The sequence below is a fragment of the Delphinapterus leucas genome, chromosome 11, assembly GCF_059928025.1.
Source record: "Delphinapterus leucas isolate spDelLeu-1000000601 "Yukka" chromosome 11, BTC_Dleu_Yukka2, whole genome shotgun sequence".
NCBI classification, from domain to species: domain Eukaryota; kingdom Metazoa; phylum Chordata; class Mammalia; order Artiodactyla; family Monodontidae; genus Delphinapterus; species Delphinapterus leucas.
The window spans coordinates 91,189,494-91,259,785 of record NC_143139.1 but is presented as its reverse complement, the minus strand read 5'-3'; the positions used below and the strand labels follow the sequence as shown (position 1 = coordinate 91,259,785).

General features: G+C 48.0%; 2 protein-coding genes and 1 long non-coding RNA gene across 6 annotated transcripts; 2 read left to right on the top strand and 1 right to left on the bottom strand.

The window, feature by feature from the left end:
- Window positions 1-13,268: 13,268 nt before the first annotated feature.
- Window positions 13,269-27,997, top strand: EIF3D (eukaryotic translation initiation factor 3 subunit D). The gene is made up of 15 exons (XM_022599906.3): window positions 13,269-13,446; window positions 15,833-15,965; window positions 16,274-16,319; window positions 17,194-17,330; window positions 18,403-18,488; window positions 19,028-19,100; window positions 20,064-20,176; window positions 21,319-21,451; window positions 21,941-22,088; window positions 22,844-22,974; window positions 23,697-23,782; window positions 23,876-24,005; window positions 26,778-26,920; window positions 27,117-27,400; window positions 27,839-27,997. The coding sequence occupies exons 2-15, from the start codon at window positions 15,843-15,845 to the stop codon at window positions 27,850-27,852; spliced, it is 1,647 nt and encodes a 548-aa protein (XP_022455614.1). The 5' UTR covers window positions 13,269-13,446; window positions 15,833-15,842; the 3' UTR covers window positions 27,853-27,997.
- A 3,593-nt stretch (window positions 27,998-31,590) lies between these two features.
- FOXRED2 (FAD dependent oxidoreductase domain containing 2) lies at window positions 31,591-45,200 on the top strand. Of its 4 annotated transcripts, none has more exons than XM_022599913.2 (9): window positions 31,591-31,677; window positions 32,302-32,850; window positions 34,569-34,820; window positions 34,954-35,217; window positions 35,575-35,741; window positions 38,534-38,699; window positions 40,410-40,651; window positions 41,842-42,012; window positions 44,840-45,200. In XM_022599913.2, the coding sequence occupies exons 2-9, from the start codon at window positions 32,303-32,305 to the stop codon at window positions 45,091-45,093; spliced, it is 2,064 nt and encodes a 687-aa protein (XP_022455621.2). In that variant the 5' UTR covers window positions 31,591-31,677; window position 32,302; the 3' UTR covers window positions 45,094-45,200. The 4 variants fall into 4 exon arrangements, 2 of the variants coding, with proteins under 2 accessions (XP_022455621.2, XP_089777408.1); XR_002648290.2 differs by lacking the exon at window positions 31,591-31,677 and adding an exon at window positions 42,229-42,371 and having other exon boundaries at window positions 31,702-32,850; window positions 44,840-44,949; XR_016395053.1 differs by lacking the exon at window positions 31,591-31,677 and adding an exon at window positions 42,229-42,326 and having other exon boundaries at window positions 31,702-32,850; window positions 44,840-44,916.
- LOC111187901 (uncharacterized) lies at window positions 35,196-60,003 on the bottom strand. The gene is made up of 3 exons (XR_002648309.2): window positions 54,269-60,003; window positions 52,305-52,405; window positions 35,196-51,351 (listed from the first exon to the last, which is right to left on the bottom strand). It is a non-coding gene; the product is annotated as an uncharacterized LOC111187901 (long non-coding RNA).
- Between the last annotated feature and the right edge of the window lie 10,289 nt (window positions 60,004-70,292).

Genomic DNA, 70,292 nt, shown 5'->3' with positions numbered 1-70,292 from the left:
TTCAGAGCTAAGGGGCTGCCCAGATCAGAGGCTCTTCCCCCCAGAACTTGCCACTTCCCTCCGTCTCTCCCCCCGGGGCCGTAGCCCCCAAAGAGCACTCCTCACGGGAGGGAACCAGGGCTCCTTGGAGAAAAGGCTGATTCCAGGACTGGGGGAGGGAAAGCACAAGATGAGTCTGGAACATCTTGTTCTTCCAGAAAGCCAGCGAGTTCCCAGAGACTCCTGAGGGCTGGGTCACAAGGCTCAGTATCCAACTAGATGGGGCTCCAGAAGAGGAGAGGTGATGACCAAACAAAATAAAATCCACAGGCGTGACATGCTGTTAACATATTACATACACATTCGCATAACGTGTAATTCTCTATCTATGGGTAGCCTTCCTGCCCTGCCTAGGAGAGCTCTAGGCACTGTGGGCGCGCATTCAGATGCAGCCTGGAAACTTCCAGAACAGGATGCTGAGCCCACAGCCTATCCCAGGCCGAGCCTCTCCCAAACTCTTCTACTCCCCATCCCCGAGCCCGCCTTTCCCTCCATAGTGAAAAATAGTGGGGGAGATAAACTTCTGTGAAGCGCTCACTGGCACTGACTCCTGGGGAGGGAAAGGATTTGCCCAGATTCCCCCGTGGGCCACTTGGGCCAGACCTCCAGGCTCCAGAGCCCACGGCCTCCCTGTCAGTCCACTGCCAACATCTCAGCTCTGGTGCGTGGCCTGATGAGCTGGAACTGTTCCAGGAGTTCACATGAGGCCTCAGACACAGACTGTTCCGGCCCCAGGGCTCATCTCTGTCCCTCTTAGCGTACCTCCAGCCCTGCCAGACACCTGCCTGGCATGACAACCCCTCTGCAGCCTCTGTTCCCTGCTGGGCCCCCATTCAGTCTCTCTCCAGGTCCCACGGTCCTCCCTCCCTCATCTCCATCCCATCACCACACCGTCCCCCCAAGTCCAGTCCGGCACCGTCACACACACACACCCTGCCACCCCCTGCCCACCCTCCAAGCCCTCCTGTCCCCCTGCTCAAATAATGATAACACTCTTAAAGCTCAGACAAGAAAGTCAGGATTCGGCCCCCTGCAGGCTGTTCCCAAAGCCCACGCTTGTGACTCACATGCACTTGTCTTTTCTTACCTTTTGTGCTTGAGTCTGGATAGAACATCTCTAGAAGGAAACACCAGAAACTAGTAAGAGTGGTCACCTCTGGGGAGGGAGAGCCGGAAGCAGGGATGTAAGCGAAAGCAACTTCACTGGGCATCTTTTGAATTTGGAACCATATACATAAAAAAATCTATATAACATGAATGAATTAACTTTAGTAAAGGTGACCATTCAAAGGCCAAAATGACAAGCCTTGACTCCACCATGGCCTTGGACAACTGTACTTAAGTACTCCAAGCCTCAGTTTACTCATCTGTAAAATGGGGGTGATCACAGTATCTATCTTGCAAGGTAGGTGATAAACCAGCGCTCAGGAAGCACTTAGCGCCACGCATGGCAAACAGTCAGGGCTCGGGAAACGTGAGTGATGGTTTTCTCTTTGTCCACCTTCTCCATGAAACGCTGAGCTCCTTTTTTTTTTTGGCTGCACAGCGCAGCTTGTGGGATCTTAGTTCCCCGACCAGGGAGACGGTGAGAACCACAATGTTCCACTTTGGATCCCAGAGTTTAGCACAGCTCCTGGCATGATGATTAAAACTCTTGAAACATTCCCTGACGTTGACGAGACACATTTCACTGTCCTGAGGATGGCTTTCATGGCCCCTCTCTGGCTGACCCCCTGTCTTTCGGCTGCACCTCTTACCCATCCTCAAATGCCCAACGGCCTTTGACAGCGCTTGTTTCCGTGCACTTGCCATCACCCCTGACTCTTTCCTTCCCTCCACCTTTGCACTCCCTTTGCCTGGTAATCTGCAAACTCATCTCATCCTTCAGGATCTTGCAAAAGTTCCCTCCTCTGTGCAGCCTGTCCTCCTGCCCCTGGCGGACTCAGTCACCCCCGTGGCACTTAGAACAGACCTCTGAGCAACACCTATCAATCTGTATTGTTCACTATTTACCCTCTGTCTCCCCTGCTGCTCTGCAAGCTCCAAGAGGACAGGGGCTGTGTTTTTCACTTCAAATGTATGGATACATTTTCTGTATCCCTAGTGTTTAGCAGGGTCTTAGGAAATGTTTGTTGAATGAATAAATGAGTGAATGAACGAATGAGCAATTCCTGTCCCCTCGGCCACCTGGCAGCCGTCAGGGGTCAAATTATGGTGAGTCACTCATGCCCTGCCCATGCCTTGTGGTGAAAGCAGTGACCTCTCTTTGCAGTGTCTTCCACCAGCTCCAAGCCAGAGGCTGCATCTCTCAGCCTGAGTGCACCCAGAGAGCCTTCCAGGCCTGGCCTGGGAGCTGCAGTTGGCTGGCTGTTCAGCACTGCGGCTTCAGGGAGACTGAGCAACCTGCAGGGAGCCCCCTGCTTCCCCTCTCCCTGCTGCAGAGTTCTTCTGAAGCCCTCGACCAGGCACTGTCCTAGGACTGGGGCCGAAAGGCAGATAAGACAGTCCCTGCCCGCCCAGACAAATAATGGCATGGAAAAGATGGTTGCCGGGTCCACCCCATTCAATCCACCACCTATGATTCATCGAGTGCCTGCCATGTGTCACTCTGTGCCTTTATGCAAGGCCTGTCACCTCTCTGTGCCTCAGTCTCCTCCCCAAGTGGGGGTGAGGAGACCTACCTCACCTAAAATATCAGGATTATTTGGCAAAAGGAAGTATGAGAATTGCTCAATGAACTATGAAAATCTGTACCAATGTTATTATTACTGTTGTTGCTATTTATATAGCTTATGATAACATTAATAAATAACTGAAGCCCTCTCCTCAGCAGCCACAGTGATTTGCACATAGTAGGTGTTTAATTGATAGTCAATGCATTGAAATGCAGTCCAAGCGCTGGTTAGGACTCTTCATGCCTTGGGGAGCAGCGCCATCGTGTGGCCAGAACTCAGAACACAGGGACCTCCCGGTGGTCAACAGGGATCAGGCTGGGTAGGGATGGCTGGGAACCCATGGAGGTCGTTTTAGGACAAATGCAAGGAAAAATCAGTCTGACAACACAGAACAAGGAGAAATTTCTTCACCCTCAGAAGTGGTACAGGCTCAGAGTATAAACAGGGGCAACGAGGGTCTGAAGCAACACTGGATTACTTCTCTGTGAAGAGGTCACTGGGAAAATTGGTGTGCCCAAGGAGCAGCCCGGCCACCTTTGCAGGTGGACTGGCCTGGCGCTGTGAACAACACTGTCATTCCTTCATCTGAGAAGACTTGAACTTGACTCTGTCACTCATAAGCTGTGTGACCGTGAGCAGACTGCTGCCCTCTCTGGGCTCCAGTTTTCTCATCTGTGCAGTGAGGTCATAATCCCTACACTGGCCACCTCAGAGTTCTTGTGAAGATCAAATGGGATAAGAAAAGCACAACTAGTTCATAAATGGTAAAATCATGTACAAACATGATAGTTATTACTATTTCCAATAATATGGGCACTTATTGAACTTCTCACTGTGCTTAACCCTTTATGGTATAATCTCATTTAATTCCACAAAACTCTATAAGATAGGTACTTTTACAAATCCCATTTGGGGATGCAACGAGAGATTATCATACTAAGTGAAGTAAGCCAGGAAGAGAAAGACAAATACCATATGATATCACTTATATGTGGAATCTAAAATATGACACAAATGAATCTATCTACGAAACAGAAACAGACTCACAGACAGAGAGAACAGACTGGTGGTTGCTAAGGTGGAGGTGGTTGGGGGAGGGCTGGAGTGGGAGGCTGGGGTCAGCAGATGTAAGCTTTTATACAGAGAATGGATAAACAACAAGGTCCTACTGTGTAGCACAGGGAACTATATTCAATATCCTGTGATAAACCAAGATGGAAAAGGATATTTTAGAAAGAATGTATATGTATATGTGTGTAACTGAATCACTTTGCTGTACACTAGAAATTAACACATTATAAATCAACTATACTTCAATAAAAATAAATAAATAAATAAAAAGAATCCCATTTTACAGATGAGAACACTGAGGTTTAGACATGTTTACAATTTTGCCAAAACACACACTCAACTAGTAAGGAGGAAAGCCAAGATTTGACCTCAGGACAAGGTGACCCCCAAATCGAGATAGTCAACCACACACTATACTGCCTCAATAGTTCCAGCCACTGGCTGACAAGGGGTTTCAAGGTAGCCCCTGATATGCAGGGGTAGGGGTCTTGAAGAAAATTAAGGAATTATTGACATTTCTCCTCTTTTTCCCAGGAAATTCTGCTTCCTTCCCATCTCTCGCTCAGCACCTCCTTTGACCTTGGAAGAGGGGAGCCCTTGGGCTCTGCACCCAGAGTCCTGCTCACAGCCAAGGTAAGAGAATCCCAAAACATTCCCTTCCTGGGTCCACACCGGGAAAAAGGCCATGCCTGCTCCCACAAGGCACTGGCAAAGGCAGATGGGGGGCAGGTCCCCTTCAAGGTCTCTGTCGAAGAGATGGTGACAAATCTGTCAGGGGAAGGTGGCTAATTTGCAACAATTATAATGACCCTCACGTGTCGAGAGCCCTCTTGAGTTTATGAGTGTCCCCCTATCCATTTTCTCATTATTTGGCCCTCAGGACGCTCCTTTGAGGTCAGAATCCTTAGAGCTTTTTACAGATGAAGAAACCGAGGTTTCAGGAGGTAAAACAACTTATCCAAGGTCATGCTGCAAGTAAGTGGCAGAGACAGGCCTCAAATTCAAGACTCCAGAGTACATAATGGACAATATCAAAACGCTGGCAAGGCATGAGAGAAGGGTGAAACTTCTACACTGGTAGTGAGATTTTTTAAATAATGCAGCCACTTTGGAAAACGTCGGCAGTTTCTCAAAAACTTAAACATAGAGTTACCATACGACCCAGCAATTCCATTCCTAGGCATATAACTAAGAAACCGTATGTCCACACAAAAGCCTGTACATGAATGTTCACAGTAGCATTATTCATAATAACCAAAGTACAGAAACAACCTGAAAACACACAATTGTTTAAATTTTTCTATTAACTACTGTATCAGTTCAGGGCCTACTATAAACAAATGTAAAAAAAAAAAAGATTCCAGAGTACAAATTCTCCTGACACCCAAGGCCCCCAGCTATTTCTGGTTGACAGTCCTGGTTCTAGCCCTAGCCGTGCCGTCCTCAGCCAGGCCACTTAGCTTTGGTTATGTCAGAGATCCCTGCCAGCTCTGCCTTTGTGTCCTCTATTAGTGTCCTTGAGCCATAAAGATGAGGGTGTTCAGCGGCTTCTGCAGGTTTTAGAGAGAAGCAGCTGTGACTTTGCCTCCCTTGAGGAGCTCTTCCTGACTGCCCAAGGCTGAATTATTATCCCTCATCCTGTTCCCACAGCACTCACAGCATCGCATTGTAATTTACCTGCAAATTCCCAGGGGGCCAGGCAGCACACATTCATGAACATGAAGTGGGTCAAATACGATGCAATAAGGAACAGTGGGGACTGTGGTAGAGAGCCTCTGGTCTGTGGGCAGCCCGTATGCAGTGCCAGCTTCTTATCCTCAGGCAGAAAAGCCAACCCAGTGTTGTTCATCTTAAGAGAAGCCAAAATTCTGGATTTTTATGTGAAATCTGCTTTTTAAAGGTAGTTCAAAATCTATTTCATTAGGCACTTCATAGGTATTGCAGCCCCTGGATTAGTCACACCTACTTTCCCACTAGACTTTGGGCTACTTGAGAGCACAACTGGGTCTCTCTCTCTGAACTCTGAGTGGGCAGCCCAGGAACTGCTTCCCTACAAGCGACAAGAGATTGCTTTTGAAATGCTGCAGTATCTTGCCCCAGTCAAAACCCTACAGGTTTCTGGTGACGATGCCAATCCAGCTGGCGTGGATTAAGGGTTTACTGCACACCAAACACTGTTTAAGCACTTTCCATATTATCCGACTTAATTCCCGTTACCTACCTGCTATGATTCTGTCCATTTTACAGATGAGGGTGCCGAGGCTCAGCCGCACAACTTGCCCAAGGTCACGTGGCTAGTGATAACCTAGGATGCAAATTCAGGCAGTCTGTCTCTACAAATTTCTGCTTGCATTGCTGTGATACCATACTGCCCCATGAGACGCCCCCCCCCCCTTAAATATCACCTGCAGTCACTTAGCCCCGATAAAGCTCTCTGGGAAGCTGCCAGGTACGGTTTCCAGTCTTAAGGACAGTGGGAGCCAGGGCATGTGGCAGAAACAGAGAACAACGCATGCACTGCAGAAAGTGGACCTGAGGTTCAGAGAGGGGTATGTACTAGTCCAAGACTATACAGCTAGATCAAGCCAAAGTCAGTGTTTACCGTTTACCCCAGAGCAACAAACCCCAGCTTCTAACAAAGGAAAATGTATAGGGCAGAGAGGAGGGGCCAGGAGAAGCCTGGTTCTTGCTCATCCCATTGAAACAGTCAAGCACTCTCTAAACTAGCTAAATGGTTCCGAAGGAAATGGGAGTCTATTTTGTCTCCTGTCACCAGGGCTGCAAATCCTGATATATCTCAGGCCACAGCAGAGAAGTGGATGGCTCAGCATTTGGAGAGATGCCCGCACCAGACAGGAAGTGGGGTGGATGATTCAACAGGTACCTCTCTATTCTGAGAACTGATCCTGTGATGGGTGAGTGTACATCCAGCTGAGATAAAAAATAAATTTGAATGCCAAACATCGGAACCTACAGCAAGCCTCCCTTTCTTCCATGGGACTTAAAGCATCCTTCGGGATGCTTTAATCCTTCCAGGTTTTCTATTTTTAAAATTTTGCTGGGGCAACAAGGCTCTTAGGAGGCTGGAGTGGGCTGGTGATTCAAAGGCTTCCCTTCCTCCCGGCACACCCTCCTACAGGATGATAAAATGCTGCGGTTCCACAGACTTGGCCTGGGCACCACTTCCCCCATAGTCAGTCTTTCTCGTCTATAAAATAGAGGTAGTGCCCTTTGCATCGCTGAGACAGAAAAGTTTGGTACAAGTCCACGATTCCTTATCTGAAACACTTGGGGCTCAATGTGTTTGCTAACAGAATTCTTTGGATTTCAGAAAGGTTTTATGGTGGGTCTACTGTATATTACACAACATGCCCAGCAATCTCTGGGGCAGTACTCCATAAACCCTTTCATACACAGTGTGAACTCTTTAATATTCCTATACAGCAAAATGTATACATATTCATGCTAAGTGGGATAAAAGAAAGACTATAAATAACCTCACGTCCAATTCACATCGGGTTTGTTATCAAATGCCTGCCCCAACCTCATGAGAAAGCTTTTGGTTTTCAGAGCTTTTTCGGACCTTGGAATTGTAGCCAGCTTTGGTTTCAGGCACACCTGGGTTTCCATTCCAATTGCACCTTTAGCAGCTGGCTGACCTTGAGCAAGACATTCCTCTTGACTGCACCTCTGTTTTCAAATCTATAAAATGGGGTGATAATCCCTGTGTTGGTTCCTAGAAGGCACACAAGGTTGCTGCACTGGAAGGGGGTGGCCACACTGACAGGTCCCCAGAGGAGGCCTTGGTGAGTCCATTGCAGTTTGGGGTAAGTCTGCACACAAGGCAGGGGCTTGCAAGGCTGACGCATAAACAGATGATCCATCTGTTAATAGAGAGCACAAGAAATACAGCCACCAGCAGGACCCCGCGCTTTTGTTGGCCTGCCCAGCACATACCCCGCTTCAGTAAAAGCTCTGTGAGGATTCACGGTCGTGATAGGAGGGACTCAGAACAAGCGGCAGTGTTATTCTGAAGAAGCATTCATCAGCAGAGGGAGCTTGAGGGGACCTTCTTGCCCAGGAAATGGGGGTGACACTCCAGCCCCCTCGACAGGGCCAGCTCTGGCTCCAGGACCCTCCCCCTTCTGCATCTCCAGTCCCTCCTCCATCCCTGTGATCAGGTTCCCTTGATAAACCATTCCAGGACTCCTTCCAGCCAGACTCACTCAGAAACTCTGGCATTCGATGTGTCCCCAACTCTGCAGCCACACGTTTGCAGACAACCAACTGGTGACTCTTACAAAAGGCCAGTTTACATCTGCGGCAGATTTTCTGCTCCTACCAAGATGCGATAGCATCTCCCACTCCACATTCTCTTCTAGAACCTTGTGCCTTGACTATGGGCAGGCTTGTGACTCGCTGGTAACCCAGGGAAGGGGTGGAATTGATGTTGTGTTACCTCTGAGGCCAGGTCGTAGAAGGCCATGTAGCTCCCAGATTACTAGTCAGAACACTTCCTCTGGAAGTCTTCAGCCCCCATATAAGTAGTCTGACTGTCCTGAGACCACCATGTGGTGAGGAAGCCCAAACTCTCCATGTGGACTCACCACATAGAGAGACCCTGAGACGAAATGGAGAGAGAGAAAAAGAGAATGGTCTGGCCAGCCCCCAGCTACTCCAGCTCCCCCCACATCTACCTACCATTGGCTGAGAGACCCCAGGCCAGAACCACCCAGCCAAGCCCTTCCCAAATTCCTGACCCACAGAAACCAAGAGAGAGAATAAACAGATTGTTGTAAACCACCAAGTTCTGGAGAGATGTTACACAGCAACAGATGACCAGAACAGAGGCCAATTTTATTTCCTTTCTGCCTAGGGTGACAATACCTCCCAATTTGCGAGGAACAGTCCCTGTTTACACCTTTTGTCTGGCATAATTATTGATAGTGACCCCTTCTCTCCCAAAAAGTGCCCCAATTTGGATGGTAAATTATATGGTAACCCTGAATTTGGCCAAGTTCTCAGAGCATACTACAGATGCTGGCAACAACCTTCCACCTCACAGTCTAGAATATCAAAATACATGAGATGCCACACACATAGAAAGCCTTCGAGAAATCGGTGCTGTTCTCTCATCCCTTCCCCTTCTCCCAGTTCTGTCCTGTCTGCATGCTCAGCAGTTCTGACAGGAGATGGCTTAAGGAGCAGGCTCAGCTCCCTCACAATCTCCAGAGCGCCTTCCCCAAATAAACATACAACCCCAGTGAACGCAGGATATCTGCTATGCAAACACAGCTTCAAGACAAGCCCGGGGCTCCCCCTTTCCACCAGATTGCTCTCACTATGCCCTTCCCATGGGGAAATTCTGGAGCTGCCACTGATATCCAGGATAAGAAGGGTTTGAGTAAATCAGAGAGCAGAGGCAAGAGACAGAAGAGTGGCGAGAAAAAGAAAACCCAAACTTCAGGAAAGCCCTTCTCCACCACCCTGGAAGGAATGGGAGCTTTTTTTTTTTTTTTTGCTGGGGCAAAACAAGGCTCTTAGGAGGCTGGGGTGGGCTTAGGAGGGGCTTAGGAGGTTTGTACACGGGCCTCTCACCGTTGTGGCCTCTCCCGTTGCGGAGCACAGGCTCTGGACGTGCAGGCTCAGCGGCCATGGCTCACGGGCCCAGCCGCTCCGCGGCACGTGGGATCTTCCCGGATTGGGGCACGAACCCGTGTCCCCTGCATCGGCAGGCGGACCCTCAACCACTGCGCCACCAGGGAAGTCCGGGATGGGAGCTTTTAAGGGCACAAAACTGCTCTCATATCGTAGTGCAACCACTTACTCACTGGGCCAAGTACCCAACCATGCTGAGCCTGTTTCTCCCTCCTGCATGAATGTCTCAGAGAACTCTTAGAAAGAATTGAAGAGATGACGATTTATGTAAAGCACTAGCACAGCACCTGGCATATAGTACGCACTCAATAAACGCTAGTTCCCTTTTCAAAACATTGGAGGCTCCTATTAGAAAATGCATTTGTTTTATCTGGAAGGGACAGGGCAGAACAGAACAGCACAAAGGGCTGATCAGAAAACAGTAATAATGGTGCCTCTTGCTTCTAGACACAACATAAGGGTATGAATATGGAGGGCCTGGCAGGCACCTATGGGTCTCCCCTTTTTAGTTTAGAAAATGCTTTTGCAGTCACTCCCTTGGCTAGAACAGAAGCTCTTTGAAGGCAAGACTCTCACTATTGATCATTATATACACAGGGTCCTAATGCAAGCTGAATAAATGATCTCACACCAATTTTGATCCCTTTATTCATTGATTTAGTCAACAAATGCTTACTGGTCACCTGCTCTATGTCAGACACTGTTCTAGCAACTGAGAACACAGGCCCTACCCCCACCCCCTCGGGGTGCTCCATGTGATAGAAGAAACATACAAGAACCCAGATTTACTCACGGCTGGCCTGGTCCCATCATCCCTGTGTCTGCTCAAGGGTTATCTCCTCAATGAGATCTTCGACCACCACTCCTAAAACAGCTGCTTCTCTCTCCATCCCTCCTCGCCCTCCGACTCTGCTTTTCTTCATAGTTCTCCTCGTGCTCTGAAATATTTTTGTTTCCTTGTTTAGGCTCCATCTCTGCTTCTAGAGTGTCAGCTCTGTGAGGTAGAGGCTTTGCTGTCTCACCTAGAACAGTGCCTGGTGAGACATATTTGGGGAATTGATGAATGAATGGATGGGGTTTTGTGAGAATTAAATGAGAAAATGAATTTAGCACATTACCCTGGGCACATAAATAGGGACTCAATTAATGATAATGTACTCAATATCAATAGTAAGTTGTAATATGTGCTAAAATATAGGGGGAGATGTACTTTTGCTGAATTGCTCGGATCATGTCTTTTGTTTTTTGGTGTTTTTTGGTGTGTTTTTTTTTTGCCGTGGGCCCACAGGCCATCTGCTGCAGTCTCTCTCTTGTGTCAAAGTTTCATCGTCTTTTCCATTTTGGCTGTGACGTCTCTGCCCACCCCAGATGGAGAAGGATTTGGAGTGTCTGTCTCATTCTCAATTATGGGTCCCTGGGCTTGGGTGGAAGATCCTTCCTCCATTCCTTTCTCAATGGAGGCCTCTGCTGCCTCTTTCTGCCTATCCAGTCTCCACAGGATGACCCTCCTTTACATTAAATCAGGGCATGACCTCCCTCCCTCCCCACTTCAAAATCCTTCAGTAGCTTACCTTTATACTGAGGATAAAATCCCATACTCTGTTCCATGGCCTGCACATTTCTACGTGGCCACTTCCTCTTTCTGGGTCATACCCAGGTTCCTTCCTGCCTTGAGACCTTGTCACCTGCTGTTTTCTGGTGCCGGGAATACATCTTCCCTAGATCTTCACTAGCCTGTGTCCTCAACCAACCACCCCTCTGAGTAGCCTTGCCCTGTCCTCATTCATTCTCGCCCGCCATGTTCCTGGTACCATTCCAAGAACTTACATTAACTCATTCAATTCTCACCACAGCCCTGTGGCATAAAAAGAAAAGCATGATTGGGAACTCCCTGGTGGTCCAGCGGTTAGGACACGGCACTTTCACTGCCGGGGCCCAAACTTGATCCCTGTTTGGAGAACTATCCTGCAAGCCATGCAGTGATGCCAAAAAAAAAGCATGATAGCTAGCGGAGAGTATAAAATGGCAGGATATAAAGATGATAGGTAGCCAGGACCAGACAGTCCACAGGAAGACATTTGTATTTTACTCCAAGTACGTAATGGGAAGCTGCTAGAAGGTTGTGAATAGATTATTTTGATCATCATGCAGAGAAGGAACCCTAGAAGGACAAGAGTGGACACTGGGAGTCCAAGCATGAGGCTGGAGATGGTGGGGGAAAAGTGGTGGCATTCACGATGGTTTTTTTTGGGGGGGGGGCGGGCCACGCCTTGAGGCTTGCGGGATCTTAGTTCCCCGACCAGGGATCAAACCCGTGCCCCCTGTAGTGAAAGCACAGAGTCCTAACCACTAGACCACCAGGGAATTTCCTCAAGACGTCTTTCTTTTTTTTTTATTTGCGGTACGCGGGCCTCTCCCTGTTGTGGCCTCTCCCGTTGCGGAGCACAGGGTCCGGACGCGCAGGCTCAGCGGCCATGGCTCACGGGCCCAGCCGCTCCGCGGCATGTGGGATCTTCCCAGACCGGGGCACGAACCCGCGTCCCCTGCATCAGCAGGCGGACTCTCAACCACTGCACCACCAGGGAAGCCCTCAAGACATCTTTTGAAAGAAGAATAAAGAGGAGTTACTGAAGGATTGAATGTGGTGGAAAAGGGAAAAGGAGCTACCAATAATGACTACAGGGTTTTGCAATGAGCACCATTCACTGGATAGCATGAACAAAAAGTAGGAAAACTGGAAGATGAGCGGATTAGGAGAGAACTTATGAAAACAGATGCTGCTGTTAACATTTTCATTTTACAAATGAATAAGGTTTCAGAGAGATCGAATAACCTAAGTTTGCCCAACTGGTAAGTGGGATTCCTGAGTATTTTCACATACATTTATCTTTACCCTCACGGCACCCCCTTTTTATCTTCTCCAATTTACAGATAAGGAAACTGAGGTCCAGGGAGGTGAAGGCTACACAGCTAGAAAGTGGCAGAGCCAAGAATAGATATCTGATCTAACAGCAAACATATTTCCCAATAAAGGAGAGACGCTGGGAGACTGATAAGGAAACCTAAGAAGCCAGGTAGAAAAGAATCTGAGGTTTGAACAAAAATCGCGCGCTCAGATTCTCTTTCGATGTTTTGAAATTCCCCAGTAAGACTCCAGGACAAACTCCGTAGGCTGGGTTTCGAAAAGGACAGCACAGTTGCCATCGTAGGAAAGTGCTTCCTGGTCGCCACTTCAGAATCACAGCTGCTCATTAAAATGCAGATTCTGGGCTCCAGCTAAGACATGCTGGTATAACAATCTATGGAAAGGAGACCCGGAATCTGCATTTTTCAAATTAGCGCTCCAGAAATCTGTTAAATAATAAAGTTTTAGAACTGTGGAGGTATGGTTTGAACCCTGGCAACCACCCACTACACTAGTAGTCTGATCTACGCAGGTCACTTTGCACCTCCTGGCCTCACTTTCCGAAGAACAGCGCGTCGCGACGATATACGCCTAAAAGACTCGACCTTCCCCTAGCAGTGAGAATCGAACAACACGATCGCTTAAAGAAGGCAGGAGCCGCGGGGCACTGTGGGATACAGAGGTGCCGAAGCGGCCCGCAAGGCATTGTGGGACACCGGGGGGGCTGTTAGCCACTCTCGGCCTCCAGCTTCGACTGCAGGGCCGCCTCGTTTCAAGAAACTTGAAAACCCTCTCGGAGCGTCGTCGGGTGTCCCATGACGTAACTGTAAACATCCTCCGGTGTCTTGCAGGCTAATCGGAACAGCTCGAAAAGAACAGTGACGAACTTCCGGGTTGCCTTTGCTTTACGACTCGTGCGTTCTGCCGCCGAACCGGAAGGAAGCTGGGGAGCAGTTTACGACAGCGCCGGTTGTGTTTACGGCGCCGGCCGCTGCGCGCGCGTTTTTCCTGTTTTCCCACGTCATCGGTCCACAGGCGGTGGTGCGGTCTCCGGCCTGGACAATCTCTCGCCATCCGGCCCGGTTCAGGCCGTTGCAGGTGAGCAGTGTGTTTCGTAGCGTTTCGCGGACCTCCGGAGCCGAGTTGGGCGGCTCCTGGCCTTTGGGGGCCTACCGGAAGAAACCCCCGTACACCCCCACCTGCCGTCGCTGTTCCTCCGCTGGGCGGGGCAGGACTCTGCCTTCGGGGTCCCAGGTCCGACCCAGTGCGGGGCAGAGCCTTGTGCCTGAGGTCTCTGGCCCTAGACTCCGTTTAGCGGCCACGGGCTGGGCGAATGTGATCATATCATTTAACCCAGCTGGGTCTCAGGGTCTTTTTAAAGCGGCCCACGGCTCCCTGAGCTGCTTTGAGAGAGGTATTGGGGGTTCCAAGCCGAGCGGTGTTCGGCCCTCCCTGAGGAGTTCACGGTCCAAATGTTTCCTTCCCTTTTCTGTGAAATGGGAGGCCAGGATGGAGTTGATTGATCTCTGATCTGAAACTCTACCCCCCAGGAATTGATGGGGAACGACCTGCAGTGGTTGCCGTAACATACCCAGTACCGTGGCCTGCCAGCCGGAAGGCCCCTTCTGACTGCCCTGTTGGTGCCTCCTCATACTGCCCCTGTAGCCAGTACAGCTGTCACTCCGTTTTAACTGAAAGATTTAGTTTCTCCTGTTGGTTCCATTGTGCTCACTCTTATTTTACGTGCGTTGAAACCAGGTGACTTCCTCCCGCCCCCCCCCCCCAGAGAAATGCATGTCAAGTCTTGAGCCCGTTTGTCTCCAGCTCTGATAAAACAAGTCGATTTTTTTAAGTGTGTTTGGAGATATCTTACTGTGTTGTCAGTAGGGGCTGAAACCCCAGATCTTTTCAGGCCGCTGCCCAGCTTATAAAATAATAGGAAGAGTGTTGGACTTAGGGCAGACGACCCTGGAAACCAAATCTTTTTTGAAACGATGGGCAAGTCAACTGCTTGATCTGGCTGAACTGCACATTTTTATCTCTAAAATGGGGGCGAGGTGGGAGGGTTAGTGGTGTTGCGTCTGACACGTGTAGGAGCCTGATAAATATTTAATGTGAATTGTTTTGAGACCACCACTGCTTCCCTCAGTCCGCTTCCTGTAGTGTAACTTAAGTTCAAGCTGCAGGATGGAGCTCCCAGGTCATTCCCTGTTGCTGTCACCCAAGTGTCCCCTCTGTAGGAAGCCTTAATCTCCCTATCGTTGAACAATTAAGAGAGTTTCCTAAATTTAGTACCCTGCACTCTTTGATTGCTGTCCAGACTCCAGAAATGTTTGTGTAATGAATTTTCCCCTGGGAACTCAGCTTCTGAGCATTTTCAGGGGATTGCAGTGGATGATAAATGCGTAAGTTTTTGATAGGACCTGTCAGGCGAACATCTGTCTGGAGCCCCTGGTTTTTACGCAGAGTGTGGACCCTGGAGCCAGTTTGCCTGGGTTCAAATTTTTCGTCCATTAGTGTTGTGACTTCAGGCAATTTCTTGATTTCTCTGTGCTTCAGTTTTTTTATCTGGAAAGTGGGGCTAATACTGGCCCTACCTTGGGATTGTTGGGAGGAGTTAATGAATTTATGTGTGGTAAGCACTAAGAACATGCCTGGTACTCATAATGTTTATGAACATTGGCTGTATGGCCACTTTTATGAACTAAGGTTTCTGGTGGCCTCCTCAACCTTCTGGCGGGCCTTTTGCCTGACCCTGTGTCTGCTTGCTCTGCGTAAGGATTTTTCATTGACAGAAAATCAGAAGAACAACAAAGGGAAGTTACATTTCAGGATATATTCACGGACCCTTGTTTTCCTCTCAGCACTGTGTGTAAATGTATTTTTGCAAGACTCAGGAGTAATCGTGCAGCGTTTTACAATGGAATCATTTCCAAATACGTTGATTAATTCATACGGCTTTCACAATGATTCTCTGATAGAAATAAAACAAGGATCTTATGTATTTGACAGATGAAGAGACTGAGGCTTAGGGATTAAATATTGTATGCCTGGTGAAGGTGAGAGTAAGAACTGCAACACACTTATTGCACCTGAAAAAAAGGCACTACGTTTCATCAAATATGTGAGGTACCACTCATTTTAAGAAGCACAATTATTTCATGTAACACCAAGAAAGAAACACTGCCAATTACGATATGACACCCCATCAAGCAGAAGGTGCAGACTCATTTCAGAGGTGGTACAGTGAAGAAAAAATCAATGAAATATGATACATCAATTTTGTTAGCAGTCTTCTGAGTTTTAAGTATTCACAACATTATTTACAAGAAGACATTGAATGGGGAGTAGCTCAACAGTTGAGGATTCTGTTTTGCATTTTTAATTTTGTCATTCATGTCTTAGCTTACCTCAAATGGAAGGCTTTTTTTTTTAGTTTGAGGCTTTTCTTCATGGGGCTGCTTATATTGTTTGTATTTTTAAGGTTTTAGAAGATGGCAAAGTTCATGACACCCGTGATCCAGGACAACCCCTCAGGCTGGGGTCCCTGTGCGGTTCCCGAGCAGTTTCGGGATATGCCCTACCAGCCATTCAGCAAAGGAGATCGGCTAGGAAAGGTACTTGCCTGTCAGCGGGGGTCTGAATCTCTTAACCTGTGGCTGCTCCTCCAAGTTCGTTTCAATTTTATTCTCTGAAAAGCATCAGGGTTATAAGTATCCATTATATAGTATATATAGTATCCATTATATAGTATCCATCTGGATACTTCCAGTGGTCATAGGAGAGCTGGGCTCTTAAAAAGCCATCCTGAGCCAGTCCTGACACTTCCGCACACTGTGTCCTCACTTTGGGGGGTTTCTGAGTGAACAGAAACCCACCTGGCTGACCCATGCTCCATGTCTTCTTCCCTTGTTGCTCTTACTAGGTTGCAGACTGGACGGGGGCCACGTACCAAGATAAGAGGTACACAAGTAAGTGCTCCCCGCCTGACTGCCCGGATCAGGGCCTTGGGGGATTGTTAGTTTTTCTAGTAACCTCCACCTGAAAGCATTCTAGGATGGGAACAAAAGGCTGATAATAATTCATAGTATTTCAGGGCATATTCTGGACTGTGGAAACAATCCACATTCTTTTTGGAAATAGCCTCAACTTAGACTGTTCATTAAAGAGGTTAGGCCTATTATAGTGGGTTCCCCCCCCCCACTTTTGGGGAGCCACGGCCCCTTTTACAAATCTGGTGAACATGTTCCCATTTTTCACTTCATTGCAATTTATTGAACCTACGAGGCCAGTCAGTGGATCCCAGTTTTAAAACTCTGGGTTTTAAGATCCTGGTACAGTAAATTGGTTTCTTCCCTCTGTGCCAGTTGAGAGAGCTGGAAGTGGCTCCCGGGGATACTGAGTTAAGATTATCTGGGTCTGAGGGCAGCAGGAAAGTCAGTCGTAGCCCATTAGCCACGTCTGCCTGGGTACCTGATGACAGTGACGATACCTAGACCGCATCCTTGCCTCTCCTGAGAGCAGATTTTAACTCATATTCTTACAGACTAAGGCAGAGAGTCAAATGGGCTTGGCTTAAGTTCCTCAGACTCTGCCTTGACTTAGAAAGTTCTTTGGACCAGAGCTTTTCAAACTTGAATGTGCGTATGAATCAGCTGGGGATCTTATTAAAATGCTGATTCTGATTCGTGGGTCTGGGGTGAGGCTGTGAGTCTGTACATCTAAGATGATCCCAGCCGATGGGTCAGGTCCTGAGACCACACTTTAAATAGCAGGCCTTTAGACCACCATGTATTTGTAAAATCTGTAGGCAGTGTTGTTACACGCTGTCACCTTTGCCTCCAGATAAGTACTCCTCTCAGTTTGGAGGTGGGAGTCAGTATGCTTACTTCCATGAGGAGGATGAAACTAGTTTCCAGCTGGTGGATACCGCACGCACACAGAAGACTGCCTACCAGCGGAATCGGATGCGATTTGCACAGGTAGGCCAAGAGCCAGCAATCTGACCGTCTTGGGGCTGTCACCTGCTGCTAAAAATGCTACCGTGTAGTACTGCTGAGAGGAGAGCATGTTATTGTGGGTCTTCTAGTGAATTCCAAGTGGCTATTCAGTGACAGTTGTGCTAAAATAAATGGGTACTAAGTCCAGGGATGCATTTAAATAGTTTAGCTTTCTGTTGACCAGTAGCAAGGACATCTGTGCTAAGGGTGGATGTTAGCGCTGGATTAACAAGGTGATCTGTGTCTGTTGCCTCACTTAATTGCTATGTCCAGGATTTATTAAGTAGATCGTCCAGCTGGGCTGCATCTTCTTACATAAAGAGGCAAACTCAACAACTCTAATAAGAGCCAGTAAACCTACTTCAGTAAAAACTGCGTGTGGATATAAATCTAATTCCAAGTACAAACGTACGTCATTTTGTTGTGCTTCGCAGATTTTTTTTTTTTTTTTTTTTTTTTTACAAATGGAAGGTTTGTGGCAACCCTGAATCGAGCAAGTCTTTTGGCGCCTTTTTTTCCAACAGCATTTGGCTCACTTCATGTCTCTATGTCACATTTAAGTAATTCTCACAATATTTCAAACTTTTTCATTATTATTACATTTGTTATGGTGATCTATGATCTGTGATGGCTAATGTTACTGCTCACTGAAGGCTCAGATGGTGGTTAACGTTTGTTAGCAATAAAGTGTTTTTTTAATTAAGGTGTATACATTGGTTTTTTTAGAAATAGTGGTATCGCACACTAATAGTCTGCAGTGTAGTGTAAACCATACGTATAGCATAACTTTTATATGCGCTGGTAAAGCAAAAGAGTTGTGTGACCCGCTTTATTGTGATACTTTATTGTGGAGGTCTGGAACCAAACCCAGAATATCTCTGAGGTATGCCTGTGCATACTTGTAACCCCCCGGATGTTGATTCTATAAAAGCAGAGTAAAATGTGCGATTTGGGTTTGCATCCTAAACTAACTCTAATGGCCTCCCATTAGGCACTGCCAGTTGTAAGCCAGATCTCCAAGATTTTAACATGGATGTTTTTTCCTGCTTCCCAGCGGAACCTCCGCAGAGACAAGGATCGACGGAACATGTTGCAGTTCAACCTGCAGACCCTGCCTAAGAGCGCCAAGCAGAAGGAGAGGTGAGGTGCCCATCCTGGCAGAACAAGATATCCTTCCAGGACCGACTGCACTCTGATGGCAGGAGGCCAGAGCAGAATAGTCGTCTTCCCCACCATTGCAGGAAAACCAGAAAGTCTTCCCAGGGCCAGTTAAGCCACTGTCTCAGCCCTGGGGTCACTCTCGAAGAGCTGTTAACGGCAGAGAGCATGGGCAGGAAACCTGCAGAGGATATGACTACTGAAGGGAAGCAGAGGCAGATAGGCGGCAACTTTGGAGCTTACCTAGGCTTGGGTCTGCTGTGGCACAACTCCGGGGAGCCCCATTCACGCTGGGGCCTGTGAGTCCCTGGAGCTGGGTAGGATAGTAGCCCTGCCCAAGCTGGGGCTGCCAGTGGACAGCTGGATAGATGGAGTAAAATATATGCGTAATACTGGTCAGTAGTGGGGGCAGTATGCCTCTCTAGCATGTCTAGTGTGCGCCCTGTTGGTCTGTTCTTTTTTTTAAGCCCCCGTTTTCCTTAAAAATCTGCACCGAAAGCACAGTTTTCCTGTCTTTCCAGAGAACGCATACGACTGCAGAAAAAATTCCAGAAACAATTTGGAGTGAGGCAGAAATGGGACCAAAAATCACAGGTAGTATATCCATATCAGAATTCTGTCCAGGAATTTGATTTTGTTTATTTGTTTGTTTGGTTTTATAACAGCTTTATTGGTATAGTGCACACACTATACAAGTCACCCATTTACAGTGTACATTTCGGCGATTTGTAGTGCATTGACAGAGTGCTACAGCCGTCATTACAGTCCGTGTCAGAAGGTTTTCAGCACTCTAAAAAGAAGCCCGGTACCCTGTGCCAGTCAGCCCCTCTCCTCCCCAGCCCTCGGCTGCCCCTTATCTATTTTCTGTCTCCAGATTTGCCTGCCCCAGACATTTCATATAAATGAATCTTAGCGGAATGATCTTTTGTGACTGGCTCCTTTCACCAAGCATCATGTTTTCAAGGCTAATCCATGATGTAGCACATGTCAGCGCTTCATTCCTTTTTATCGCCACATTCCGTTAGATGGATAGACCACATTTTGTTTATCCGTTCACCACTGATGGGCACTGGGGCGGTTTTACTCTGGGGCATATTAGGAATGATGCCCCCATGGGCATTCCTGTACAAGTGTTTGTGTGGGCGTGGTGAGAGTAGAAGACATGTAAGCAAGCGTGAAGGTACAACTGTGGAAGTTACATTTTGCTGGACATGATGCTTGCTGTAGCAGCAAGAATAAACAGCTGATACCCTGAGAGAAATATAAAGGAGCTGTTACAGCTCCTGTATAAAATGTAGGAATATAGAAGAGCTGATGTTCCCAGGGTGGCATCGTTACTGAGGAGTAGAATTCCCATTTGTTTCTGAGCTCTCGTCCCTTCGGTCCTCTTCTAGATTGTAAGCTCCTAGGAGTCAGGGACGCTGCTGGAAAACAGCCAGCACGTAGTAAATGTTCTGGATATATTTATTGAATAAAAGCCTTCGTACTGTTAACCTGCCTTTTGCTTACATTTTGCACTGGCTGTCATTTTTCCCCTCCAATGGTTTCCCCCAACAGAAGCCCCGAGACTCCTCGGTGGAAGTCCGCAGTGACTGGGAGGTGAAGGAGGAGATGGACTTTCCTCAGTTAATGAAGATGCGCTACTTGGAAGTGTCAGAGCCCCAGGACATGTAGGTGACGTCTTTTACTACTGTCCACCACACTCGTGTGTGTGTGCACCAGCTGGTGATGACTGTTGGCCTAAGCCCTAGTATTTCCAGAGGTGCATAAGATTGACAAACAGGTTTTAAAAAGCAATGCCAAGAGGGGGAAAGCAGAAAGAAGTTTACTGATATTAAAACTTCATCTCCTCGGGAATTCCCTGGCGGTCCAGTGGTTAGGACTCCACACTTTCAGTGCCAAGGGCACGGGTTCAATCCCTAGTCGGGGGACTAGAATCCCACAGGCTGTACGGCACGGCCAAAAAGAAAAAAAAACTTCAGCTCTTTTTGAACTTCCTGGCATTGTGAGCAAAAGAAGAATTAAGTGGGCTTCCCTGGTGGCGCAGTGGTTGAGAATCTGCCTGCCAATGCAGGGGGCACGGGTTCGAACCCTGGTCTGGAAAGGTCCCACGTGCCGCAGAGCAGCTGGGCCCGTGAGCCACAACTACTGAGCCTGCGCGTCTGGAGCCTGTGCTCCGCAACGGGAGAGGCCGCCATAGTGAGAGGCCCGCGCACCACTACTAGAGAAAGCCTTTGCACAGAAACGAAGACCCAACACAGCCAAAAATAAATAAATTTATAAAAAGAAGAATTAAGTTATAGAACTCTTGTTGGCAGAAAGAAATTTGCTGTTAAACTCCAGATTTCTTTCCACTTCCTGAAATCCTGAGCAAAAGGAAAAATTAAGTTCTATAGCTCTGAGGGCAGAAAGAGAAAGATAGCAGTTCTTCAAGAGTCATGAAGCTTTTGCTTACATTTCAAAGAGCTCCTTACCTCAAAGGGCCAGTAGATGGAAATAACTTAGCGGGGAGCTGGGGCACCAGACCGAGTCAGCGTGCCTGCTGCGGGCTCTGTAACTGCCGCTCTCCCTGTCTTGGCCTCAGCCTCCCTGTCTTTAAAATGGGGAGGCAGAGCAAAATCAGTTGTGTCCTCACTGTTCTGTGGAGCCACATCAGGAGCTGAGGGGGCAGGGCCCGGAGCAGGCACTGAGAGTCGAGTCAGAGAATGTTTTCATCTCTCATACTCTAGACTTTGGATCCGTGGCTTAACAGAAAAGAAGTAGGTGGTCTTCTTCCCCTTCACTTAGCGCGTGTTGCCTGCTCTCCCCTCAGCGAGTGCTGCGGGGCCCTGGAATACTACGACAAAGCCTTCGACCGCATCACCACAAGGAGCGAGAAGCCGCTGCGGAGCATCAAGCGCATCTTCCACACTGTCACCACCACGGACGACCCTGTCATCCGGAAGGTGGGCGCCCCCTGCCCCGCACCTGCCCGCCCACGGGGAGTGTTGAGGCCTCAGGACAGAGATGCGGGGATGCGTGTGAATCGGTCGGGCCTCGGAAGCCCCTGTAGATATCGACTTAGGATTAGATGAAAATAAGAGCACTTTGCTGGCCAGTTAGGTGAAGCTGGGCCCGGGTCCCAGCTCTGCCGCGCTTCCTGGCTTCACCTGTCTGAGGCCTTAGCTTTCTTACCTGTAAATCGGGGTAAATGTACTTACCACGTGCCGCTGGGGTGAGGATGGCAGCATCGGGCAGTGCTCTCCTGGGATACAGCAGGTGCTCAGGGAGCTGCAGTTCCTTGGACCCCAGGACACAAGTTTGCTGGCTGGCTTGCTGCGGCCTTGCTCAGACAAGGGTGTGGGTGTGAACGCGCCTTACAGAGGAGTCCTTCCCCTGCTGTGAATGTTCAGTTCAACCCTGAAGTAGCCTCATCTCTCTTCTGTCCTCTGCAGCTGGCAAAAACTCAGGGGAACGTGTTTGCCACCGATGCCATTCTGGCCACGCTGATGAGCTGCACCCGCTCCGTGTATTCCTGGGACATCGTCGTCCAGAGAGTCGGGTCCAAGCTCTTCTTTGACAAGAGGGACAACTCTGACTTTGGTAAGAAGCCTGTTCGGGAACAACACAGAGGTGCTGAGTGTCCTTGTTGGTTCAGAGCCATTCCCTGGTCTAGAGAATGGGTAGAAGAGGGTCTGGCTCCTCACAGGCGTCAACAGCCATGTCAGAATCCCACTCAGCCTCCTCAGCGACAGGGGAAGGGACTGTCACTGCAGTCCCTCTGGGGGCGTCAGCCTTCGGAGGCCTCATGGTGCCCAAATACCGTGCTTCTAGTTTTTACTCATTTGAATAGCACTTTCCTGACTTCTGTCATCTCTCTATACCACCTTTAGTACATACTTAATGTTTTCCTTTAGATTGATGCCTTTTTTACTTCAGCATATTTACGCAGGAAAAAATACGTACGCGTATATCTTACACCATACGTGTGTGTATGTGCACACACACAATGAACGAAAACCACTCAGAAATAGCAGAGTGAAGCCAAACGTGATTATGTTGCTTCTCTTTGTTGAAAAACTAATAAAATCAAACATTCTCTTGAGGAATCCAAAAAGAAGGAAAAGGTATGGCTTTCTTCCACGTGACCGTGACTGAATTTAACGTTAGTGTCTCAAGTTATCCAGAAGCGCACCCTGCTCCTCCCCAGTGTGTCCCACACTCAGGGGACCCACGTTAGCAGATGGCGGTTCTTTGGAGGAAGGGTGTGTGTCTGGATCGCCACTGCTCCCCAAAGGGCCATGCACCTCTTCGGTGACTCTGTTTCGTGAGTGGTTGGCTGTGTCACGCTCTTGCAGACCTCCTGACGGTGAGTGAGACAGCCAACGAGCCCCCGCAAGATGAAGGCAACTCCTTCAACTCACCCCGCAACCTGGCCATGGAAGCAACCTACATCAACCACAACTTCTCCCAGCAGTGCTTGAGGATGGTGAGGCCCTGGGAACATCTGGGCGTCCATTTTTAGCTTGTCGACTCCAGCTGCTGTTGATTGAGCACCTGCCGTGTCGTCAGCCCCGGGGTTGTGGGATTGGTGAGGATAGACGGGGTCCCTGCCTGTCACAGAGGAGATCCGAGCTTGGGCTTTAAGATCAGACAGCCTGACTTTGAACCCTAGATCCACCAGTTTTTAGCTTTGTGGTGTTGGGCATGTTTCTTCTCTGTAAAATTAGAATGCCAATAATACTTGTTGCACTTAGATACATTGTGACCTTTTCTTCAAATATCTGTGTACAAGTGCACTCACTGTTTCCCAGCTGGGGATACAGCAACCAGCCAAAGTTGCAACCCTTCAGAAGCTTTGTTACAACGGAGGAGGAAAGACAGCAAACCCTGAGCACACGTATGTTGTGACAAGTGGCTGTGTGTGCCATGGAGAAAAACAAAACAGGAGGGACGAGATTGCTATTTAAATGAGACACCTAAAGCACGTGGGCGACAAACATAAGCACGGGGTGAACGCGAGCTGTTACATCTGTCGTGGTCCGCGGGCTGCTTGCTTGGGTAAAGGGATGCACAGCACGTAGTGATCCCAGAGCCCCCTCAGGAGCTAGGGACCTAGTCAGGGCTGTGACAAAGCAGAGGTGCAGGGTCTGGCAGATTGCCTTGGTGACAAGTTGCTGCCGTCTCGTGACACCTCTGTCATCCTTGCAGGGGAAGGAAAGATACAACTTCCCCAACCCAAACCCGTTTGTGGAGGATGACATGGATAAGAATGAGATTGCCTCTGTGGCCTACCGGTATGTCACCTCCCTGGTGCCCGTGTCCTGTGTGGGTGGTGCGTCTGAAATCCAGGGTCTCAGCTGACCGAAGGAGCTCCTCCTTCCTTGCAGTTACCGCAGGTGGAAGCTCGGAGACGACATTGACCTCATCGTCCGCTGTGAGCACGACGGCGTCATGACTGGCGCCAACGGGGAGGTGTCGTTCATCAACATCAAGACCCTCAACGAGTGGGACTCCAGGGTGAGTACCATCCTATGTCTGTCTGCCCCTCACCTCACTTAGAGAGCTACCGAGATTTTTTTTGTCTTCTGAGTTTTTCCCCTACTTACTGAGAAAGAGATCATGTGTTTGAGGTAATTACCTTCTTCCAGTGCTTTCTGTCCCTCTGTTCCATTCCCACTTCCTGTTGATTTCTGCTCTTTGCAAGCGTGATTTTGATCTTTCCTTATGAGCCGGGCTGGCAGGTTTCCTGTACGCCGCGCAGCTCTTCTTTTTGACCTGTTCTTTCACTTACTGCAGCCCCTACCTGGTCTTCAACCTTCGGACGCCCTTTTTCCAACTCCTTCACTTCCTGAAGTCAGAGATTCTCAGATAAGCCCAGATTTCGCTCTTCAGGGGGCATCTAGAAAGAATCACTTGTCCTTCGCTTTTCCTCCTCTTTCTGTTCTCTCTCAGGCTGGTTCGCCATGATTAGTGGGTTGTCATCCTTTCTGAAAGTACCTGGGCTACGTGCCTGAATTTGAAATGGGTGGCAGAGCTCCTCGGTGCTGCTTTGTAGAATAAAGGATTCTTGGTGCAAGGACAGGAAGGCCGGGCCTGTGTTGAACGAGGGTCCAGTGAGATGGAGTTTGGGGGCCGTTGTGCTCTGCTTTCGTTAGAGCCAAGGGATTAGCATTCCAGGCTGCTGAGTCTCACCCCCAGATGCTCCTCAGCCTCCATCACCTGCTGAGAGCACACCGGAAGGTTTGCTGCGAACTTAGCTCTGGGCCAGTGGCCTTTTCTTAGACTTTCCACCATGCCCTCCCTGTAGCATATGGTGTCGTTGTATTTGTATGGCTGTTCCCTCTGTGTTAGTACCTTAATCTAGTCTTACACGTTTCTCAACTTCTTTCACGTGTTTCCTTTGCTGGTTCCCCTCCTTTTTGACCCCCAGTGGAGCCTTCTCTTAGGGTCAGTCCCCTTTGCAAGTCATTTTGCCATAATCACGTCTTTATATAGCATGTATTCATCTTCTTTGGCTCCATAACAAAGTAACGGAAACTTGGAGGCTTAAAATGACATCCATTAGCTCATAGTTTGGTAGGTCAGAAGTCTGGCATCGTGTGGCTTGGTTCTCTGCTCAGAATATCCAAGAACTAAAGTTAAGGTTTCAGCAGAACTGAGTTCTCAGCTAGAGTTTCTGGAAGAAAATCCACTTCCAAGCTCATTTTGGTAGAATTCAGTTCCTTGCAGTTGTCAGATTGAGGTCCCCCGTTCTCTTACCAGATGTCAGCTGGGGCCGCTCAGCTCCTAGAGGCCACCCACATTTCTTTCCATGTGGTCCCCTCCACCTTCAAACCAGCAACATAAGATTCTTTTCGTGCTTGAAATCTCTGGCTTCCTCTGTGTCCGACCTCTACACCCAGATTTAAGAGACTCGCATGGTTAGGTGAGGCCCACCCAGATGGTCCTCCTGTCTTAAGGGACCTTAACTCCATCTGCAGAATCCCTTTTGACATGAGATAGCGTGATCGTGGGTATTTCATCATACTCACACGTTCCATCCAGACTCCATGGTAGCAGATTCTGCAAGAGCAGGGTCACCGGGGGTCAACTTAGAATTCTGCCTACCCCGAGCCTCATCCTTGAACTCTAAAAATGATTCCCGAAATCTGTTCTGACTCCCATTCCATTGTTGGTTTTTTTCTTTTTCCTAAAATACCTTGTCCTTCCAACGTCCTTCTTTGTCGTTCCCTCTGGCTTGGCCGTCCGTCAGCTTTGTCTCTCCTGCTCTCTTCGGCTCAGAGCCTCAAACATCTCCTCCTTTGCACTCCTGAATTCTGCTGTCAGGTGCAGTCTGTCTTCTTGCTCAGCTCTGGGTCTCACTGACATCATCCCCCTAGTTTAGGGCCCTCCTCTCCGTGATGCCTATTGTTAGCTGACCTCCCTAACTCTCTCCTCCCTCCCTTCAGTATCTCTGCCAGTTAATGGTCCGAAACACTGCTTCCTTGAGGAAGCACAGATTTGAGGAAAGGCCCTTAAAATGCCACAGCAAACTCACAAGGCTGCTGCAGGATAGTTTTAATTTTTGAAGAAAGCCCAGAGACATCTGTCAGAATACTGCCCCTAAGTGGTTTGGACCTAACTACTTAATAAAAGGAACTCTTTAGTATTTCTTCTGGCCTAGGGTTGCCAAGGAACCAAGAAAGTTTAGGAGTCTCTGCCGTGTGCCCTTCAGCCGTCACTTCACTCTGAGGCCAGGTTCCCACATCTGCAGAAGAGGTGGTTGGAGAAGGTGGTCTCCGGGGTCTCTCTGCTTTTTGTCTGTCTCTGTGTGTGTGCACAGCACCAGACCCTGACCTCGCTCTCTGTGGGCCTCCACGCCCACCGGGGCTAAACCGGCCCGTCTCTCCCCACGTCCCTCTCAGATCACTCCACCTCCAGCTTCTGCCAATATCCTCCATGGGGGAGCTGCGAGGCTCCCACGCAAAACCCTTCCTCTCCGCCCAGCATGTGATAAACACATGCCCTCACCACTTGTGTGGCGCTTGTTTTTTTAACTTGTGTGCGTGCGTGTCCTGGTCTGGATGAGCTCTTGTGAAGGGAGGAGTTGCGCTCTGTTGAGCACCTGCTGCGCAAGGGAGGGACCAAGGCCCTGCCTCTTAAAAGATAAGCCTGACCTCTGCTTTACCTGTGGGCTCGCCCCTCCCCAGTCAGGCCCACTAAGGAGTTGCTTCTCTGCCAGAAGTGGCAGCAGGCCGTGGGCAGTGGGAGCCCGCCTTGGCCCCTATAACCGGGGCTCCCCTCCTGCAGCACTGTAATGGCGTTGACTGGCGTCAGAAGCTGGATTCTCAGCGAGGGGCCGTCATTGCCACTGAGCTGAAGAACAACAGCTACAAGTTGGCCCGCTGGACCTGCTGTGCTTTGCTGGCCGGATCCGAGTACCTCAAGCTTGGGTGAGATTCCTGGCCGGGAGCTCATCTTTGGAAGGGGGCGTCTGCAGGTTGGGAGACGAGGGCTGGCCTTTTCTCCTTTTTCTTGGGAGAAGCGTCAGGCCAGGTGTCACCATTTAACTGATACTCGACCCCAGGCGTCGCTGTGTCTCTGTGCCCGCCTGCCCCCCCCCCATAATACTCCTCTTCCCCTCAATAGTTACGTGTCCCGGTACCACGTGAAAGACTCGTCACGCCACGTCATCCTGGGCACCCAGCAGTTCAAGCCCAATGAGTTCGCCAGCCAGATCAACCTGAGCGTGGAGAACGCCTGGGGCATCCTGCGCTGTGTCGTCGACATCTGCATGAGGCTGGAGGAGGGCAAGTACCTCATCCTCAAGGACCCCAACAAGCAGGTCATCCGCGTCTACAGCCTGCCCGACGGCACCTTCAGCTCGGATGAGGACGACGAGGAGGAGGAGGAGGAAGAGGAGGAAGAAGAAGGTTTGTAGCAAGCCTCCCTCCGAAGTCTGGCGTGAGCGTGTGCCGGCTGGGGCCCAAGCTGTACGCACAGTCCTAACCTCGATGGAAACCTCTGGGAGTTCCCTGAGATGTCACTTGGAGTAGCAGTCAGTCTGGCTCCAGAAGCTGCTTCCAGAGCCTTTAGATCACAGGACGGGGTCAGGGAGGAGAGTGGTCTTTTAGAGGCTAGGGCAAGGAAGAAGCATCTAGAGGAAGGCACCGGAAGTCCCTGATGTTAGCCAGTGGTCTGAGGGAGGAAAGATGCTCCAGGTGAGTTACACGGGCTTTAAGCTCTCTCTCACCTGCTTCACCAGTAGGTGACTGAAGGAAATGTGAGCATCTGAAAGGTTTCACTTCTGAGTGGAGGTGTTGAAAATCATAAGCAATTCACCAGTTTGATGTGGCTTTTGTATCTTTCAGAGGAAGAAACCTAAACCAGACAGTGATGTGGGGCTGGATTCTGTGATTCTGCCGAGCCTAGGAGGGCCTTGGATACCTGGTGGAATGTTTGTCTGATTGTTGCGCTCTGCAGCTTGACTGCTGGAGTAAAGTATAAGTCTGTCTAGTCTCTTACCTTCATCGCGTGCCTATGTTATGATTGACAGCCCTTCTCCGAATAGCTCTTGGGAGAGGGAGGGTGAGATACAGCAGAGTCTCTCCGGAGTTCATAATCTGGGTTCCATCCTTTGTTCTTGAGCATTAGTAGTTTTACATTCCTGTTAGGAGGTGAATGCCCTGAATTTTTTTGTTCTTGAAACCCCTTGAAATTATCCTTTCCTGGGGAGTGTTGTCCATTGTGAGGTCCCCGTAGGAAGTCCATTTCCACAAGCACGAGTGCCTGCTGGCTGCGTGCCAGAGCCAGCTGCCGCCTTCAGAGACACACATCACTGGTGAAACGTGAAGCAGGGCAGTCTTTGAAGGTTGAGGTGGGATGGCTGCAGGTGCGGGAGGCTGTGGTGATCGTAACGGCTCGTAAATTGTTTTCAAGCTTGCCTTGGGCTGGTGACGGGATCTCAAGCTGGGACCCTCAGAGAGCTGTGTCACGAACAAATCAGAGCAGGGCTACGGATGTTTAGTTAGTACTTGTAAGCTTTTTATAAGCGGACAGTGTTCTGTCCAATGTACAGAGCACTGTGAAGTGATACACCGTGCCACACGTTATACTGCATGTTCTAGAAATATCTCACCGGACCCTGACACAGAACTGTAATGCTGATGGAAGTCACACCATTATACAGATGAGAAAACTGGCTCAGCTCTTGGGTAACGGTCCTAAAGTTAACAATTTCAGTCAAAATAATTGAGCCTCAGAAAGCAAGCAAAAACTTACTGGACTGTGTTTGTCAGAGTTACTAGGAAAATAGAGCATAAGATGTGCTTCTTGGGGACCTTTCATTGTAGGTGGAGCGTTACAAAATTCACTTTAAAGTAGTGTGACAAGTGTCACGGGGTTTCAAGTTCGGGCTGGTACTCCCCGAGCTGCCTCCTGCAGACCCATGATGCAACCCAGCAGGATTAGCTGGAGCAAGTGGGCAGGTGGAAGTTAATTTCAGTCTCATTCTCTAAAAACATCTTATATCAGCCTCCACATGCCTCATGTCTTTCATCTATCCCCTACTTCCATCTGGTCTTGCTTGGGGCCACCAAGTTGGCTGCTGTAAATAGTCCTGACTCTAAACTTTCACTCGCATCCTGCGGCCTACAGTCCAGGCTCAGCCTAGTCTGAAGGCCCTGCCGTATTTTATCAGGCCTAATTTCCCAATACAAAATACAACCAGCAGCTGTTTTAAGTACTTAATTAACTGCCCACACCCATTCTCATAATCTTCACAACTATTAAGTAGACCTCCCTAACTTCATTTTTGGTCTGTCTGGTTTCAGTGTTTATTCAACAGATTATTAAGGGCCTCCTGTATGCCAGATGCTGATGGAAGCTTTGAGGCCACTATAGTGAATAAGATCATTTCTGCTCTAATGGAGCTTTTCTCTGTTGCTGATATAGGCTAGGAAAAAAACAGATAAATGGCATTCCTTAGGGGGTACTTAGGTCTGAGAGCTCAAGGAGGACTTTTCTAGAGAAGTCTCAGTGATGACTTTGAATGAGAAGAAGCTCCAGCCATGCAAAGCTGGAAGATCACAGGGTTTTTCCACACTAGTCACGGCTGCCTTACCACCAGAACCCTCAGCCCCGTCTTACAGGACTACTTTAACACCCCCTTGAGGTTTCCTGTACTTGCGCTGTGTTCTACCCATGTAAATCTCATGCAGGATCCACATCCCACCTCTGGAAAGCCAGCCCTGGTCATCCAGTTCACTTGAATGGCAGTTCAGGGTCATCCTGTCATCCTCCATGTTGCCTCTACTTTGGCCACCGCTGCTGGGCATGAGCAGTGGATTTGTGTTTCAGTGTCTTTACACTGAACTGTCGTAGGCCACTTTGTTTATATTACCAGTGATGAAATAAAAATTCACATTTTAAGGCAAGACAAGAAAAATTTCAACATAAAACCTTTTCTCTGTCTTTCAACCTCCTGCTCCCCTCTAGTGTGCATTGTGCACCCACATTATGCATTGACCAGATCTCCCCTACGGCAGAAATGCCTGCTCAACCGTAAGATCAGTTTTTCTTCTGGTGCCAGCAAGTCCTTGGAAGAAAACATTCATTTCTCAATCCTGTAAGGGGTCACAGTGACCCTCCACTCGCCCTGTACTGGCAGACAGACATCCTTGGTGAACTTTATGTACAATGCCAATATGCCATTTCCCTTAAAGGCAGTGATGGGGGCAGAACAGACTGGTCAGGTGACCTGGGGAGATAACGGCCTGCACCTAATCAAAGTTCTTAGCTTAAATACTTACTTATGACCGTATTCATGTTGCTAGCTATATTACACATATTCTGCCTGTTTTATAAGAGTATTGTTTCTTGCACTACCAAATGTGTGACAGAGCCTCCAATAAAAATAATGATGACTAGGCGACTTGAAACAATTACAAACATACAATTCTATAAGATCAATGATTGTAATAGTCTGACTCTAGATATGGGAAGAAACAACAGGCGGGAACCATTTCCCGAACCATAACAGACTAGTAAGACAGGTGGTCCGGAGGCTTTTGGCTACTGTTAACAGGGCCTAGTCCAGCAACAGCACGTGGAGGGGCCTATCAGTAAATTTTGCCTGGCCTGGGAATGAGCATTCCTAGCACCAGGTGACAAGTCAGTCACAGAATGCCTCCCAGACCTTGGTCGAAATTAAGACTGAAAGGGAAGCAATTGTCAAATAAAGAATGTAACCTACCGCCCAGCTCTACAAGAATCAAGTCATTAGCCACTGCAGTTGCTGACCTACAGTATACCCTGAAGGAATTGAGAATGAGGAGGAGCTTTTTGCTCTAAAAGTGGCAGAACCAGCCCTCAGACATATTTTCAAGAGAAAGTCTTCTGAACCCAGTTTCTTGCGTTTTCCCATACTTAGAGAAGAACTAAAACCATTAACTAAGCTATTAATTCCTTGTGAACTGCAGCAACCTTCTACCAAGATGTGTGCTTGATTGCACATCCCCTTCATCAAAATCACAGATATGCTGGCCTCCCCTAGCTTCGTCACAGTCCTCGAGCTTTCTGGAAGAGCTCATAATTTGGAGTATAAATGGGGGGTTTTAATGTCACACTCCACTTCTTAACTGTGTGACCTTAAGCAAATCACCCCTAAATTCCATTTGGCCAGTCAGCTATTTACATTATATTGGAAACAATCCCTGGCCTTCCTCTTGTGGTGGAAGATCCAGTCAGTCCTGTTTCTTAATAAACAACAGACTGAATCATTGTAGCGAACACACCAGTTAATTTGTTTATCCGTCCTGGCTTCATCAACCTGGTTTCCGGTCCCAAAGTACTGAGTACCCAACTAGTCTTTGGCTACAGTAATGGAGTGGAACAGCTGCGATTATCTCCAAAAGTCGTCTGCTCCCGTGCCTCCCTTACACGTGGAAAGACACAGCTTTAAAGAGCCCCAAGCCACTTGCCAGATTTGATCTTCAGTCGGGCCACCACGCGCCGGCACGCGCCGGCCGGCGGAGCAGCACGTGCGCGGCTCTCGCGAGCGACCCGGAGCCCAGAACCCGACAGCCCATCCCCTCATGACGCGCGCCGCCACGTGACCCCGCCCCCTGCCATGGGCGGGGCCGCCGCGGTGGCGCGGGCAGGCCGAGTGCGGCCTGACTTGGCTGCGGGCTGTCTACGGAGCGGCTGGGAGGTTCGAGCTCTGTGCGGGGGGTGGGCTGGCGGGCCGGGGAGGCGGGAGCTGCGGGCGTGGGCACCGCGCACGCGTGGGGAGCGGCTCCCGTATTCAGCGCGCCCGAAGGAGGGCGGCCTCGCGCTGCTCCGCGGGCAGGTGTGCCGGGGCTTCCCTGTCACGTGACCGAAGAGACCCGGGTGTGGGACGGGGGCCTGCAGACCACACCTCCTTCAGGCTGGAGGCCGGAGCGCGGGGGCGTGGCCCAAAAGAAGTGACCCTCGAGGGTCTGGCCTTGGGAGGCCCTAGGGGGGTGTTGGGCATCCCTGGAATTAGGGGAAATTGGAGAAAACACCCAGCCTCTTATTACCATGGCAATAAGGAGTCTGGCGCCCTTGGGAGCTAAGGTCCTGAGGGAGATGGAGGGGCTCGGGACTCCTGGGGGGAGCCCAGATCCGAGCTTGAAACGATGGAGTCGGGGCAAATGAGTTCAGAGGTCCTTGGGTTCTGGTCCTGGCTGCACCCCAGGTCGCAGTGAGCGCTCCGGCAAGCCCCTGCCTTTCTGGGCCCCCAGTTCCTGGCTCACCTCCGCGGGCGTCGAGGGGCCTTCGTGGTCCGAGGCCTCACCTCTCTGGTCTGCCGTAGGATGGGCCTCTCCGCCGCGGCCCTGCTGTGGGGCCTCCCAGGGCTTCTCCTGATCATCGCCCTGCACCCGGCTTTCTCCCCGTGCCCCGCCCAGGCCTCGGTGCCCGCGCACCGGGACTACTGTGTCCTGGGTGCCGGGCCCGCTGGGCTGCAGATGGCCTACTTCCTGCAGCGGGCCGGCAGGGACTACGCCGTGTTCGAACGCGCCCCGGGACCGGGCAGCTTCTTCACGCGCTACCCGCGGCACCGCAAGCTCATCAGCATCAACAAGCGGTACACAGGCAAGGCCAACGCCGAGTTCAACCTCCGCCATGACTGGAACTCTCTGCTCAGCCACGATCCCCGGCTGCTCTTCAGACACTACTCCAACGCCTACTTCCCCGATGCCGGCGACATGGTGCGCTACCTGGGCGACTTCGCAGACCGGCTGGGGCTCCACGTGCTGTACAACACAACCATTGCCCACGTCACTCTGAACAAGGATCAGCGGGCCTGGAATGGCCATTACTTCATCCTGACCGACCAGAAGGGCCAGGCATACCAGTGTAGGTAAGGAACCGGGCTCCAGAGCTCACCTGCTGAAGCCAGTGCCTTCCCTGGAAGAAGGAAACCCATTGGTTGGCCCGTAGATGTGGGAGAAAGGAGGCATTTCTGCCCATCCTTGCTCCCACTGAAATCCAGTGCTAAGAGGTTCAGTTCAGCCATCATTTCCCAAGTGTTTCCTAGAAATGTATGTACTCAGAGATACTTGAAAATTCTGACCATTTCTTTCCTCCAGGATTTTTCAGACTTCAGTATCTTCACATTCACTGAAGGACTCCAGCATTGGGTGTTGAGCATTGTCTGAGCTTATGCACCCACAAGACCCTTTTTGTAGAGCATCTCCTAGAACTTGTGTTCCCCAAAATACATTCTGAGAAACACTGGCAAGTGTCCAGCAAGTGTTAGACAGGCTCAGTAGGACTTCTGAACTGAATGAGAGGGAGGGCCAATAGGCGGTGCTGCCAGGATTCAGTTTTAGCTCGCTTTGACTTGGGAGAAAGCTTAGCATAGTCTAGAGAACCCAGATTCAGAGTTATATGTTATACCGTGCTTGTCTAATCCTCACAAGGATCCTTTGAGGGGGGTTCACTGATGCCCATTTTACGGATGAAGAACTGAGGCTCAGAGAAGTTAAGTAACCAGTGCCGTGTCACACGGCTAATAAGGGGTGCACCTGCCACTTGAGCTCACATCTTCCTGACTCCGAAGCCTGTGTTCTTAACGCTGTGCCCGACTGCCTCTCCGTTCCCGGCCGTCAGCCTAGCACCTGGCTCCAGGCAGGTGCTCGATCACGGTTCATTTTCTCATGCCTTTTGCCAGAGGCTCAGCCTTGCTCCTTGCTTGTTACAGCCCAAGGAGAGAAGGGTTGGGTCAATTTGGACCCTCGCATCTTAGGCAGCAGTGCTACAGTGTAGGGGATTCAGATGTGAACAAATGGACAGGCCAAAAAGCAAGGGGCCACAGAGGCTGCCCAGGCCCCTTCTCCAGGCCACCCGGTCCTGTTTTCTAAACTACCTTGTGATCAAACCATTCCTCTGCAGGCCGGCAGGGTCCGGCTCCCAGCCTGTCCACCACGGGATTGTAATCCCCACCAGTGGAAAGAGCAGGACTCTGGAATTAGGCTGACCTGTGGTCAGATTCTGGCTCTGCTGTCTAAGGAGCTATGGAGGTCGTGGGCCCACGTGGAGCCTGCATCTCCTCGCCTGTAGAGCAGGCCGAATAACACCAATGCAGAGCTGCTTTGAGCAGTAAGATGAGGCAGAAAGCACTTAGTACAGGGCCTCGTACAGAATCACCACTCAGCAGATCCTGCTTCTGCCACGCAAGTACGAGAGGGGGAAGCAGAACGTCTAGTTTCATTTTCATGACTAGGGTGGTACTTGGTGAGGCTGCCATGTTCAAAACTAAGTGAATTAATCGATTTCTCATGGCGTCACCCTCTCCAAAGTCAGAAAGTAGAACTAATTCTCACATTTGGTATAATCCCAGGAAGGTGTAAAGGAAACTGCACCCACTGGATCACTCAGTGAGAGGCCAGGGTAAGGTCTCAGATGCACTGGGACAGGTCAGGAGGTGGGTGAATAAATGAACAACCTGCTTTCTTTTAGGAGCCAGCAGTCTGGGTGAGGCGGGCGAGCCAGGCGGCAGGTCCAAAGAGGGATTTTTCACTTCGTGGTCTCATAGCTAAGAGGCTAAGCCATCCTCCCTCTGTCCCCCACCTGCAGCGTCCTTCTCGTGGCCACTGGCTTGTCAGTCCCCAACCAGGTTGACTTCCCTGGCTCCGAATACGTGGATGGTTATGAGTCCGTGTCCGTGGACCCCAAGGACTTCGTGGGTCAGAATGTGCTGATCCTGGGCCGGGGGAACTCGGCCTTTGAGACGGCGGAGAACATCTTGGGTGTCACCAACTTCATCCACATGCTGAGCCGCTCCCGGGTCCGGCTCTCCTGGGCCACCCACTACGTCGGCGACCTCAGGTATGCTGGGCAGGTACTGTGTGTGCTGTGCTACCAGCCCCTGACCCCCGCCCGACTAACCACCCTGGCCCCTGAGGCTTCCTTACCCGGCACAGACGTCTTTCTCTCTCCTGACATTCCCCTTGGGCCCCAGGGCCATCAACAATGGCCTGTTGGACACCTACCAACTGAAGTCCCTGGACGGGCTGCTCGAGTCTGACCTGACGGATCTGGCCATTGTGAAGGACCACGAGGGCAAATTCCACGTCACCCTGAAGTTCTTCCTGGAGGAAGGCGACCGGAGTGCCGACGCCGTCCCCCTCCCCCAGGACGATAACGACAACTTCGCCTTGCGCGTGGCCTACGACCGGGTCATCCGCTGCCTGGGCTGGAGCTTCGACTTCTCCATTTTCAGCAAGTGAGTCCGAACAGAGGGGAGGAGCTGGATCTCTCAGCAAAGCCCTCTGGTCAAGGCCCAGGTGGACAAGGAGACGCCAGAGGGCTTGAACAGACCTCCTGTGCCATCAGGTCACACAGGGACCCAGAGCCCGGCCTCCAGTGCGGCTTGAATCCTGGCTCTGTCCCTGACCCACCACGTCTTTAACGTGAACCTCAGTTACTCTGTCTGTTAAATGGACATCATCATACCTGCCTCCTAGGGTCACGGTGCGGTTTAAATTTGAGCAGGAATGTTAGCACTTAGCTCAGTGCCAAGCCTGTAAAAAGTGTTTCATACATAGCAGCGATTTTTATTCACAGCCCTTTCCACTCACAGGTCCCTCCGACTCTCTGCAGGGGGTGAGCTCAGCAAGAAGTACCCCCTGGTGAAAGCCAGCTATGAGTCCAAAGGGAGCCGGGGCCTCTTTGTCCTGGGGACTGCCAGCCATTCCGTGGATTACCGGAAATCTGCTGGGGGCTTCATCCATGGATTCCGATACACAGGTGAGCCCGGCAGAGAGGGCCGCTGTGCCCAGGGTTTGTAAAGAGACGCCTGATTCCCTTAAAGCAGGTTTAACAGTAGCTGATGGTCATAAATTCCCTGCGGGGCAGGCAGCAGTGGGCTTTCGCGTTCCGAGGACACATCTAGAGAAGTACCAGTTAAGGTGTAAAAGTAAGTACGTCTGGGGGTGGCGTGTTACCCGCATCACCATGATTGGCAAGGACTGCTAACCTGGGGAAGCAGCTGCGTGGTCTCAGGGGTGAGGCTTCATAACCTCCCTAAGCCTCTGTTGCCCCTCTCAGATGTCAGAGTTGTAAATGAGGTGAATTCTTCATCCCATAGAGCTGTTGTAAGGACTAAATAAGGTAATATCTGGAGACTGTGGAGCTGTGAAGCATTACGTACACGTAGACTCTTTGGGTACCAACAAATTTCAATAAAAGTTGCAACTAGATTATATCAGCTCTTTTTCAAAACTCTCAGTACTAAGGGCACCAATTTTCTGCGCTCTGGGTAGCCCATTGGATGGGTGCTTTATTGCATGACGAGTGTTACATGGGCCAGTTAACTTGACCATAAAAACACCATAAGGGGGCTTCCCTGGTGGCACAGTGGTTGAGAGTCCGCCTGCCGATGCAGGGGACACGGGTTCGTGCCCCGGTCCGGGAGGATCCCACGTGCCACGGAGCGGCTGGGCCCGTGAGCCATGGCTGCTGAGCCTGCGCGTCTGGAGCCTGTGCTCCGCAACGGGAGAGGCCACAACAGTGAGAGGCCCGCGTACCGCAAAAAAAAACACTATAAGGATCCTTCATCCTGATGTTTCTATATTTAATGTGATGCCTCACTTGCCTTAATGCTACTTTTTGCATTTCACTCTCCTTCCAGTTTGACAGGGAAAGATAATCATGCTTTACTGTTGATTTCCGGGCGATATGTTTCATACCCTTTGCACGTTGTCAGGGAAAGAAACCGAGAATGTCAGCTGTCTGTTTACCAAAATATTTGCAAATGGAACACACACACTTACACAGAATGGGAAGAGTCTGTTTCTCTAGCTGTGTCCCCAGCAAGAAACCCTCCTCACGTTCCCGTGCATGTCACCCTTCCTGCACCTGCTGTCCTGACAGGTACTGCCCCATCCCTCTTGCTTCCCTCTGTCCTCTCATCTTTCCCCAGCTCACGTTCTTAATTCTCCCAACAGCCCCATAAGAGACATCTTGTTATTTCAACTCCATTTTTCGTAGAAGGAAACTGGGGCACAAGAGAAGTTAAGTCACTTACCCAAAGTCACCCAGCCAGTGGATGGCAGAGGTGACATTTGAATCCACACCTGTCTGACTTTGAGGCTCCCAGCTGACCACTAAGCTTCAGGCAAATGGGAAACAATCCTGGATGGACAGGCCACCAAGAGCTGTGATCACTCCTACTAGCTGGGGACCCCACTAGAGGGAGGGGCAGTGTGGCTGTACACAGTACATCCTGCCCGACCTTGCTCATCATTCAGCTGAAGAAGAGGCCCCCAAGGGAGACAAGTAGAAAACAGGAAGGCAGAGGAAAGCAAGATGAAAGATGGTAACCTCAGAAGGTAGGGCCTGCTGGGAACCCTGCCCCTCCCCCTCCTGTCTCTCTCCAGTCCATCCCAGCCTCACTTGCCTGACTTGGGACCTCTTGGTCTCTCCCCACTGGTCTTCCTGCCATTGGTCCCTCTGGCTTCCCATCCAGCCACTCCGGTACCCACCAGAACACTGTTCTTTAAACAGGAAAACCTCCAGGGGCTCCCCAGCCAGGTCCTCGGCATGGTATCCAGAGTTTCGTGCAGCCGGCACCAGCTCGCCTGCCCAGCCTGGCCCTCGCCTCCTTTTCAGAATGTGCCAGTTTCTCGAGGTTTTATGTCTTTGCACCGATGCTTATTTTGTCAGGCCCCCTTCCCACCCTTCCCGAGCTGTGTAATTCCTCATCCTTTCACAAAACGCAGCATAACCTTGTTTCCTTCAGAGAACCAGATGTCTGTCTGTCTGTCTCGTGAGGCTGAACATCCTTTCCTGTGACCGTTGGTCGACCCAGTCTCCCATCACGTGAACTGTCTGTCTGTGTCCTCGCTGGTACTGGATTTGGGTGTTGTGTTGGTTCATTTCGAGGAGCAGGCACCTGTGTGTGGTGCCCCAGTGTCACCGCTGTGTAAGGGCAGCCCCAGGTACACAGAAAATGTCCCCCTGTTGTGTGAGATAGCTGTTGCTTTTCTACCCTTCCAGAAATATACAGAGCATCTCAAAGTAGAACTTAGTAACAGATGTGGGTTTCGGCTGTGAACAAGAGGGAGCAGTCAGAGGGTTTCCATTTGGGAGTCTCCCATAGACGTGGGGACTGTGGGGTGGGGAGAGATTGCAGTGGAAGGCTCTGGGTCCGGTTTGGACGCGTCACATGTGAGGTGACAGTGGCAGGACTTCCATATGCAGATGGCCTAAAGCAGAAGTGGGCAGTCTCGGACCTGGGGACCAAATCCAGCCGTGCCCGTTCATTTCGCGGTCCTCTATGACTGCTTTCCCACCAGAGGCAGAATTGAGTCAAGTGAGAGAGATCGTCTGGGCTGCAAAGCCAGAAACACTTCCCACCCAGCCCCTTTCAGAACACACGTGAGGACCCTGCTCTAAAGGCACCTTCTTGGAGCCGCGCAATACAAGCGTGTCCTGAGTGCAGAGCTGGTGGGGCTCTGCGTCCCTCCCCCCGCCCCGCCCCGGAGGTGAAAGATAACATCTTAAGGGCAGCATGCCATTCCTCCATCTGGCCATTTCAGTGCGTGCCGTCCACCGGCTGCTGGAGCAGCGCCATCACGGCGTCACCTGGCCCTCCACCGAGCACCCCATCACACAGCTGGCCAGTGCCATCATCCGGCGCGTCAACGAGGCTTCTGGGCTCTACCAGATGTTCAGTGTGCTGGCCGACGTGGTCCTGTTGGAGGAGTAAGTAGTCAGCCCTCGCCTTCCCACTGCCCCTCCCCCTCCCACGCCGTCGTGCTCCTCTCTTCCTGTTGCATGTGTGGAAGAGCCCAGAGGTTCTTTCCTAAGATGAAGATGGCTGGTGGGGTGGGCAGGGAGGCTGGGGATCAGTCTGTTCTGGGAAAACCAGTGACGACAACACCACAAGCTCTGCTGACAGAGAGACAGACAAGACGTGAGTGTGACTGCAGCTTTGCCACTTTCCACCAGTGTGGTCTGGGGCAAGTTACTTAGCCTCTCTGAGCCTTTCTCTCACCTGCAATATAGAGCTAATAATACCTACCTCGCAGGACTGTAGGAAGGAGTAAAGATAACTGGTAGAAAAGCATCTGGTACCAAACAGATGAGCAGTGAACGGCAGTGATGACGGATCACCACCTGCGTGGATTTAAGAGCTCCTTGGGCCAGACCATGTCGGCTCCTTGTCAATCAAGTGATGAGTAGCAGATCACAGAGGACGCTCCCTGAGGAAGAAACCACGCAGAGCAGGGAAGGAAGAAGAGCTGGGGGCAGTGAGCAGTGGGGCTGGTTCTGAAAGGACACGGGGCAGGTGAGACGCCTCAGAGGGAACAGCCTGCTCCAAAGCCAGTGAGTGCAGCAGCGCATCGGGTTCGGGGACCTGCAGGAAACTCAGCGGTGCTCAGAGCAAAACCCCCATCACCCTCGACTCCTCTCTCATTCATACCCATTCACAGCATCCGTAGGTCCCATCAGCTCTACCTTCAAACTGTGTCTAGAATCTGCCTCTCACTAGCCCCCCCACTGCCACCTTGGTCTGGTCCATGAGCATCTCTCACCTGCACTGATACAGCGGCCTCTCACCTTTGACCCCGTGGTCTGCTCTCAACATGGTGGCCGGAGTGATTCTTTTTTTTTTTTTTTTTTGGCTGCTGGTGCGTGCGGGCTTTTTCTAGTTGCGGCGAGTTGGGGCTACTCTTTGTTGCGGAGCACGGGCTCTCGGCTTGCAGGCTTCAGTACTTGTGGCACGCAGGCTCAGTAGTTGTGGCTCGTGGGCTGTAGAGCGCAGGCTCAGTAGTTGTGGCGCACGGGCTTAGTTGCTCTGCGGCATGTGGAGTCTTCCCGGACCAGGGCTCGAACCCGTGTCCCCTGCATTGGCAGGCGGATTCTTAACCACTGCGCCACCAGGGAAGATCCAGAGTGATTCTTTTAAAACTTGAATCACTAGAATTCAGTTCTGTTCACTGTCTTCCCAAGGCCCACAGCTTCCCTTCCCAGCCCAGATGACACCCGACATTCCCATCGTGGCACACACGGCCCTCCTTGACCTGCCCCCGCCGACTTCCCCTCCCCTCCCCCTCGCTCCACTCCAGCCACACTGGCCTTCTTCCTGTCCCTTGAACATGCCAAGGTGTTCACTCACTCCTAGGGCTTCTCCATCACTGGTCTCTCAGCCTGGCTCACCCTCTCCCTAGATACCCACTCAGGTTACTCAGCGTCTTCTGTCTTCTCTCCCCAGTGTAAGTCAGGGCTCCGCTGTAACAGTAATATTCAAGTGAGACGCGCAGGCCTGATCAGTGTCTGTACGCTGTTTGACGGGCGCTTCTAGGCAGGAGAGGCAGGCGCACGCACACACCACACGCACGCACGCCCACGTCTGGTACTTCTGCCGCAGCACTGAGGGTCTTACCCACGCCGTGTTGCCCCTGTCCCCAGGAATGCCACTGCTTTTGAGTACCTGGAGGAGTTCCCCATGCAGGCGCTGGCCCAGCTGGAGACAATCACGGGAAGAAGGGCAAGGCACGGGCTCTTCGTCATCAATATGGAGTATGGCCGGAATTTCTCTGGGCCCGACAAGGACGTCTTCTTCTATGACCGCTCTGTGGGGCACACGGAAGACGCCTGGCTGTCTAACTTCCTCCATCCTGTCATCTACTACTATAGGCACCTCCCCACCGGTGAGCTGGGTCTCCACTGTCCCCCGAGTGAGGGCACTCCTCGGACCCCAGCGCCATTAAGCTGTCATGCAGCACCCTCAGCTGACAGAAGGGGGGCCTCTAGGGGCTCTGCCTAGAGCCTAAATGGGCCCAAGAACGATAAATGCTATTCCCAAATTCTGGCCCACACGTCGACCTGGGTAGGCCACGTGTGGAGCGGCGTGATCACCTCCAGGCACCACGTCGTCAGAGGGACACTGTTGTTGCTGTCTCCAGAGGAGGCTGACCGTGGAGTGGGGAGCGGGGCTCTGAGGACTGACTCTTAGAAGGAACAGGAAAGGGAAGGGGAACTGGTTAGCACAGGAGGGGAGTGGGAGGGCTGGGCAGTGTTCCCAGGCTGTCCCTTCCTCGCTGTGGGACCTTGGACCATTACTTAACCCCGCTGAGCCTCCGCTTGCTCGGGTGTGAAATGGGGGTGGCCGTGGTACCCTCCTTGTAGGATGAGGGTTAATGAGATGATACAGCACAACGCCAGCATGGTGCCCAGCACGGAGTAGCTACCGAATGATGACCAACCTGGGGAACACGACTCCTGCTTCCAAACTTTAAGGGATGTCCCCTGGAAGAGGATGATCTAAAACTAGAGGTCGTTCCAAAGGGCGGAGGTAGTGTCAACAGGTAGAAATGACAGGAGCGCAGGTTGACGTTCACTCTAAAGGAGCAGCGCATCGTGAAAGCTGCCGAGGGTGGGATGGGCCACCTCCCAGAGTCTCCCGATGCAGGGATGGCCATGGCTTGGTGCCCTGTGGCAGGGACACACAGAAGGGCACGCACCAGGTAGGAAACTGGACTAGAGGGGCCCTAAGACCCCTTGGATGCAGGACCCCGAGTCTCCTCACAGAAAGGCCAGTTTCAAAGCAGCCACAATAGACCTCAGCTCACGTAAGTCTTAGAAGCAAACCAAGTTCAGGTGACTGGTCCTAGTTCTGCCCGCTGACAGTGCGGGGGTGAGTCTAGTCGAGTCCCTCTCCCTCACGTCCACCTTCCAGACATTTGGAAGGACAGCTGAACAGGCTCATGACCATGGCCCATGCAGAGGTGCATCAGGAAGGCTGAGCGCCAGGGGCTGGGGGGCAGGCACCTGGGATGTGGCCCTGGGAACGGAAGCCCCGCGCTCGGCTCTGACGTGGCGCCCTTTCTCCTCCCCACAGAGCAGGAGGTGAGGTTCCGCCCTGCAGGCTGGCCTCTGCCGCGGCCCACGGCCATCCACCACATCGTGGAAGATTTCCTGACGGACTGGACGGCCCCGGTGGGGCACATTCTGCCCCTGAGGCGCTTCCTGGAGAACTGCTTAGACACCGATCTCCGGAGCTTCTATGCAGGTAACTTAAGTTTCCCGAAGGACAAAGGGGCTGAGCTGGAGGGTGAAGAAGACCAGGTAGATCCGTGCCCTGTGGAACTTTAGGATGTGCGTCTAGAAACCCAGACCCAAGACTTCCATCTCCTACGACGGGAGGACTCGGTGTTCACAGAAACCCCCTCCCAGTACAGCACACCTGCAAACACTGAATAAAATGTCTTTTTTTAAAAACCGGCAGGAAAATAAGGGAACACCCCAGAGGCCAAACACCAAGAAAAGCACAAACCCACCGCTGGATGAGAGATACCTGCTGGTTGTCAGTGGCCTAGAGCCCGGGTAACTGACCAGCACTTGGAGCTGGGAAGACGAGGCTGGAGCAGGGTAGGATGTCCGTACAGAGACCTTTAAATAGAGCTGGGATCTCAGTAGGTAAAGTAGAAGGCAGAAAGCACTCCCGAGAGAGAGAGGAGACGCACGCTTTTTGGCTCTGGGTAGAGTGGGGGGAAAATCTCCCCTGAGAATTTCCATCCACTAGGCCTCAGTCATGTGAGTTTGGGGCCAAAGTTCACACTATCGTTGTGGTGCAGAAATCACAGAAGTCAGTGTGAGTCTTCTGTGAGGACACATACCTTAAAACTAGGCCTCAAAGAATTCCCCCAGATAAAGTTCCCAGGAACATGAACTCCCAAGCAGAAATCACTTACACATAAGGATACAAACTACCATGAGGGAGTGTCAGCAGAAGCAACACACTGTAGGATGAAACCTACAAAGACTGTGGGAAATGGAATGGTCAGAGAGAGGATGTAAAGTATGTCCAAAATCTGTAAGTAAATAAAAGAGAGATTACTGAAAATAGAATGAAAGGGTAGGACTACCAGAATTGACTGGGCAGATTTGAGAAAGGTCCAAATAGAACTTCTGGAAATGAAAATACAAATTTGTAATTGGAAACTCAATGTCAAGGTTAGTAGCACATTAGACAGAGATGAAGGGAAAATTGGTGAACTGGATGGAAGATAGCTCTGACAGTCAAACCCAGAGAGGGACTTGGGGAGAGAGAAGTCTCACGATCCACAGGAAGAACTGACAAAAACAAGACAAATTTTTGTCTTTTTTTTTTAACCCCCTGAATTACCAGGATACCCACTCCTTTTTTCTGTCCAGCAAACATCTGTTGAACAGTGATTGTATTTCACGCACTATTCATATCAAACCAGGTTAGAGAAGGTCAGTCCTTGGCCTACGGGTCAGAGAGCAAGTGTCCTTCTTTCATCCCTCAGTCTACCTTGAAATAAAAATGTATATGTTAAGGGGGATGGCTTAAAACAATACTTTAAGTTAATAGTCTAAATGCGTGTAGATGCTCAAACAGGGGTAGTTCATAGAGCAGAGCTAAGCAGCTTTGAAGTACTAGCATTCTGCAGACATAAACTCTGACCATACACTTACACATGAAATTACCCACTATAGATCTGGAGACCTCAGCTGCAAAACCTCTGTCTGTTTCTCGAGGTTTCAGGAGTACACAGAGATGCCAGTGCCTGTTAGGGAGTGTATTCCTACCCTGAGTTATGGCTCCTGCCAACCCATCATCACAGGCCCTGCAGCCTCCTGGCTCCTCCTCCCTAGATAGACTCAACAGTACAGGCCACTGAGTGTCACTGCCTTGAACTTGAAGGAATCCTCCCCACAAAGGGCCAGCTGGCAGAGGGGGGGCTTTCCCTCCACCCGGTTAGTGGATGTGCAGCCGCTAGTTCTGGACCCAGATGTGCTGGGCTTCTCCACCCCCGGCCCCTGCAGAAGGGGTGACGTATGTCATAGGAGGAGGTGCTTGCTGAAAGGCCACCTTACTGCCCCTCTCCATCCTCTCCCACATCTGCTGCCGTCCCTGCTCAGAGAGGATGGTCATGGACCCTTCTGGCAGGGGCCCTCTGTACTACAAGTCAGAGGTAAAGTAGGAAATAGTTTTCCTGTGGCACCTCACAGCCTCATCACTCGTGTGAGCCTTACAGTGTCCTTTGGTAATGTGCCCATTCACTGAGGCAAGAGACTCAAGATGGTTTTCTGACACTCACTCTATCTTCCCATCCTGTCTCTAAATCCCTTAGAAGATTGAGCCCACCTCTGTTTCATCCTCTCTATTCTTTAAGTCAAAGTTATATAAGTACTTGGCTAAAAGGCTTTTTTACCCACTTCCACTCCCATTCCCCAGAAGGAATGAGTTCTAGTTCTTCTGGTTGTCTCTTAATATTTCTAAATAACACGTATCCACAGCTCTTTCTTCATTGATCAGATTTGACCTACACACCAACTTTCTGCTGTGGCACAGACGAGGGTCCAGCAGTTTTGTCTTTACGTCCCCCACAGTGCTTACAATCGTGCTTACGTACAGTATCTGCAGCTCAGACATCGTTGAGGGGATAAATCTTTGCAGGGAACTCGGAGCTCAAAGTGGAACTGACCACCAAGTTCCCAGCCCCCCCGGGGTGGCTCCTGGAAGAGAAGGCTGAGGGGCTGCTCCTGGGTGGCCGAGCTCCCACCCCGCTGGCGCCACACACAGCAGCATGCGGGCCTCCCACCTCTGGGAGCTGAGCCGTCTCTTTGGTTTGCTTTCCTTTCCTTTGGAGCCTTGTTTTTCCAAAATGTTGAGGCAGCCTCCCAGTCTTGGAACCTCAGGGAGGGATGAGATCCACGGCTACCCAGGTCAGACGTGAGATACCCAGAAAAGTCAGCTCCCAGGCTCAGGGGATGGAGGGAACCGGGTGAGGCCCCTGGGGCATTGGCACCCCCTCCCCTTGCACCTCTCCCCACACCTCTCAGCCCGGTCTCCTCTTGCTTTTGTGCAGAGTCCTGTTTCCTATTCGCCCTAACACGCCAGAAGCTGCCACCCTTTTGCCAGCAGGGATACCTGAGAACACAGGGGCTCGTGGGAACTGAGAGCCTCCGCCAGCACGGCGTGGAGAGCGGGCTCCTGTGGGACTATGCCACTGTGGGCCGGGGGGACAGCGGCCAGCAACCTGGCGACCACGGGCCAGGACAGCACCCTCTGGCTCCAGGGCCTCCGGTCTCACCCTTCGACAGCAACAAAGAGGAGCTCTGATGGCCAGGCTTCTCCCGCCCAGGCCCACAGTCGGCCCTGCCCTTTCCCCACGGTTCAGTGCTCCCACCGACGTGACTGCCAGAGACACCTCAGATCATCGCAGTGACCGCACCAAAGCCACACGGAGGGCACGTAAGGGCTGAAGGGCGGCCACTCGGTGGTCTCCCCTCCTGTTCGGTTCAGAGGTGCCTGGGAAGTGGGGACCAGAGAAAGCATCTTCTGCCAGATGGAAGGGAGCTGCCTTCCACACCGGACTTGTCTGCAAATGAGCTGTCACGGAGCACCAGGCTGGCCTCAGTTCTGTCCCCATCAAGTGCCCAGTGGTTCCTTTTCCTTCCAGTTGTCGACTTAAAAAATATTCACAACCTAAAAGTTGAGAGTTATGTTTTATTCAGCGGGAATTCTTAAGACTTCAAACCCAGGAGGCAGCATGTCAAATAACCCTGAAAGAACTGCTCCGACAAGGTGAGCGGGGAGCCAGGTTATACAGAAGTTTGGCAACCAAGGGCAGGTGGTCTGAACATCAAAAGATTATTGTTAATTAAAGAAAACCAGATATTCCAAGTTTAGGAACTTAGTGCCTTTCTGTGTATGGGAAGATGCAAGAGTCTGGGCTCACTGAAATCTTTCTTTTGATATGCACCTCAGCTGTCTGGGGCCAATATCCTACGTTTTCACATCCTGAGTTTCCTCAGGGCTCACCGTGGGGAGTGGCTGCAGTCTGATGGCTGCTCAAAGGCAGGTATTCTTTCCTTCCTGAGCTCCCTCAGGGCTCACCGGCTCACATCAGTGGTGGCTGCAATCACTGACGAGTGTGGCATCCTTTGTTTACTGATGTAGCGGGAAATACTGCATTTCTCAGATCCTCCTCTTGGTTGGAAATTTGACCAATATTTGGGAGACATTTCATGACCAAATTTTGTCCCACGGCACTGGGAGGCGCATCCCAGATCGGGTGAACATTTTTGTTGATGTGTCACTCCAGGTGCTAGTTTCCAGATTAGGCCCTGTTGATAACTAAAGATTCTCTGGATCGTCTGTCTTACTAGTCTACTATGATCCAGGAAATGTTTTCCCTTTTTGCTCCTTCCCGTACCTAGAATCACACTATTACAGTTATTCTATAAGAGTCATAAATGTGATCTGTTTCCTCAAGATGTTTAGCCATCATCAATTTTGTTGGAGGCCTGGTTACACACTGGGTACTGTGAGAGACGACAATCTTATAAAATAGACAGGATATAAGTAATGCAGCTGGTAATATTGACAAAGTCTTAGTGCAGCAGGGAGACACGAAGTACAAACAATTTGGAAACAAAGAACAAATTAAAACAATTATTAGTATAACGAGTTGTAATCCAGTTGCAATAAACCATCAAGTCCACAGGAGGGCCAGCTGGAGAGGCCAAATTTTGGCAGGAACAGGTAGAGAGAAAAAGATAAATGTTTCATCTTTGTTTACAAAGGTATACCTTATCAACTTGTTGTACATCATAGCATAAGAGAGAAGGGTTTTTTCTGAAAAACAAAGATTAAAGCTAGTATATTTCCCAAAGTCATAAAGTTATAAATCGTGTTCATCAGTCCTTCAGCCCATGTAACTGATCCCTGTTGGTCTGGATGAAGTGATCAGGTCTTGTTACAGAGTTCAGTGGTATTATCTAAAGGCAATCAGAAACTTATATTTGGGGACTTCCCTCCCTGGTGGCGCAGTGGTTAAGAATACGCCTGCCAATGCCGGGGACATGGGTTCGAACCCTGGTCCAGGAAGATCCCACATGCTGCAGAGCAGCTAAGCCCATGCACCACAACTACTGAGCCTGTGCTCTAGAGCCCGCGAGCCACAACTACTGAGCCTACGTGCCACCAACTACTGAAGCCTGTGCACCTAGAGCCCATGCTCTGCAACGAGAGAAGCCACTGCAATGAGAAGCCTGTGCACCGCAACGAAGAGTAGCCCCTGCTCGCCATAACTAGGGAAACCCACGTGCAGCAACGAAGACCCAATGCAGCCAAAAATAAATTAATTTTTTAAAAAAAAGAAACTTGTATTTGTTTTTTATGAGTCTTCTTAAAAATCTTCATTTTGTAAAAGCATCAGGACAAAACTTAAAATAGCATGGTTAAAGATCTGAGTACAATGCAATTGGCAGGAAACTTGGATATTTCTGTGACATAACATTTTCGGATAATAACTAGAATTATGACTGATAACATTATATCAGGGCATATCAGATGTTAGGGATTCCATACAAATTTTGGAATATCTATATTAATGACATTTATCCATACGCTGTAACCTAAGGTTCATCTCCAATCACTTGACAATGTCTCTGAAGTAATTAAACATACCCGATAAACTTAATTAGTTTAACATTCATCTCTGAGATGTCTCAGGATGTTCCTTCAAAACATCCCAGAGTCAGCTGTAGGCTAAAAGAGCTTTAGTTGGATTTTAATATTGCGGAAGTTTGTTAAAAATATCAAAAATGTTTTAAAACACAACAGGATCACAGGTCACTGTGACTCAGTACTTACTCATTTAACCAAAGTCACAAAAAGATTAAAAAAAAATACAGATCACTTAAGCCAGGTAGCCAGTTGTCTAGGTTTATCCAACTAGGTTTTAACCTTTGATGTGGTATTAACACATAAACCAAAGCAGTGGTCACCGTTAACAATTTTAGTGTTTTTCTAGCTATGAGAAGATGCAAGAATTTGGGCTCATGAAAATTTTTCTGAAAATATCTATCTGTAGGCCCGCTCTGCCAGTTTTTCCCAGAGCACAGAGGGCCTCATTCCTGATCTCCACCCTGAACTGCTTTCAGGGGGTGTTGAAGGTCACCAGCTGCAGTGGCCATGATTTAATCTTTGTAGAGGTAGGTGGCAAGTGCTAGTTTCTAGTCAGCAGGGCCCCTTCATGGTAATAAATTTGACCATGGTTTTGGGGCAGCAGTTCATGACCATTTCATCTCACTGTGCTAGGAATGCTCATTCCCAGGTCTGGCGAAGATTTTTCTGATAGGCCACTCGATGTGCTATCACGGGACTAGGCCTTTACTAGCATCCCAAAGTCTCTGGACCACCTGTCTTCATAGTCTCTTATGGTCCAGGACAATATTCCCTCTTGTAGCTTCTTCCCATATCTAGAGTTACACTATTTCAATCATTGATCTCATATGAAACTATATATCATCGTTTTCTTGTTTTGTTTTGTTTTTTGCGGTACGCGGGCCTCTCACTGCTGTGGCCTCTCCCGTTGCGGAGCACAGGCTCCGGACGCACAGGCTCAGCGGCCACGGCTCACGGGCCCAGCCGCTCCGCGGCATGTGGGATCCTCCCGGACCGGGGCACGAACCCACGTCCCCTGCATCGGCAGGCGGACTCTCAACCACTGCGCCACCAGGGAAGCCCTGGTCTGTCTACTCTGATTGTCATCTTTTCATCCTGGTGTGAGTACAGTTTCCTTGTTTGAGCATTGTTTTAAGGTGATTTTTAGATCAGGCAACCTCTCTAAAGGTCAGTCCAGTACAGGGGCACTTTGTGAGTGAAAATTAATCCAAGAGTTAATTCCCTTTAGTTACACTGTGAATGAGCTAGTTAAGACTACCTGATAAGGGTCCTTCCATCCAGGTTGGAGATAGTCCTTTAAATTATGTCTTTTCCAGGGCTTCCCTGGTGGCGCAGTGGTTGAGAGTCTGCCTGCCGATGCAGGGGACATGGGTTCGTGCCCCGGTCTGGGAGGATTCCGTATGCCGTGGGGCGGCTGGGCCTGTGAGCCATGGCCACTGGGCCTGCGCGTCCGGAGCCTGTGCTCCGCAATGGGAGAAGCCACAGCAGTGATAAGCCTACATACCGCAAAAAAAAAAAAAAACTATGTCTTTTCCAATATGCATAATCCCCTGGTTATAGGTCTGGGGCATCTGATCTTCATCCAAAGACAGATTACTGAGATAAGCTTTAGAAACAAACTTAGAGTGTCCTTTAATAATTCTATTACACTTGTTAGCAGTATAACATAACAGCAAGGAACTATCAGAAAGTGAGTCTTGGTAAACACAGACCTTAATTAACAAAACTAGAATTTAATATTCATTGAAGCATAATTTTTCTGTTTCCATTGTGAGGGCATTAACCCTGCAGCCAGGGAAGGCTTTAACCCATCACATAAAAATGAGGTTTGTCATGGAGCTGGAAAAAGCCAAGCAGCCGTCTTGGATTTTCCATAGCCCTGACTCTTTGATTTACAGCAATTTTTAACTCATTTTAAATTCTCTGACTTAGGAGTAGGCCATTGCCACGTTACAAAGACATCAGGATGGCAAAAGTCTGACAATGGGGGGTTAATTTTTGTAGAAGCAGGATGAACTTTATCTACATGTGCCAAAATCTTCATAGATCATTGTGAAATAATACTTATTTACTTTACCAAAGTAACAAAAGATTTTAAAAGCAAATACAAATCACTTAAAGGCAAAGAAATTTACATAGTCTGTTATTAAAGCAGCATTCCAAGAAAATTTTGTTCTCTTAACAGAGAGAGAGAATCAAATTTCAGTCTACTCTCAATTAACATGGCCTGATGGTTTATATAATTGTAATCGATCATACAGTCTTTTTGCTCACTGAAATTTTTATAGGGAGTCTCAGACTAAACTTTTAAAAGACCTCTCAGGACCAGGAAAGTCACACCAAGGGCTTGTCACAGATTTCGCTTACCAGATTTAGGTGAATTCCTTCCTTTTCAAGGTCCCCAAAATAACTTGAGATTTCTGTACCTGTTAGTGATGTAGCCTTCCTAATTTATCTGAGAAAGCTGTTGGGAACCTAAGAGTTTCCAATCTCTGGAGGGAGCAGGCAGAGGGAAAATATAAATGTTTCAATTCTGCTTACAAAAGTATAATTTACCAAATTACTGTAAGCCATAATTTGCTTGATGGGAAGGTTTTCCTCACACCTGGAAAACATAGATTCAAACCAGTAATTTTTCAGATAGAAACCATAAAATTATAACCATATTCACCAGTTCATTTAGTTCTTTTGTTAACTTTTTATGAAGCCATCAGGTTTTTTCTAGAATTCTTCAATTTCTTACCCAGTTCAGTACAAGTCAGAAACTTGTATTTATCAAAAGCCCTTTCTATAAATCTTCTTGAAGAGGAAGTGTTTTTGCAAAGGCATCAGAATAAAACCATAACTGTCTATAATGATAAAAGACTTAAGAAGACACATTTAAAATCTGATTACAATGTAATGTAATTTGACAAAGTAACTTGGCTACTGCTGTGACATACAACACCTTAAGATAATAACTGGATTTATGACTGATAACATTTTACCGGGACATATCAGAACTTTAGGAATCCCATATAATTTCTAGAGTATCTATATTAGTAACATTTACCATATAATATAACCTAAGAAGATTTATTACTCATTTGACAATACTTCCCATGTAATTTAACATACCCAATGAACCTAATTAGTTTAATATCTCTCCTTGGGATGTTTTAGTATCTTATTTTATTTGGAAATGGCCTAGTTATTCAATAAACTTCCATCATTTAACTTAATTTAGCACAACTCTAAATTTTCAAGTTTTCGAGCATCTGGAAGGATTATTCTTAAGTTGACATTCCTAAAACATACTTATTCCTAAAAAGTTTACCCAGAGCTCTTATCTCATTTGTATTTTCTTGTCTTAAAAATTTCTTCACATCAAGTTACTTTCATTGCTGACAAATTTGCAACAGATATAATAGGATCTTATTTAGTTTATATTAAACCTAGGCACAATAAAACTATTATACTTGATGACTCTAAAGACATATCTGTATTAATTTGTTCAAGAAACGTTAATACCAGGTATTAATTTAATACTGAATATTTCCCAGTTCACGAGAACCTAGAATTCGGTTAGCTTAATTTCCCTTGTATTTAGAATTGTTTGATTTGTAAGCGCTTACTTTTAAGTCAATGAAATCGAGCTCATTTACAAATTAACGTCAGCAACATTAACCAAAGACAAAGACACATACTGAGATACACACATGTATCAAGACAAACACAGATCTCATAGTTTTCCACTCGGGGCTTAAAATGTCTCTGCCCCTTTCTTTCCCCTCGCTTGAAGTTCTACTAATTAACCCAAAGCTGAAGTCTCAGGCAAAGTGGGCTGTGTTTGTATCTCAAGGACATGATAAGAATTCACTTCAAGCTTTCTCCTAGGCATATTTGTGTTCTCTCAGGGTCAGGATTCTGAAAAAAAAAAATATTTCAACAAGCTAGCTTTTTCTCATTGCACATGCAAAAAGAACTGGTTTTGCAATTTCAAAAAAAGTTTATTTTAACCAATTTTCTCTGGACTCTAAAGAATATTGTGGCCAAACTGTCAAAAATCATCTTTCTCTATCTGTAGTCATAGTTTCATAGCTAAAATATAGACCAAATAGTGCTCAAATTGACCCTAATAACAGGGGCAGACTGGCTGATTAAATGTCCTAGCAGGGCTTTTTTCTCTGGGGAGGTGGGGTCTTAGTTTGATGAGAAGATTCTGGAGGAGTGAGGGAACTTGCAGGAGTTGGGGAAGCTTCGTTCCCTCCTGAGAGTTGGTTGAAGTTGGAAGGGGATCATTTAGAATGTTAGGAGAGATTTTTTTTTGATCCCTCAGGCTTTTGATTGTGGAGCCACCTAGAGCAGGATTATAATAAAGGGAAAAAGTCCTGAACATAAGGGAACCTCGGTCCACTCTCCCCATCCTGTGGCAATAAAGATCTAATTATAAGAGACCCAGTTTTTTTTCCCCATTGGATCATAGCTATAGGTCGACCAGTCATTTAAATTTTTCTCCAAGTGTTCCCAGGTGGGTGTGGAACCTTAGAGGAAGCGCTTCCCATTTTAGCTCAAAAAGTTAGTACCAGATGTCTGTGCGCTCAAACCAAAGTAAACAAACCAAACCAAAACCTCGCCAGCGGGAAGTCACAAAGTAAAACAAAGAGCAAAGGGACACCCCAAAAGGATGGCAAAGAGATGCCCAGAAATCAAAAGCCAAACGGCAAAATGCCCCAAACATGACTTCCAAGTGACGTTTGTCCAAAACGGTGCCTTACAAACAGAATTTCCCTTCACAGCGAGAATTCCCCAAATTAGAACCAAAGTTCCCCAAACGGAAAGAGTCAAAAGGCCTCAGTTATGCGCCCTGGGGCACTTACCAAAATGCTGGCGGGTGTGTTGCGACGTAACAAATGTAATTGTGAGAATCTTTCTGATCCTCCAAGAGGATAAGTCTTCTCGGAGTAGAAGTCCGGGCTGGCTGGTGCGGGGAAGGGAAGAGAAGGTGTCTTTAAGGCAAAAAAAAAAAAAAAAAAAAGCCTCGGCAGCTGCTAGGGCAACATCCCCCCTGTTCTCCACCACAGCTTTGGAGATCTGCAGCCTTGACGGCGGATCGGGTGAGGTGGGACACGGCCCTGCAGCAGGGAGTCCCTGGCGATCTGGCCTCAGAGAAACCCCCAACCGTCTGCTCTCCTGAAGGAGGCTGGCAGGCTGGCATGGAGAGAGATCCCCGAGCATCCAATCAAGCCAAGGGGCCCTGCGGGGCTGCCTGCCCACGAGCATATCCTGGATGAGCCCCCAAATTTTGTTGCCAAAAAAAACCACCTTGGCTCTCTGCACCAGTGCCAAACAGAAATACAGAGACAGAGTTTATGGAAGAAAAAGAAAGATCGCTTTAATTCTTTGCCAGGCAAAGGGGAAAACACAGCAGGCTAGTGCCTCAAGAACTGTGCCCCCCTTCTCTGGGGAATAGGGCAAGGTTGTAGAGCTGGGACTCGTGGTCTGAGGTAGGTGATAAGGCTCAAAGTAATTAAGGTTTTGCATTTCTTTCTTTTTTTCTGCAAATTTACGGCCAAAGCTGGCGTCAGGCGGCTCAGCAACCGGGTCTGGTGTCCCTGAGGTTATCTGCCCGTGACCTTTCTGAAATGAAGAATGTTACAAGGGAGAGCAGAGGGACAAGAATGCCAGGCGCAGAGTGTAATTCATACGGAGTAATTAGCTTTGCGAAGGACAAGTGTTTCTTACTCTAACAGCTAAAAACTAACCAAGATTGCTTAACTCTTTCATGTCTGTTTAAGTTGCTTCCCTAGCCTGTTCACTGTTCCCTTGTTTTCTCTGTTTATCAGGAAAGAAAACTCTCATTTCTATTTTTGCTGCTACAAGGGTCCCAGCCAGGAGTCCCCATCCGGGTAGCCCTAAAGCCTGTCCGGCTTCACCACACTGCCTCTCCCTGCCCCCATCTCTGCTTTCAGAATCCCAGTGAGGCAGCGGGGTTGTCCTAGGCCCTCGGGCTGTTGTCAGGCCGAGATAGGACAGCTCCCTGCAGGGCTGTCTTATCTAATCAGGTCTCTCGCAAGCTGCTGTCTCCCCAGGACTGCCCTCCCTCACTTGCCTTCCACCTCCGTGTTCTCTTCTCTTTCATCCTACTCCCCTTTCCTCTGGCATCCTGCACAGCGCCTCGCCTCTGCCCTGCCCGATCAAGTTTTGTAAAATTGTCACCGTGCTGTCTTTCAGTGGGGCATTCTTTCGGAGGTGATTCACGCCACTGTTCGTACGGAGCCCGGCTCAGCATGTATAAGGAATCATTTATAAATGCATTTGTAAGATAACAGTGATGAATTTAGTTTCTGGCTCCCTGAGCTGTTCTGGCTCTTTTATTGTCCTTCCTCACGAGCAATCTGTCCCTTCTTACTCTCCCATCAGACATTTTAGTCCCACTGATGAGTAAGCCATGGGAAAGCAGTTGTACATAAAATAATCATGGTGGTTTTTCAAAGCCCAGGATCACAGGTGACTGCTTTCTCACTGATCCTTTTTTTTTTTTCTGACTGTGTTGGGTCTTCTTTGCTGCGCGGGCTTTTCTCTAGTTGCGGCGAGTGCGGGCTACTCTTTGTTGTGGTGTGTGGGCTTCTCATGGCAGTGTCTTCTCTTGTTGCGGAGCACGGGCTCCAGGCGCACAGGCTTCAGTAGTTGTGGCTCGTCAGCTCAGAGAAAGCCCGCGTGCAGCAACGAAGACCCAACACAGCCAAAATTAAAATAAATAAAATTTTAAAAATAAATAAATAAATCTCTTAATTAGGACCATACCCATAATATCAAACCCTGTTACACACATCTCACCTACCCAGTTACTGAAGGCTGGCTGACCCCCTGGTTCCAATAAACTTTCGAGGTGCTGTAACAAATAGTTTACTGACGCCTAACCACGTGGCATCTGCTGCTTTCCCGGTCATGTGCCAAATTGTTACTTCCATCAACATATCACCAGCCTTATCGTGCTTAATAAGACATGACTCAGCTCTTGCCCAGCTGATGAGAGATACACATTCCCTGGTATTCTTCCTGCAAATGAATAGATGGCTTCAAACAAAGAACTACTTTTTCCTGTGAAGATCGTTGCTGCATTTGCTGGAGTCCTGTCCTGTCTAGAGCTTCCCTTCTAGCAACTGCCCCACCCCCGGCCTCTTTCGTAAATCCTGGCCCCCTGCGGTGGCCTTACACATGCCATCTTTGGTGTCTGCTGTCTCCCCACTGTGTTGTATGAACTCACATTTCCTACTTCATTGCCTCAGTTCCTTTTCTTGTCAAGTCAGGACAGCCTTCTAGCAGATCTAGCTGTTTCCAGCCAGAACAAGTTCTTCTTCTAGCCAAGGCCTGACTTCATTCATTCCTTCTTTTTTCAATATTATAAAGCTACTCATGCAAAACAGACAAATCAGTGAAACAATAGGCCAGAAGTAGAGCCTATTCTAAGTAAGATGGAGGTGATTTTAAAAGGGAATCACAGGACTGCCCTGGTGGCGCAGTGGTTAAGAATTGCCTGCCAGTGCAGGAGACGCGGGTTTGAGTCCTGGTCCGGGAAGATCCCACATGCCGTGGAGCAACTAAGCCTGTGCACCACAACTACTGAGCCTGTGCTCTACAGCCTGGGAGCCACGACTACTGAGCTCACGTCCCACAGCTACTGAAGCCTGCGTGCCTAGAGCTCGTGCTCCGCAACAAGAGAAGCCACCACAATGAGAAGCCCGTGCACTGCAACAAAGAGTAGCCCCCACTCACCGCAACTAGAGAAAGCCCGCACGCAGCAACGAAGATCCAACACAGCCAAAAATAAATACATAAATAAATTAATTTTTAAAAAAAAGAATGATGTAAAAAAATTTTTAAGTTTAAAAAAGGGAATCACAAACCAGTAGGAAAGATTGTACAGGACCGTGCAATACGTGATGTTGGACCAATGGGTTAGTAATTGTGCGAAAGAAAATAAATCTCATTTTAGACCCCTATTTCATACTATACTTCAACATTAATTCCAGGTGAATTTTTCAAAGCTATATAGAAACTGGAGGTGAAGAGGGGGTGTTATAAAAAAAAAAAAAAAGAAAGGGCTTTCCAAGTTTAGAAGCAACAGAGTAATTCCCCAGGAGAAAAGTTTTAATATTTCTAGGTACACCATCTAGCCTGTACCAAATTAATGACTAATGTGTCTATTTTAAAGAAAATGGTAAAAATTAAAAGGCAAAAGGTAAAATAATTATGGCAGAATACAACACACATAAAAATAATAAATAAGCAAATATCTATTATATTAAGAACTGATTGAAATAAATGAGAAAAATGGAGAATAGTTAAGTAAACTATGGTACATTCAGCCAGTGAATATTATACAGCCCTCAAGAACTCTAAAAAGTGGTAAAGGACTGTATAATACAAATACATGTGTGACAGTTAAGTGGAAACAGTCAGGATATAAAATTGTAGTTGCAACTGCTTATAACTATATAAAAATGGAAAATCATATACAAGGGAAACTGAAAAGAGAATATCATAAAATGTGGTAGCATTAGGTTTGTAGAGGTCTTTTTTTTTTTTCCTTTTTCCTCTTTTGCCTAAATTTGGGTTTATGCTCTATGGTGAAATAAATTCCTTTATTTTTAAAAATCATCTGTTTTTGGAATGTAAAGTCACTGGGGGCAAGAGGGCCTGGGAGCCCTTCCCAGAGGATACGCTCTGCCCCCTTGGTCCAGGTGGTCCCCGTGGCATCGTCCGTTGGCCCCAGTTGGGGAGACACTGCATTGAGTGTCAGGGGAGAAAATGTGCTTGATCCTGAGAAGTGAATTTTTTAAGTAGTGTGTGTTCCTCTCCTAGACTCTTTGGGCTGACGGACCCAGTACAACAGAGATCTCCGGAAGAGTCTTCCCTCCCAAGTGACAAGAAAATGAATGTCATCTCAGGGTTAATATGAGCCCCAAATTCCTTTTGCTTGATAAAAGTGGGGTGTCCCTAAAGTCTGCCTGGAAATCAACTCACCAAGATGTGAATTTGTCTGCTAAGCTCATCGTAACATCTAATCATTGATTGAGTATCTACTACGTGCCCAGAACTGTGCTGTGGTCGTTTTAAAGATATGTCCACAAATTCTTGGATACTTCCCCCACAAAGACGTGGAGTTTAATCCCCCTCCTGTTAGGTGTGGGTTGGACTTAGTGATTCACTTCTAGCAAGTAAAATACGGCAGAAGTGACAGGATGTCATTTTCAAGATTAGGGTATAAAAAAGACTGTGGCATTCATCTATCAAGAGGCTGTGCATTCCCTCTCTCTCTCTCTCTGGAGTCCCTCACTCTGGGGGAGGCCACCTGTCATGCTGAATTTGAAAGGACATCCAGTATGGAGAGGCCCACATGGCAAGGAACTAAGCCCTGCCACCAGCCATGGGAGTGAGCCTGGAAGCAGATTGTATTCCAGTCCAGCCTTTGAATAACTGCAGCTCTGGTCACCACCTCACACACAGCCTCATGAGAGACTCTGAGCCAGAGCCACCCAGCAAAGCAGCTCCCTGATTCATGATCCACAGAAACTTCGAGATAAATTTGTTGTTTTGAGCTGCTGAATTTGGGGGGTTATTTGTTACACAGCAATAGATAACTAATACATGCATGAAATATCTTGCCTACATTAATTATCACCACAACCCTAAGAGGTACTAGATATTACTCTCCCCATTTTACAGATGAGGAACTTGAGGCTGAAAACGATGACACAGCAAGTCAGTGGTGTGGTGTTTTGAAAATCCACCTCCTTTGAGCCATCCTCTAAATATTAAACCATTAAAGCAACCATCTCCTCACCACCATCTCTATGAATTTCCTTCATGTGAACACTGGGTTACAAGAAATTAAGAGACCAAGCAATTGCCAAACCTAAGAAAGTGTGTGGTTCCCACAGGAAGGCAGAGAAGCATTGAGATGCTGATTCCACAAAAGGTACCCTCAAAAAGTGTATTAATCCACTCCACCAAACCAGATGTCTTGTGATACAGGTAGGGTGGGATGACTCAAGATGAGAAGAGGAAAGCTCTGGAGTCTAGAGTATCAGCCCTGATGAGGCTTCAGCCTCAATTAGGATCCTCAGTTCTCTGACCAATTACAACATCATCCCCAAAAGCCAAGTTAGATTCTTCCCTAGAAAAGAAACCAGAGCCGGCATCATTTCACTGCAAACACTTATATTTTTAAATACGGTAAAAATGCTGACTGGGGAAAGATTTTTGTTAGGCTGTAGGCTTTAAAAAAGCATTGAAGTCAATCCGGCATCCCAGACGGAATGTAAATCTGCTACAAAGTGAAGTTGATGGACAAATATATGAGGTGCTTTCGCCCAAGTATTTAATCCAAGGACATCATAAAACCGATCCATCAACCCTGAAATAAAAAATAGCATGCAACAGATGTATTTAAGCAGGGAAGAAAGGACCAACAGACTGTCTCACTCCTCTCTCAATTCTGCATGAATAAGACACATTTGCCTGCTCTGCTGGAGAAAGCCCCAAGCTTAGAGGCCAACTACAAAATCTTTCAAAAGTCTGTCACCTGTTTTTTCATTCTCTTTGAGATATTCCATCTCAGACCAGTCTCTCAAGGCATTCCAAATCGTGTAAATTAATTGGATGCAAAGAGTCCCACCAACAGAAAAAAAAAAAAATGGCAATGCAGTATCAAAATATTCAGTGTGTTATAATCCACCACCGTAGTTTAGAAATAAAGCAACTACAAAAATGTATGAGATGAGCCCCTTAACACCAGCCATGTTTAAGTTTTAAATAAGTCAGTCTATCAGGAGAAGAGGTGCCCAGCAGCCTCCGCTGTGAGACACTGTGGTAGAATAAAGATGACCAAAAATTCTACAAAACTCCTATCAAGATATGAGGTCTGGGGGACTGACGGTCCATTGGTTAGAACTTGGCGCTTTCACTGCTGCACCCCGGTTCAATCCCTGGTCGGGGATGTAAGACCCCCACAAGACATGCGATGCGGCCAAAAAAGAAAAAGAAAAAAGTGAGGTCTGTGTCACCTCCCCTTGAATTAGCGTGGCCTCTGGGACTGCTTTGAGCAAAAGAACATGGTGGAAGTGATGTCACACCAGTTTCTGTGTACAGAACAGTAACAGTAAAGCGTCTGTGCTGGGCATCTGGAGGCTAAAATGGAGAATAAGAGAATCAGAATCTCTTTCCTCCTGGAGCTTCCAGTCCAGTAGAGAAGATAGACATTAGACAAGCAATAAGTCCTCAGGACATAGAAAGGAGAAGTGTTGAGGGATCATATCCTGGTCCACTCCCCTCTATTCCCACCTGTGAGGTTGTGATTTATAATAAAAACATATATATATTGGTCTTCATCCCTGTTTCTAGCACAGAGTACCCAAAACCCTGGGAATTTCCTAAGAGAGAAGAGTGATAAAGGTGTCTGTATTAAGAAAAAAAAAAAGCCAATTTCTTTTCCTCCTGTGTGTCTTCTTTACTACTCACACCGAACCCTTCACCCCACCAAGCAATCCTCCACGACCCCAGGTGGTGTCCTACAATTTAACCCAATTCTGACACTATCTATCTGCCTGGAGACGGCGTCAGATTCCACGGGTTGAGGGCTCAGTCCCGCAAGACTGCTCCCGCCCCACTTTAGAGGCCAAGCACAAGGCCAGGCTATCACCTGTGCTTCTGACCAATTGGCTGTCAATCAGAGTCCCCAGGACTTCTCCTCAGATTTGATTAATTTGCTAGAGTGGCTCACAGATCTCAGGAAAACTGTTACACTTACCAGTTTTTTTTTTGTTCGTTTGTTTTTTAATTTATTTTTGCTGTGCGTTGGGTCTTTGTTTCTGCGCGAGGGCCCCCTCTAGTTGTGGCAAGCGGGGGCCACTCTTCATCACGGTGCGCGGGCCTCCCACTATCGCGGCCTCTCTTGTTGTGGAGCACAGGCTCCAGACGCGCAGGCTCAGTAGCTGTGGCTCACGGTCCCAGTTGCTCCGCGGCATGTGGGATCCTCCCAGACCAGGGCTCGAACCTGTGTCCCCTACATTAGCAGGCAGACTCTCCCAACCACTGCGCCACCAGGGAAGCCCCATTTACCGGTTTTTAAAGGATGTGATAAAGGATACAGATGAACAGCCAGATGGAGAGAAACAAAGGACAAGGTATGTAGGGAGGGTGTGGAGCTTCCATGCTCTCTCTGGGCACCCCAATCTCCCAGCATTTCCACGCATTCACCAACCTGGAAGATGAACATATAGATGAATTCACTAGTATTTTCTTGTTTATATATGCACAAGGCATAGCTATTAAATTTTACTAAATAAATTTTAAAAGCTCTTTCAATAAGCATAAAATAAAAATTGTGATAAAAAATTGTGTCATATTGTAATCATTGACAGTTTTTGTTATCCTAAGTTCCATCAGAAAAACAGAAGCCACACAACATATTTCAAACGAGGAAATTTAACGTAAAGAATTTGTTATACAGGTATTGGAGGACTTAAAAGGCACAGGGGATGCTGAGATAACTCAGAGATAATAAATGCAAAATCCAGCAGCACCCCTAGGATTGTGTGGAATGTTGAGAGTGGCTGGCACCCAGACTTTGCAGAGGAGGCATTGCTTTGCTGGTGCTGGTACCTCTTGAGGGGTATGATGAATCTGGTTCTGGAGGGTGGAACCAACAGCTGCTGCCCAGTTGAGGAGCCCTTGCTTCTGGACAGTCATAAGAACAAATAGGAAGCAAATAGGAAGAAGCAAGGCCCTCCTCCTTCCTCCTGCCTACTGGTCTCCTTCGAATGACCCTTATTGGCAGAACCTAGCCAGCAGGCAGAGGCCAAGTGCAGTTCACAGATTTCTAGCCCTGTTATCGTAAAGCGGAATATAGAAGAGTGGACCTGGGGCTGAGAAACAAGAGCTCAATAATTAGCACAGCAGTGTTTTTATTTCTTAGTGACACGTAAAATAACAGTGCAACTTATATTTGATGGTCTTGTAGGTTCTGTGAAATAAGACAGTTAAGCTATTAATATGGCTGCTGTGACAATGCCCAAAATACTAGTGACTTATACGAGATATGTTTAGTCCTCTCCCATGGACCAGTCTGGGCATGAGCGGTCTAGGGCAGGTATGCAGCTCCACAGGGTCAGGGACTCAAACTTCTACCTTATTCCTCTGCCATTTTCAACTCTGTGATCCAAAATAGTTACTCCAGTTCCAGCCAACACATCTACATTCCAGCTAGAGGGAAAGGGATGGTATTCTCCATCCTTTTAAGGCAGAGGCAGGCAAACTACCACCCAGGGACCAAATCTGACCTTCTGCCTGTTTGTGTAAATAAAGTTTTATTGGAACACAGCCATACCCGTTTATTCATGTATTGTCTATTTCTGCTTTCTTACTGCAACGGTGGAGGTAAGTAGTTGCAATGGAGGCCTCAGAGCCTGCAAAGCCTGAAGTATTTACTATCTGGACCTCTATTATTTTTTTTTAATATTTATTTATTTGGCTGCCCTGGGTCTTAGTTGTAGCATGAGGGATCTTTGTTGCTGCACACGGAATCTTTTATTTGCGGCACACAGGATATTTTAGTTGTGGTATGCAGGATCTTTAGCTGCGGTATGCGGGATCTAGTTCCCTGACCAGGGATGGAACCCAGGCCCCCTGCACTGGGAACACAGAATCTTAACCGCTGGACTACCAGGGAAGTCCCTTCACTATCTGGCCCTTTAAAGAAAAATTTTGCCTACACTTACTTTAAAGGAACAGCCTGGAAGTTGAACAGATGATTTCCATTCCCACAACTTAGTTACATGGTCAGAGAAAACAGCAAGGGAGGCTGGAAAATGTACTCTTTAGCTGTTGAGCCTGGGCTCAACAAAAATTCTATCACTCGGGCTTCCCTGGTGGCACAGTGGTTAAGAATCCACCTGCCAATGCAGGGGACATGGGTTTGAGCCCTGGTCTGGGAAGATCCCACATGCCGTGGAGCAGCTAAGCCCGTGCGCCACAACTTGAGCCTGCGCTCTAGAGCCCGCGAGCCACAACTACTGAGCCCACGTGCTACAACTCCTGAAGCCTGGGCACCTAGAGCTCGTGGTCTGCAACAAGAGAAGCCACCGCAATGAGAACCCCGTGCACCACAAGGAAGAGTAGCCCCCGCTCATGGCAACTAGAGAAAGCCCGCGCACAGCAACAAAGACCCAACAAAGCCAAAAATAAATAAAAATTTTTAAAAATACCTTAAAAAAATCTATTACTCTGTAAGGCAATAGTGTCCATAACACAACCCTTCCACAAAGTTCTGCCAGTGGCTTTCCTCTATTCCAACCTCCCGATCAACTGAACCATGGAGCGCTCTGAACCTCTCACTTACTGCATAGTAGGTGTAGTTTACTTACTGTTTTCTATAAATTTCCAGCATTTCTAGCTAATTATAATTGGAGCTACCTACTCAGTAGTCATCCCCCTACTCCTTCCTTGCTAGCAGCGTCCTGAGTTTGTTCAGAATGTGTGTGGCAGGAGGAGCTCAGGGAAGGTGGTCCAGGCTCTGGAGAATGAACCCAGGTTTGACGAAAAGGATGTTTTGGCCAGTTATTGGTTTAGAAGTGGCTGTATCACCCAGTTCTGGCCATGGAGAAGTAAGAGGGATTTCAGGAAAAGATTGTCATGTCTGGTTTTTAAATATATCCCATATAATATGGAATGAGAAATCCACTTGCTTTGGGAGGACTTGATGGGAGGTTATGATGCTTGTAGCCATAGAAACCATTCTGTGACCATGAGAGTGGGAGAAAGACAAGAAAGTTGCAGAAAAGCTGACCCAGAGCCCTACCATCACTGAACTCTGAATTAATCACCCTGAAACTACCTACCTTCAGATTTCTCATTCTGCAAGAAAATAAACCCCTGATATTTAAGCCATTTTTGGTTAGGTATTCTGTTACTTAAAGACAAAAGCATCCTTTCTGAAATTTCCTTTAGTGAGTGCCTACTATGTGCCAAGGACTTTTGCCTTTTAATGCTCATGATTGTATAAGATTTAAATTATATACTCTTTCCATACAGTTAAAGAAATAAGGTCGAGAAAGGTAAATAATCTATTCGAAGATCTCCCAGTCAAAAACATGGTAGAGTTAAGACTTTTACCAACTCCAATGGCTAGATATTTTTAATAGCACAGTATCCTATCTCAAAAAATATATACCATTTTGCTATTGGTAGATATCTTAGTCAGCTCAGGCTGCCATAACAAAATACCACAGACTGAGTGGCTTAAACAAAAGGCATTTAGGTCTCAGTTCTGGAGGCTGGGAAGTCTGAGATCAAGTGGTCAGCAGATTCTCCTAGTGAGGGCTCTCTTTCTGTCTTGCAGATGGCCACCTTCTTGCTGTATCCTCATATGGCAGAGAGAGAGAGCAAGCTCTGGTCTCTCTTCTTCTTTTTACAAGAACACTAATCCCATCATGTCCATCCTCCCATCCCATCATGACCTCATCTAGACCTAATTACTCCTCAAAGGCCCCACCTCCAACTACCATCACACTGAGGATTAGGGCTTCATCATATGGATTTGGGGAGGGCACAAACCTTTCACCCATAACAGTGGGCTCTCTGAATTATATATAATAGGCCACCAATAAGTCTTCATGGCAGATGAAAACAACTGGATCAAGCCCTGGACTCTAGGATAGAAGCAAAATGACCTCCTTAGAAGCTGATTACTGACTCCTTTGAGGATAATCTGAGTCATCTTGATAGACATGTAACTGGTTCCTTGAGAGAACCTGTTTATGTCAACTATTTAGGACCTTAACTCCCCCAAAGCAGCTGTTTCTGACTACCTGCCACCCTAGGCTTGTGATCAGTATCCAAGGGCCCAACAGAGAGGCTGGCTTCAACTTGGATCCAGTTGGGAAGCCTGAAGAAAGTTATAAACAAAGAAAACTCACTATTTTTCCAACATAAAAACAGTTCACTGAGTTCCAAGAAAGAAACAACTTTGGGCTCTAAGAGTTGAGAGCTTCAGGAAACAGAAAGCATAGATGACATAGATCATGTACACATAAGTGAACAGAAAGTAAAAGTAAGGGACATGAAACCTGTCCCCACCTTCTGCTTCTTGTGGCATTGAGCTGGGAAGCTACCAGCTCATAGAAGAACTGAGTTCATCCTCCATGTGGTGGGCTCTCAGACTATTCAGTACTTGTTGAAAACCTACACTCATAATAATGGCAAGCATTTCTAAGCACTCATGCTTCCACTTCTGATAATGGTGGAGAATACCCTATCTCACAGATAACAACTCTGGATAAGATATGTTTATTTTAAAAATTACTCAAAGTCACTGGAGAGCAACCAAAGTACGCAGAAACTAGAGAAGAGTTGACATACTGAAGGAAGAAATGGCACTAGGTGAGTTTTCCACTTCTTAAAGTTTTTACCTGAGAACAGACCCCAGATAGCACCATGCAGGGCAGCTAAACTTCCAACAGAAACCCACAATCTGCAGGTTTGAAGAGGAGTGGGAAGATTTGAGAGATACTACAGAGGTGGAAAGTTAGGGTAGGAAACTTTTCAGAAAGAGAGACACAGAAAAGGAGCCCCTCATTCTGCATATAAACTCTGCATAAATCTCTGGCTGACCCCTGAACTACCCATATGTGGGATGGACTAGAAGCAGCTTGGCTAAGATATAGCAACTGCCCACGACAATGGAGACAGAGCTTGGAGTCTGATTTTAGCCAAGTTAACTGTCCACTAAAACAAACAAAAAATTAACACTTTTCGAGGAATATACAGAATCCAGAGTGTGTGCAATGTAGCAGTAACAATGTCCAGGATAAAATCCAAAATTATTAGATATACAAAGAAACAGGAAAATATAATCCATATTCAAGAGAAAAAGCAATTAATGAATACTGAAATACTGACATGGAGTTAGCACACATGCTGGCTATATCAGAGAAAAAAATTTTTTTTTTATTAAGATGCAAAACTACTTCTTTTTTTAAATCTATTTTTGGCTGTGTTGGGTCTTCGTTGCTGCATGCAGGCTTTCTCTAGTTGTGGCGAGCAGGGGCTACTCTTCCTTGCAGTGCGTGGGTTTCTCATTGCAGTGGCTTCTCTTGTTGCAGAGCATGGGCTCTAGGCATACGGGCTTCAGTAGTTGTGGCACACAGGCTCAGTAGTTGTGGTTCATGGGTTATAGAGCGCCGGCTCAGTAGTTGTGGCGCGCTGGCTTAGTTGCTCCACACATGTGGGATCTTCCCAGACCAGGGATCAAACCCATGTCCTCTGTATTGGCAGGCATATTCTTAACCACTGCAGCAGCAGGGAAGTCCCTCAGAGAAAAATTTTAAAGCAGCTATTATAGATATACAAAAGGACATAAAGGAGAATATGCACATAATGAATAGAAAATCTCAATAGAGAAATAGAAACTATTAAAAAGAACCGAATGGAAATTCTAGAACTGAAAAAGTGCAATATCTGAAATTAAAACTTCACTAAATGGGAAAAAAGTTCACTAGGTGGGTTTAACAGCATATTGGGGATGACACAGGAAGGTATCAATGAATTTAAAGAGAGCTCAGTAGAAAGCATTCAATCTGAAGAACACAGAATAAAAGAATTGGAAAATCAAAGAGCCTAAGTGATCTACGAGACAATATGAAAAGCTCTAATATATGTGTAATTGGGGTTTCAAAAGAAGAGAAAAGAGTAATGGAACAGGAAAAAATTTTTGAATTTTCCCAAATGTGGTCAAAGACATAAATTTAGAGTCCAGAATCTCAGTGATCCCCAAGCAAGATAAATACAAAGAGAATCACGCCCTAGCACATCATATAAAATTCTGAAAACCAAAGATAGGGAAAAAAAAAATCTTGAAAGTAACTTAGAGAAAAACAACACTTTGCACACATGTAACGACAAAACAGATAACTGCATACATCTCATTGGAAACAATGGAAACCAGAAGACAGTGAAGGATGCCTTTAAATTGCTAACACAAATGGAAAAAAAAAACCCTATCACTCATAATGCCATATCTAATTAATTATTCTTCAAGAATTAAAGCAAATAAAGACATTTTTAGATAAACTAAAGTGCAGAGAACTGATTTCCAGCATATATAAACTATAATAAGGCTAAAATAAGTTATTCAGGCTGAAAGGAAATGATATCAGATGAAAACCTGGGTCTCTTCAAGAACTGAAGAGCACCAGAAAGGGCAAATATATGGGTAAATATTAAAGATTGTATTTTCATCATAATTTCTTTAAAATATATATATGACAGTTTAAAGCAAAAACATCAATATTATATTATAGGGTTCTTAGCCTGTAGATGTAGCACATATGAGAAAACAGCATAAAAGACAGGAAAGGATGGTAAATGGGCCAATCTAGTTGCAAGGTTCCTACATTATTTTATGTGTACAATATTAACTATGGAAAATTAAGGATGTACACTATAATCCCTAGAGTAGCTGCTAAATATAATGCAAAGAGGTATAGCTAAAAAAACCAATGGATAAATTAAAATGGAATTCTAAAAATACATATTCAATTAATGCAAACAAACTGTGGAAAGGAAGACCAGAAGAACAAAAGACACACAGAACAAACAGAAAACAAATACTTGAAAACTAATAGTTGACCTAAATCAAAACATATCAATAATTATGTTAATTGCAAGCAAACTAAATATTCCATTTAAAAGGTGGAGATTGTCAAGATGTGTAAAAACGCCAGACCCAACTATATGCTGTCTATAAGAGATGCACTTATATATAAAATCACAGGTAGGCTGACAGTAAAAAGATTGAAAAAGATATATCAGACAAACAGCAATCACAAGAAGGTTGGAATGGTTCTATAAATAGCAGATAAAGTAAACTTCAAGACAAAGAGTATTGCCAGAGTTAAAGAGAGACATTTCAAGATGAAAAAATGGTCAATACATTAGGAAGATATAACAATCATAAAGGTGTAGGAGCCTAATAACAAAGTTTCAAAAGAGATGAAGCAAAAATTGACAGACTTAAAAGGAGAGTTAAAAGCAGACAGACTTAAAGGGAGAAATAAATTCACAATCATACTTGATTTTAACAACCCTCTCTCAGCAACTGATAGAATAGCTAGACTGAAAAATCAATAGAGACACAGAGAATCTAAACAACATCTGTCAACCACCTTGACCTCATTGACATTTAGAGAACATGCCACAGAGCAACTATAGAAGAGATATTCTTTTCAAGTGCCCATGGTACATTCACAGACAGACCACAGGGTGGGCCATAAAGCAAGCCTCAATAAATTTCAAGACTGAAATCTAAGAGCGCTTACTATGAGCTCTTTACTTGCACTACCCCATTTAATTCTTCACAATAACCCTAGGATATTGGTAAGTATTATTATAAGTCCAATAATACATAAAGAAGCAAAGGCTCAGGAAACCAAGTCACTTTTATTCACTGGACTTCACTGTAACTTTTGGCAGTGACACTTTCACAAACTAAAGACAAATACACTTAACATCAGACCTAGCCCCACCACATCCTTGTAGGTCAGTGGGAAAAACTTAGGACCTGTGGTCAAATGATCTGAGATGGGCCTGCCCTTGCCTCTAACTAGCTATGTGCCCTTGGTAAGTCACTTTTCTAAAACTTGATTTGCACATTTATAAATGACATCTGAGGTACATACTGCAAGCCCCATTTTACAGATGAGAAAACTGAGCCTTAGATGGGTTACATCATACTGCATGTGAGTGGCAGAGCCAAGATTCCGATCCAGGTCCATCTGACTCCAAAGCCCATGTGTTCACCAGTCTGGGCTCCACCAATCTAATGCCAACACACCTGAGACATGTCTTCCCAGCACAAGTCTGAGATCTGCACCACCAGGTGAAGCCTACAATAAGACCAACTATTTACAGGGAATTCCCTGGCGGTCCAGTGGTTAGGACTCGGCATTCTCTGCCTGGACTGCCTGGGGTCCAGGTTTGATCCCTGGTCGGAGAACTAAGATCCCGCAGGCCGCGTGATGTGGCCAAAAAAAAGACCAAATATTTACATTAAAGGGTAACCTTTTCAAAGAGTATTTACACATTAATTTTTATTTAAAGATAATATGAAAGACATAGTAGAGCTAAGTTGTTAAGCATACATACACCTCCTGGGGCCAGTCTGCCTGGGTGAGCCTCGGCCCTGCCACCTGCTTGATTCATGATCTAGGGTAAGTTATTTATCCTTTCATGACCTCAGTTTCTCTCAGGTAAAACGTAAAATGCAAGTGTAACAGTATTTTGCTGTAAAATGTGACTAATGACAGTATTTTGCTTACTGTGAGGATACAACGAGTTGAAATGTGAAAAGTGCTAGAACATTCGGGAGGCATGTGTTAAGGACCACAGATGTGCTGGTCATTATTCCATTATTACGAAAGTTCTTAATCCTTCTGCAGAGTAAGCACTGTTGGAGCCTCATACAGCTAAGGAACAATGCAAGAAGGGTGGACAGATGTGCTCAAGGGCACTCAGTGGGTTAGGGGCAGAGCTAGTGAGGAAGTATATAGTTCCAGTTCTGGACCAGGGCTCATTTTTCTACCCCATATCTGCCCCTATTCAAGGATGGGAGCAGGAGAGCTCCGAAGGGTGAGAGAGGCAAAGGCATTTGGCCAAGAGGAAAGGTCCTTCTGTGGGTACCTCCGCCAGCCTCTCGCAGCTGCGAGGCAGAATCTGAGCCACCAGGACCCAACCAGGTGGGAACACGTGAGGAGCCTCACCCCAACAGGGGGCGGGACCCGGAATGAGCCCCGGTGCCCTGGTGCCCCGGCCCGCATGTGTCTACTGAGGGCACTGGCGGGGGCCAGGGAGGTGACAGCATATGCCCCCCTTACATCACAGCCATGACACTCGGATCTACCGTCCCAGGAGGGAGCAGCTGCCAATCTAGGAGTCGAGGGTCACGTCACTTTTCCAGTGCCAAGTCTTTATGTTCAGAAAGGGGTGAGGGGACATTGTGTAATTGCTGGAAACACGGCGAACACATTGTGCAATTGCTGGAAACACGGCGGAACATGAAACACAGGAAACCAGCTTCTTGAATTGCACAACGTAAATCATGGTTCCAATTGTCCTGCAACAGTGTTTCAAAACAAACCACAAAAAGCAGCCATTGCTATCAAGATGGGAACTGAAAACAAAGATACTCCGGGACAGCGCTCTCCAACCTTTTTGGCACCAGGGACCGGTTTCGTGGAGGACAGTTTTTCCACGGACGGGGGTGGGGGTGGGGGTGGGGGTGGGGAGAAGGGGGAGATGGGGAGCGGCAGGTGAAGCTTCGCTCCTTGCCCGCCGCTCACCTCCTGCTGTGTGGCCCCGTCCCTAACAGGCCCCCTGCTCTAGGAGCATTACCTCTTGAAGAGAAACTCACTGTCAGCTTACACGTGGCCCACCATCTCTCTCTCTCTTGTTTTTGTTTTTTAATGGCCCCACATGGCCTAGTGGGATCTTAGTTTCCTGACCAGGGATCAAACCCGGGCCCTCAGCAGTGAAAGCACAGAGTCTTAACCACTGGACCACCAGGGAATTCTGTGTTGTTGTTGTGGTTTTTTAATTTTTCATGTTTATATTTACTCGCAATTACATTTTTTAAAATAAAATTTTAAATTAATTTACCTATTTTTGGCTGCGTTGGGTCTTCGTTGCTGCACACGGGCTTTCTCTAGTTGCGGAGAGCGGCGGCTAGGGGGCTACTCTCGTTGTGGTGTGCGGGCTTCTCACTGCAGTGGCTTCTCTTGTTGCAGAGCACGGGCTCTAGGCGCACAGGCTCAGTAGTTGTGGCACGTGGGCTCAGTAGTTGTGGCTCACGGGCTCTACAGCGCAGGCTCAGTAGTTGTGGCACACGGGCTTAGTTGCTCCACAGCATGTGGGTTCTTCCCAGACCAGGGCTCGAAGCCGTGTCCCCTGCATTGGCAGGTGGATTCTTAACCACTGCGCCACCAGGGAAGCCCCCCTCTGGGTTTTTTTGAAAGTGCCTTCCTCCAGCCGTGAAATCCTCAGACACATGGTCACTGAAATGTACCCATCCCACAGCCCTGTCCCCTGCAGACTTGAGGGAGCTGGGATCCCAGGATTGTACCCAGCTAGTGGCCTGGCTTGCCCTGGAGGAGGCTGTGAGACCACACTGCCACCATGTGGGCACCTCTGCTTACAGCCACAGCTGAAAATCGCTGCTGCCTGCCCTGCCACCAGCTGCAAGGGTTTGAGCCCCACATTGCCCTCTGGTGGCCTAGATTGGCGGGCTGGCCCTAGAGGTTGGTGGGAAAGCAGCAGCAGCCTAGGGTCAAATCAGATCCCTCCTCGGGGATCTAAAGTAGAACTTTAAGCTTCCACCTCCTACTATCTGGGTGACCCTGGACAAGCTACTTATCCTCTATGTGTCTCAGTTTCTCCATCCGTAAGATGGGGGCTGTAACAGTAACAACCTCACAGCATTGTAGGATTAAATGAGTTAATACATCGGGTGTTTGGAACAGTGTCAGATGTCTAGTAACTCTTCAGTAGATCAGTAGCTTTCAAACCCTTTGACCATGATCCACAGTAAGAAATACATCCTTTATCACAACCTAGGACACACAGCTATATATATATACATAACACTAACAAATATTTCACAAAATAATACTTATAACATGCAACATACTCTGACAATTCTGATTATTCTTTTAAAAGCTGATCATAACTCAGTAAATTGATTTCTCAAACCCACTGGTGGCTCACGTCACGCAGGCTGAAAAACACTGCCATAAATAAGTAAGAGGTAGCAGAAG

Bases quoted from the DNA above. Each gene is read 5' to 3' on its own strand.
- EIF3D (XM_022599906.3), top strand. From the start codon at position 15,843: ATGGCAAAGTTCATGACACCCGTGATCCAGGACAACCCCTCAGGCTGG. The intron at 18,489-19,027 runs GTGAGGTGCCCA...CTGTCTTTCCAG, and splicing joins AGCGCCAAGCAGAAGGAGAG to AGAACGCATACGACTGCAGA. The intron at 20,177-21,318 runs GTAGGTGACGTC...CTCTCCCCTCAG, and splicing joins GTGTCAGAGCCCCAGGACAT to CGAGTGCTGCGGGGCCCTGG.
- FOXRED2 (XM_022599913.2), top strand. From the start codon at position 32,303: ATGGGCCTCTCCGCCGCGGCCCTGCTGTGGGGCCTCCCAGGGCTTCTC. The intron at 35,218-35,574 runs GTGAGTCCGAAC...TTCCACTCACAG, and splicing joins GACTTCTCCATTTTCAGCAA to GTCCCTCCGACTCTCTGCAG. The intron at 38,700-40,409 runs GTAAGTAGTCAG...CCCTGTCCCCAG, and splicing joins GACGTGGTCCTGTTGGAGGA to GAATGCCACTGCTTTTGAGT.